The sequence below is a fragment of the Nycticebus coucang genome, chromosome 11 (assembly GCF_027406575.1).
Source record: "Nycticebus coucang isolate mNycCou1 chromosome 11, mNycCou1.pri, whole genome shotgun sequence".
In the NCBI taxonomy this organism is placed as follows: Eukaryota; Metazoa; Chordata; class Mammalia; order Primates; family Lorisidae; genus Nycticebus; species Nycticebus coucang.
Window position 1 is genome coordinate 34,518,064 of NC_069790.1, and position 72,089 is coordinate 34,590,152.

Sequence of the window (72,089 nt, forward strand, 5' to 3'; positions counted from 1 at the left end):
TGCAGTTGAAAATTTATATTTTCAGGTATGTAAATGCTGGCTGCTGGTTGAGATGCTCACTCATAAGTAGCTTGACAGTTGGAGCATGTTTTTTCTTAAAGCAAGAGCATAAATAGCAGTTTGTTTCTCAGCTGGGGTGTCCAACTGTCCAGGTTTGCCTGGGATTGAAGAGTTTCCCAGGATGCAAGACTTTGGGTCCTAAAGCTTGAACAGTCCTGGGAAACCAGAATTGTTGGTCATCCCACCAGACCAAAACCTCAAAACTGATTTTCCTGCTCAGCCACACTGCTAGAGAATCCTGCACTCCCAAGGACCAGTGTCTCCTGTTGCACTGCTGGGCATACTGGATCTCTGACAGTCACCTGAGCCCCCAAGTGTGAAGTGGTTTGGCATCTGTGTGCGGGAGAGAAGAGAAGCATCTTCTCTCTGTTACATTTCATCACTTGGACTTCCAGTGTAGCATATCCTATGTCTAGAATATCGTATCTTTCAAAAACATACTTTTAGCTCTTATCAGTTACTATTCTCAAATCGTCGTTCAAAATGAGCCCTTCATGTTCAGGGTGGAGGGAGAAGCAGCAAGAGAGGATCAGATGCCATCCTTTCCCCTCCACCATCCTTCCTGTCTCATCACACCTCCCCTCCACCCCTGTGCATATCATCGCACACAATAGACTCTCACTCTGAGCGATGGCCAATCTCCACTTCCAGACAGTGACTTCAGAATCCCAGTTGGAGCTTGCTAATGCACCTGCACAGCCATTTTTCTAGAAATATGATGTAGTTGATAATGCCTGGACATCCACAAAAGCAGCCTATTGAACAAGCACCATCCACCAAGGTCCAATTCAAATGGCACTTCCTACTCCTCACAGATGCTAATGGAAATAGTTTCAGCCTCCCTCCTTCTCCTATAGCACTTACGTTATGCTTCTATTTAAACATTGGTCATGATCTACTTGTATTATACTCACTGAGGCATGTGTCTATCTTCATAAAGAGTTAGGTCTTTAAAAGGAGAACTGTCTCACTCATCTTTATATCACCTCTAGAACCCAGCTGAGCACCTGTCACAGAGACATTATTCAATGAATAATAACATTCAATGAATGTTTCAGGAACTAACAACATCCTCGGGATTCTAGAACCCCATTACAGATTAGTTGGTTCCATTTTAACTTGGTCAAGAAGTCAATCTGTTAGAAAAAAGAAATAGACTATATTTAATATGTTCTGCTGACTTTGTTTATTCTTGCATTAAATTCTACAAACCAGTTAATTTAATAGGTTGCTCCAATTTGAAGAAATTTGGCAGCAAAAGAAAAGATGTAGGTATTAGAATAAAAAAATTAAAATTATTCCAGGCAACCTTTAATTGAAAATTTATTTGCTATGACTTCAATTACTACTCTGTAATAAAATCAGTGATCAAAAAGATAAAAAAAAAGAAAATTTATTTGCATGATGCTATTCTTTTGAATAGATAATTTCCAAATAGTAAGGTTTTACTTAGTGAGAAAAACAGGGTAGAATATGATTTTTATGTTCTATGTTCTATTCAAAGGTTCTCATTTCAATTTAAATTGCTTCATAATACCATAGTATGGCAGCCAAATTAATGACTGAAGTCAAATTTCAAATAAACACACTGAACAAATCAAGTTTCAAATTCAATTAACTTCTGGCAAAACAAAGTATTCAAAGCAGAGAAAAATTATCAGTAAGCCAAAATATATTTTAGAGAGTTTTGGTACCACAATATTTTATATTGAAAAAATATTTTTCTTTATAAACTTGATATTAAAGATAATCCAAGGTAAATCAAATTTCTGGGAGGATGGAAAAGAACCATGTATTAAACCAATAGCTTTCAGAGTTCTAGGAACCTAGAGTTACATAAAATCTTATATTTTTGTCAAGACATTGCATAAATGGCACCTCCACCTCCAGAAAGAATCACAAAGATCCTCTGTGAGATTCTTCACCAAACAGTGCCTTCTGGCTCCTGTGAGATCGCTCCCAGTCTTCACAATCAACTACAGACTGAACTCGCTTTCACTAAGCACCTACTGTGTGTCAGGCAACAAGGGAGTCTCATCACACACTTCATCCTGTTCCCGTAATTGCAAAGCATTTCAACACCGCAGCATTAAAATGGATTTAGATTGATAGCTGTGTGACACACAGGATTAATTATATGTTATTCCATTTAGGTTTTAAAAAGAGAAAAAGATTCTGTGTGATTTCACACTGTGCTAATTTTTCTAATAGGCAGAAGAAAAGGCAATAATTTAGTTTTGACGATATAATAATCCTCCTATCCAAAACCATAATAAAAGAATATCCCACTGAAACATATCACTGAAAAGGCCGTTTTCTTTTATGATGATAGAAAAGGTATTTGTTTAATTCTGATGACATTGTAACTGATTCCAATGTTCTGCATGGAGGAGGAAGAAATCATTTTCTATTATACATGTAGTAATATTCACCATATAAACTTAATGTTTTGTATTAGAAAGAAAGAGGAGGATAATTAACTGCCATCACACTATCTGCTGCACACATGTGTAGTTCTGGGTAGGTGCATCCGCCATCTTGACATCCCCTAAAGCATGGCCCCAGGGTGTGGAGACTCCAAGCCAGTACTGAGTTTTCCTTCTCCTTATATCTGCTTCTTTGTCAGGACCCTTGTCTAGACAGGGGAATGAGGCTGGAATAATAAAATAATAAATAATAATATAATAAAAGCAGTTAAAATATTGCAAAATAAATAGTAAGTCCTCTCCTTTCTGAATTAGGGAGTGGAACCAACACTACAATATTTATTCTTTAAGCTTGGCAATTTGTCCATAAGATTGTGGTTAAGAGAACTCAGAATGAGAAGTCTAATTCTAACTTGGCTAAATGAAAAATATTGGTAGTATGCCCCTGGAGCCAAGTCTGTAGGAAGAGCAGGTGGCATTGGGTTTAACAAACAAAAACAAACAAACAAACAAAAATACAAAACAGGAATGCCTGGGAGAAAAGAGTTGGGGATGACTACTGGACCTAATTTTATCCCGAATAGGATTTTCCACTAACAATAGTAATGCAGTTATTCAGGCCAGCATGTGCTCAAAGTATGGGACATCACAAATAATTGAAAAGCAATCAAAATATGTGTTCTCTCCTATCTGTATGTCTTTCTGCCTCCTATGGGGCTCTTTTTATCTGGCCATTGCTGCCCATCCTTTAAACCTCTGCTCAGGCATCTGTCAGCTGCCCAGAAGTCTAGCCTGCCTCTGCACTCTCCCCAGCCTCTTTTCCTCCCATTAAACCATGTGCCTACTTCTTATTAGGGAGGGGGCAGATATTCCTGAAATAGGGAATACCAATTTTGAGCACATTGCATTTGAGAGCCTGTAGAATGTTTAAGTTTTAGCCTTAGAACACAGAGGCTCTGGCCTCTTGCTTTATTCTCTTTCCTATCCCTTCCACATGGGAGCAGAGGGGCTATTCTGACTGATTCATTAGACTACATTTTACTAACGGGTAGGGACAGAGTCAAAAGGTAATGGGCATTCACGAGGGACCCTTCTTCCATCTACTGCCTTTTTGTCTATGTAGCTGTTTAGGTAAGTGGGTGTGGGACTCTGTCCCTTTTATTGTCACTCTCCATCATGATACAGAGATTTGGTTTGGAACAGGAGTATCCTAGAAGCTCAGCTGCAGCAAGACGCCCTGACCCCACTCACTGGGGTGGCCTTGCATTTGGCCTCTTTGGATGCTTGTCTATCTGGCTCTTTGTTCTCTGTTTGGCAATTGGTTCTTAAATGTACATCTCTCTTGTCAGGAAACTGCAAAGGAATGCATGAGAAAGTTCTAGCACCTAACTACATCTTAGACCCCTAATGCTTCCATCTTTGCACTTAGTACAGTGCACTGTAATTATCTGACTCCTTATTAGATGGCAAAATCCCAGAGAAGCTATTATTGTTGGTATTCCCCATGCTTAGTGCAATGCCTAGAACAAATGAGAAGATCAAAAACTATTGAGTGAATGAATGAAGTTGGCCATTCTTGGAGCTACTTCATTATTCCAATCTCTGGCCTCTCTGCCTCTGTTGCTATCAAGTAGACCCCTGAATAATCCCTACACAAACTGTGTCTGATCCACCTGAGGTTAGCCAACTCATTATCTCCAAACTTCCACACCTCAGCTCAGCATTCACACTCCCTCCTAAGGTTTTGTCATCTAGTTCTACCCACACCCATTTCCTTTTCTAAATCCCTCTTGCACAATTATTTTAGTACTTTGTTATTCTCTTATTTGTGTTAAGTGTGCCAGAGTGACGTTCTTAACTAGATCATATACAACCTGATTTACAAGTAGAGGATCTGCTTCTAGTCCTACTAACTTGGGAGAAGTGGGATGGGTCACTTACTTTCTGTGGGCCTTGGTTGCCTCGTCTGTGAAAATTGAGGAAATAATTATCTGCTTGACTGTGTCACGGACATTATAAGGATTAAAACACCTGCAAAACAATTACCCACAATTTATACCTCACAGATCATGGAATCATGGGTCAGAGGCTATCTTAATAAATGATTATCTTAATAAGTGATTATTCTGCATATAGGCCTGTCATTAATAAAGGCTAAATTGTTCTTACTATAACTCTGGTGAGGATTGTTATTACTATTGTTATTTACTTATTTATTTACTTATTACAGTGTGATCCAGTGTCTTAAACCTACTTAGAGGATAGTCAGTAGGCTGAAAATGTTTGAGAAATACTACCATAGGGAATTCCTTGTAATACAGTTCTGCATTTTTTTAAGTTTATCATCCATTGCATTTCTTAAAGTTTATTAGACATTTATAATTTGACATAAGAATCATTAAAAATTTTATCTTTGTTCACTCCCCTTCCTTTTCTTACTTATAAAATTATCTTCACTTGATCTTTGACTCCAGTACACACATACATGGAAAGTCAGGCAACAAGTCTCATCCCTATTTACTTGAGTGAATTTGAAGGTCAGAGAATTTGAAAGTCAGGAGAGTCAGGACCTGGTGCTCACAGGCTGTGATGGTTCTGTCCTCTTTCTGGTAAGATCAAGTGAAGAAACAGAAGGATCAAGGGTGCAGCATAAGGAAAATGTGGGCTATTTAACATTCTAAGCATTTAGGTTTCATGAGATAAGCGGTTAAAATTTTTGTTTAAAATGAAATTACTGGATTGTCTTTCAGTGGTTCATGTACATTTTTCCTATTTGCTCTGGTCTATGAAGTCGAGAGTTCTACAGTCATTCATCAACAGGGACATGTTCTGAGAAATGTTATCATCAGGTGATTTGGTTGCTGTGCAAACTACAGTGTACTTACACCAGCCTTTCTAGGGTACAAACCTATAAAGCATATTATTTACTGAATACTGCAGGCAACTATAACACTATGGTAAGCATTTTTATATCTAAACATAGGAAAGATTTAGTAAGAATATGGTATTACAATCTTACGGAAGCACTATTGTTTGGTCTGTGGTACACGACTGTATATATGGTAATGAATATTTGGCATAACTACACTGCTAGATGGCTTTTTGAATCAACTCTCTTTGCACACTGCTAGCTTTAGTAATGTTTCTAATGTTCTATACTAGATTAATAAAGAAATTTGACGTGTGATAATAAATTGTGATTTACTCAACCTTTTAAGATTTAAAAAACCCTTTACATACCCATATTTAGTTCAAAGATCAAAGAAAAAAATAAGAATTGTAGGGAAAGCACAAAAAAATTTTATCTTAGTTTCAGTAAAGGAAATTATATTGTGTGGCAACACTAAATTCATTAGCTCAAGAAAATTAGAATTCTTTATATACAGAGAATATTGTATATACTGTAAGTTTCCCTAAATCACGATGTTCTTGTTATTCATGGATTTTTTTGTAACCAGTTTTAAAACGTCACATAAAGTTATTTGTGCATTCTTTTTACAGTGTGGTATAAAGTACCAGTACGGGAAGAGACTAATTTTCTTTGATCTAGAAGTTACTTGTAAGAACCTAATAACATGAATTTTAAACTAAGCTCATGCAAATAGATACTTGAAGAAGGGCGAGGGTTAAGGAAGTTGAACAACGTTAGCTTGGTAAATTAACCCGCCCCATGCTGGGAAAGGTAAGCATCCTACTCAGTGCATTTCTGACTCAAATTCTGAGAGTAGGGACCTAGTCAGATGTATACATCTCAATTGCTCAATTGTCTGACATGGTAGCCACAAGAGACATGGGCCTATTTAAAGAAAAATTCATTAAAATTAAATAAAATGTAAAACTCAGCTCCTTATTTGCAGCAGCCACATTCAAAAGCTCTAAAACCACATGTGGTTAGTGACTCCCATATCAGACAGAAGGATAAAAGACATTTCACAGCAATTTCCATTAGACAGCAAGCCTTTCTGCTGACAGCGTAGGTTAACAAGGTTAACAAGGATTCCATGTGAACAGGGTGGAAAGTTCAGAACATTTCCCCAAATTAGCATTCCCTTGATCGCCAAGTCCAAATAGTTCCACAAGCTACACACACACATTCACACACACTCTCACACACAGATGAGTCTTGATTACCATCAATAGTCATATCTTTCTATCTTTTATAGCCATGACTTTAATATCACTGAAACAAACCCTGAATCTGCCCCTTATGGGAGATTGTAATATAATGAATAACTGTAAATAATTCTATTTCAGTGGCAGATTTTTCATTGAGGAGGATACACTTTTGAATGCATGGTGCTTTATTTAAACGCACATACATACAATGGTGACAAAGGAAAGCATTACAGGATTCAGCACAATGGCTGCATGCATTAGTAGGAAGGGCAGACGCTAGCTTTACAGGATGAAATCTGGATTGAAAACAGGAAGAGGCCAGAAAGTAAGTTTCATTTCCCATCACCACATAGAAGGGTCTTCAAGCCTGTAAAACATAAGAGGAAAAGCATGTAAGAGAAGCTGCCCAACTGCCTGGGTTGCTGGCAAGAGACATTTCAGTTCCCAACATTAGTGGTGGCATTCTAAATAGGAGGCCATGTGGAATGTCAGACCTAGAAACAGTGGCATAAAGTGCAAAGACGCAGCTGAGTAGCTTTCACTGCTGTCAACAGGAGTTTCCAGCAGATTTCAGAACAGGACTTTAAAGGCTCTGTGTATACCAAAGGGCCCAAAGAATTCTGCAATATTCTTGAAGATCAAAATTACAGACAGCAGATGAAACTGTAACAAGAAAGTTATTGTTACTAAACTCCAAATATACTTCTTTTGGTTTCCTATAAGTCTTTTAATGCAGTAAGTTGCTATTTGTTAGACTATAATGAATGCTTTTTAATAAAATAGCACTCACAGGCAACTGCAAGTTTTGTCTCCTTCTAACTGCCCATGATGGAGTCTGCCAATTGGGGTGCAGTTAACTTTATAATTCATACACAAACTGTACCACTTTGGCACAAAACAAAGGGAGGCTTTAAGTAAGTCTGGATTGTCATGTTCCTAATCCTAAATAGATATCCCCTGCCAGAAGCTTTTTACTGTGGCAAACATTATATGCATGTCAATGAAATAAAAAAGGCATTTATTGCTTAGTAAACCCATATGAATTTTCTGCCTGCTTCCTTTGCATTCGCTGGTGTTTCCAGGAACAAGAGCACTGGAGTTTTATTCCAGCTCAAATGATGGTTTCCTTTAGAGTAAAGTCTGACAACTCTATTCATGCACCCTTCACTCTGGCTGATCATTTCACAGAAGAACTAAGGGAGCGTGGGAAGAAAGTACATGGCCCGGCGGGTTATCGGGTTATCCTATGATTCACATGACAGTCACACTCCCTGAGCAAGCACTCTAGTGACCTCCTCTGGGAAACCTGGTTATTGATACTGTAGAGCCTGTGTTTAGGCTGCCAAGCCACTATGTGGGTGGCTAGTATGCATTGTGTTCTTTCTGTGGATGGAGGCAGGAAGCAGGTGTTTATGAAACTAGAGGAGGGCCAGCTTCTGTGGTAACAGAGAATCCTAGCCCAACGTTTAACATCCAGGTGTAGGTGGGTACCTCTTTCCAAGACAGACTCACACTCCAAGAAAGTCCTGAGGCTATAGGAAAGTTCCTAGGAATAACATCACTCAACATTCATTCATTGAGTGTAATAAATGGGACATCAGTTAAACTAAAATATGTTAAAAAGTATTCAGACACACCTGATGTATTTACAGTTTCATGTAAAACCAAGAAGGTTGTAGTAAAAACCATGAGGGACATTTTCTAGGACATCTGGACACTCCACATAGTATACATGTATAAAAAGCTTATTCCAGCCCAAAGATGGACAGTTGGTCATGTCAATTTAGAGTTGGGGACACTATGCCCCCCAATTCTATCAATGTTAGAAATTCTATATAGAGTAATTTCTGAGTTAAAAATCACATATATTTAAAAATTTCAAAGGAGTCCCAAGTGATCTGGGCTAGGATATAGAAGTCTAAAGATTTGGCAGTTAGATCATGAAAAGAAAAGGTCCCTCTCTGATTCTTTATCGCTATTTCTGGCCAAATCCTCCCTAGTCTAGAAGCCCACATCCCAAAGCCTCCCACCAGGCAGCTTGCTCTGACTTCTCTCCCCAGACACCCTGAGCTCTGCAACAAAGTCCCCATCACAAGCCTTGACGTACCTAGTTCTGGGAACATTTTCTGTGCTTTCTCTCATCAAGAGATCTGAAATCAGCGTCTCAGGGCTAGATCGTTTTCCATATCTGTGGGGGGAAAAAGTCTTTTAAAGCAAGTTTGATATAGGCATAAAAACCTTTAGAAGAAAAGAAGATGGTCTTTTCTAAATGACTAAAGGTTATTTTCAGTTGTTTATCTGCCAACAAGCAATTTAGGTGTGCAAAACATATATTATTACCAGAAACATCATAAACATGATTTCAAATTGTATACATATTTAAATTCTGCTGAAATGCTTAATAAATAACTTAGCAGATTATTTAAACCCAACCAAAACTCCTAGTCAAATATTTGCTACCACAGATAGTACATATACAGATCCACTTTTATAACTAGCCAACAGGAAATTAAAAAACATTGAAGTAAGACTTAAAATGTTTCCATAATTTGTTAATTGACTATAGTTCTGATGATACACAGCAGTTTAAATCTTAACAAGGAGACCAGATGATATTTCAGAAACAACCACAAGGGGAAAAAAATCAGCAGACCGCCATTCAAGACCCACCTGTGTCTTTGAATCTCAGTTTTCTTGTTGGTAAAAATAAAATCATAACCCCTGCTTAAATCAGAGGCTTTGTGAAAATCCAATGTGAAATATGAGTCACAATGCTTTGAAAGTGACGAATTGATACACAAATGCAAATTATTGCTGTTGAAATGCATCCATTCTAACATCTACCAACAGATCCTGGGTCTTATATTTTCATATTTATCTGAGGTACCAAAAGCTAACAGTCTTCCTGGATACTGTGAGTTCAGCCTCACAGTATAAAGGGATCTTACTGGTCCATAGAAATGTTTATTTTTCTCCTGTGGCTGGAGATGAACAATAGATGAATGTGAGGCTATGTTTACCTGCTAGAGTGATATGTGCTACCTGCTCCCAGATACTGAAAAAAGGTCAGTCTATATCAAATTGTTTTTTAAGAAGACATTTTTTCCTTTCTCAAAAAAGGTATTGGATACTAGCAGCCACTTTGTTTACAAATAAGAAGTTAACCTGGCATAGACTGATTTACTAATAGGTAAAACAACTAAACAAAGCTGACAGGGGTTATGTTCTAACTGCCTAGCAAGCACAATTAATTCTAAATGTTTTGGAAAGATTTTCCTGTTACTGTTCCTTATAAGAATCAAGGGGAACAAAAACAAAACAGCCCCTATGCCCTTCTCATCGTTTGTAGATTTTCTCAACAGTTACCTAGAATTGAGATATTAGGCTCTAGGCTTCTGCCTTTACTTATTTATTCTGCCCATCAGTTGATTTTACTAATCTTAAAACTCCTGGGCAACCTTAATTTATCTAACATCATCATGCTCTAGTAAGTAACAAACTGGCAACTATGTTCTTCAATTTACCAGTAAAGAATCTAAATCTGCAATACCAGGGCTTGCACGGTCACAAACTGCATCCCTATTTCCGTCCAAATCCTCCCTAGTCTAGAAGCCCACATCCCAAAGCCTCCCAGCATTATTCAGTCTTCTTTCTTCTCTAATTAATTTTGAACTACCCTTCTTCTCTGTAATGCTTTCACTTGCAAAGATTTAATCTCCAGGGCAAAGAGTTTCAAACCTGGCTGCATATTAGAATCACCTGGGGAGCCTTAAAAACCACAATAAAGCATAGGCACCACCCCAGAAGGTCTGATTTAATTTGTCAGAGGGAAGTCCAGAATCAGTGTATTTTAAAAGCTCCCCAGGTGATTCTAATGTGCAACCAGGATAGAGAAAAACTAACCCAGGGTTGCGTTTCTCAGACTTGGCACTGCTGACATTGTAGACCCGATGTTCTCTGTTGTGGGGGCTGTCATGGGCATGGCAGAATATTTAGCAGCCTCCCTGGGCTCTACCTATGAGATGCCCACTTCCACTTGTGAAAACAAAAATGTCTACAGATATTGCCAAATGTCCTGGGGAGAATAACATCCTCAGTTGAGAACCACTCATCTGGGGGGCTCTATAGGCAAAATAGACACACCCTGTAGAATAAACAATGCAGCTTTCAGAAGTAATGAACCAGTGGTATACACAGCAACAAGAATATAGCTTAAAAACACCAACTGAGTGGGGAAAAGGAAGATAATGATATCAGATTACCACTTATGTTAAATTAAAACATATTCACAGATGACAGTAATTTTGAAAAGCATATCATGTGCATATGAGTGGGCATAGTGGGAAGGCAATGAGTGAGAAATGGAGAACATGGGTGGATATTGCGAGCCTCTGATGGCTTGTAGGGTGAAGTTATATGAAGGTGAGACAGGAAACTGCCTCAGGGACCAGCTCATTTCCAATAAGTAAATCTCTTGCCATGAAACTCAAGCCCCTCTTCCCTATTTTTTCTCATCAGAGATGTTAGAGATGACATCAACTATCGATGGTGGGTGACAACACCCAAGGAAATCAACAGCAGAGTTCAATTCCATCACCCTTAAAAAGCTTTTATGAAATGTCCTTAGTTTTACGATTTGCAAAATGGAGATGATTATACTCACTTGAAAGCTTTAAGGTAAAGACTGAATGAGATAATACCTATGAAAACATTTTGAAATACTAAAGCGTTATACAAAGGTAAAGCTTTATAGCAATCATCTTTGCAAAAACGAGTTCTACTGTATATTATACTGTAACTAATTACATAACAAGTTTTTCTAGAAAAAAACAGTTAATATCTTTTTGTTTGTACAAGCTCTCTGCTCTGACCTATATGATAGCATAGCAAGAATCTGAAGCAAATAACTTTCTGGGAAGTTTACTAGGATATAACATATGATTACTTTTTAGTCATTAAGTTGATAAGATTGCAAAGGATCATTAATTAATACTATTTAATTCTGGCATTTTCATGTTTTCCTTTTCTGTATAATGGGGTTGAAACTAAAAACACACACGGTGCAGTAGAAAAGAAAACAGTTCTACAGATATTTGTCATTTTCTAAATACTGTCATTCTAAATACTGTCATTTTCTAAATACTGTCATTTTCTAAATACTGTCCCTCCGGGGCAGGATGGCAAGCCTGGCCATGTCTGTGGCACCCTGGCTGTTATCTCCTTATTGGTTTTCTGGGGTGGTTCACCTGCTCGCCCTTGTCCTCACAGCATTTGCCTGGTGCATTCTTATCCCTCGACCTGACACTTTTCCATGAGGTCTCTAGACGGCCCCCCACTGCTCTAACAACAACCATCCAAACAAACAAAAAAACCATAAGCGGGTTGTGGGGGGCCCTAGCCTGTGGGACCTGAATCCGAGGCGCACGTCTTCGTGGTTGTAGCTGCAGAGGGAAAGTGTCGAGTTTCTGCAGCTAGTTCCCTGCACAAATATTAGAGCTGTGTGCCTTACACTTAACTGCCCCGGGAGAGAGAGCAGAAAAAGAACCGATCGCAGTAGCTAAAAGCCCCCGGACCTCGGGGGGTTCAGGCTCGCGGAGCCGGTCCTGCGGCGCCCACCCACCTCTGCCGGGTGATGAGGTTGATGTAGTGTCGCAACGCCGAGTAGTATCTGGCCATGTCTTCCGCAGGCGCGTCCTCGCCTGGGTTGTCCGGCTTGGAGGGGTACGCCTCGGCCAGCGCACCCAGGCACACCAGCAGGGACAGGGCGAGGGTGAGTCCGGACAGCCCCAGTCGCTTACTACCTAGCATCTGAGGGCACAGAAAGCGCGATAAAAAGGGCGTGAAGAATCAGAACCCAGTCGCCCCGCGGCTCTCGCGCCCCTCCCCCTGCTGCCACCCGAGGCTCTCGGTCCCAGTCCGGCAGGCAGAACCCAGCGTCGCTGGCTCCACCTTGCGGGCCCGGGGCACCACCTGCCCCGGCCCGGGCCCCTTGCCCCACCTGAAAACTTCGCTCAACTTCTGTGGTAGGGACCAAGCGTAGCCCGGCGAGCACAGGGTGGGGGCCCTGCCAGTTTAGACACTTTAAAAACATATTTAGAAGTTCCTCCTGCTGGGTTAAAGACATGACCACTTTCCTCCTCTCTCGCTCCAACCCTTTTCGGAGAAGAAAGTTCTTCTCCGTTACTTTTGGTCAGCCTGGCTTCAGGGACTCAACAGTGACAACGAGGTGAACTGAGGGTGGCAACCGCTGTGGAGAGGCGGGAAATAGGACGGCTTCCTGGGCCAGCCACTCTCAGTTTGGATTCCAAGGATCCAGAGCGGAGGCAGAGCGCGGGAGATTCCTCCCTTAGGCGCTTCCTGGGAAGCTTTCCTCCCGCGCACCGCCCTCCGGGGTCTCCTGACAGCTACCCCCCAGGGAAACCTCCAGCTGCTTTGGAATAGGGGCCCCTTGTTCTCCCTCCATTCAGCCAAAAGATAATCCAAAGGTACCTCCCAACCGGGAAGGTCTGAAGAAAGGGCGGATGAGCAGTTGGAGCGAACCCCAATAGGCAAGTGGAATTTAGCCGCCAAGAGCTGCTGGCGCGCGTCGGGGCACCAAGCGCACGGAGTCAGGTGCCACCCTCCTCGGACCCCAGGGCTGCGGAGAGGGTGAGATCGAGCCTCGAGAAAGTTCACAGGCTCCCAACTCGTTTGCTCCCTCCCGGAGTCAAATGGGTTGTGGCACTCACGGTGGCTTGTGGGCGGGCCTGGCCGGGCGGCGAGTGCTCTGCTGTTGGGCGCGCCTCTCCGAGGGGTGAGAGCCGGCGATGGGGTGCAGAGAGCGGGTCGCAACTGGGCTTTTATGGAGCTCCCTCGCCGCCGCAGGAGGGGCCTCGGGCAGTCACGCTTGGGTGACTCCCACCCGCCACTTCCCGCCCCCGACTGATAGGAGGAGAGGGAACGCTACGAGCCGCGGTCGCTGGAGTGGAGAGTCGCCCACAGCCCCACTCTTCCCTCTCTAGTCCCTGCTAGCGAGGTGGGGAGGTGCGGGCGAGGCGGCGCTCCGGGGAAGCTGAACAGGACCGCACAGCCCGGGCGCCTACCCTCCCGCCGCGCCGGACCCGGCTTTCCCTCCCGCCCGTCTAGTCTTGCCAGAGATGGGCGCAGCTCAGATCATCTTTGTCGCCTGTCACCGAGACTATCAACCCTTCGGGCGCCGGAGTAGGGGGTGCCTGAATCCTCTACGTGGTGGAGCATCTCCGGGACCCTCGTGGCACTCGCGCCGGGCATCGAGCTTTCTGAACAAGGCAAATAGGCTTGCAGATTTTTCCTGCACTTAAAGCAAATCAGAGGCGGCTGCCCTAAGTCCGGAGCTGGGGGTTCCAAAGCTGCTCCGGAGTTGCTGAGAACCGCGGTCCCTGGCTTTCGCCCCTTTCCCCAGGTGGTTTATCTGGGAGGTCAGCCTGCTCAAGGACTCGCCCAAACCCGGAGAGCCAGGTTCTGTCACTACCTGAGCGTGTGGCGGTACCGTGGGTTCCCCAGAGGTAAACCATTTCCCTGATTCGGTGGAAAAGAGCCACCTTTCCAGAGACTTCCAGAGACCCCCTTAAAGAGCAATGAAACAACAATTGTGGTCCAAAGTGGCTGTAGTTAAGTGAGCAGTAATTTCCTCCTTACCTGCCAGCTTTGTGGAGTCCCCAAAGTACGTTCAATTAACATTAATTGAGAATGTGTGTTTTGGTTAAAATGAAGCAGGTTTAAAAAAATGGTCAACATTAATTAGTACATCATGTCAAACCTGTTGAATTGAATGTGACAAATATGAAAAAATGTGAAAATACGAAAAATATGAAAATATTTTTACAAGATCAGGATTTTATGCAGTAGACTGAGATCTTAAAATTCCCCGAAAAAATACTCCCTGAAGTCTGAATTTTTCTCAATAAAACGGCACACTGGGAAATTAAAGCATTAAGCTGAACGTTATATTAATGCTAAAACGGCATGTGATTCTGTTCAACTGACGCTTTAGTTTTGTGCTGCTCTGAAAATGTTGAATTAACTATCCAATGTGATTCCTTTGTGTGCATGTGTGTGTGTGCTTGTATGTTCAAATTATAATTTTGAAGACCAACATCCCTTGGCAACTGCTTTTCTGTCTATATTAGACAAACACGCCAGGCACATGAATATCAGGGCTCTCAGAGTAGGTTAGAGGTGCTTATATAAAGGAACCTTTGGTAAAAGTGAAAAAATCTTCTAACTTAGAGCCTTTTCTTGACAAAGGGAGAGGCACAGTTCACATTTTAACAAAATAATCTTACTTTTAGAGGTACCACAGATATCTATCAATTAAAACCTAGATTTAGAAGGAATCATCAAATTTGGGAGAACTTACTCTTTAAGTGGGGAGCATTGTGGAGAACTGATTAATTTGGCGTAAGATTGCGTCATTGGTACCCAAGAATAAGAACCTATTCTCAGGGTTGAGTATTTGTGAACAATGAAAAACAGGGGGTGAGGAGCCACTTCCTCGAGTCCTTTATCTCCAGTCTGAGCTGCATCCCCTGGCCTTAGGCTCTGAATGTTCTGTCTCTCTAAGCATTCTGTTCCATCAATTGCCTCTTCTATTTCCTGGAGCTTACTATACCCTCCCTCAGCTTGTAAATTTACTTGGATTTATTCTATGAAAGAAACAAAGTAAAACTAAAACCTCCTCAAAACAAACAAAACCAACTGTCACTCAACCCAGCATTTCCTCCTAGCTGCTGAGCCACGTCTTCCTTTTGTTTCAAAGTCAAGTTTACTTATGTATGTGCTTATTCATTTTTAACAGCTTTATTGAAACACCATTGAAATATACAAAGCTATAATGTTTAAAATATTCAATCAGATATGTTTTTTCATATAAGTACGCCCATGAAAACATTACTACAACCAAGATCGTAAACATATACATGACCTCCCCAAATTTACATTTGTAATTCCTTCCACCTGACTTCCCTACTCTCGGCTCCGTTAGTCAGCTGTCTTTGTAGATTTGTTTGCATTTACTAGAACTTCACATAAATATAATTCCACAGTATGTACTCTTTGTCTCCTTTCTTTCACTCAGCATCATTATTTTTGGATCCACCCCTGTTGTCACATGTATCAATAGTTTATTCCCTTTTATTGCTGGGCAGTGTTCCAGCAAATGATACCTAACGTGATGTAGAAAAGTTACAACAGACACAGTTCTTTTTTTTTTTTTTTCTTTTGTACAGACAGAGTCTCACTGTACCGCCCTCGGGTACAGTGCCGTGGCGTCACGCGGCTCACAGCAACCTCTAACTCTTGGGCTTACGCGATTCTCTTGCCTCAGCCTCCCAAGCAGCTGGGACTACAGACGCCCCCACAACGCCCGGCTATTTTTTGTTGCAGTTTGGCCGGGGCTGGGTTTGAACCTGCCACCCTCGGCATATGGGGCCGCACCCTACTCACTGAGCCACAGGCACCGACACAGTTCGACCCACAATGTCTCAAGTATTCACTGTCTGGACCTTTATGGAAAAATACATGGATTTTGATTTAGAATTTAAATATTTTATATAATTCATAGGTAAACAAACAAAACAGACAATTTGAGGGTCCTTAATGTGCCAGACTACTTCCTACCCAGAGCTCCTGCCCATGTTATTTTCTGTGCCTGGAGCACTCTCCCTTCCCTTGTGTCTTACCAGCAAACTCCTGCTATCCTTTATGTTTTACTTTGCATGGCATTTCTCTGTGATCCCTCAATCTAGATTAGGTTTCTCTCCAACTCAGTTCATTCTATGATACCATAATACAGTGTTTTTCAACCTTTTTTATGTCACAGCACATTTGAACCAATAGTTAAACTTCTTGAATTATGCTGATCAAAAAAAAAAAAAAGGTAAAAAAATGAATATACTTAACTGTGCTTTGAACTTCTTTTGAAAGTAAGTTAATTAATGATCTAGCCCAGACCAGCTAAACAACAATGAAAACTGCAACAACAACAACAACAAAATAGGCAGGCGTTGTGGCAGGCGCCTGTAGTCTCAGCTACTTCGGAGGCTGAGGCAAAAAGAATCCCTTAAGCCCAAGAGTTTGAGGTTGCTGTGAGCTGTGATGCCACAGCACTCTACCCAGGGCAACAAAGTAAGACTGTCTCAAAAAAAAAATTTTTTTTTTTTGCAGCACACCAGTGTGCTGTGGCACACCAGTTGATAATCACTGCCATACTATCTTAAACTTTTCCTTTAAAGATCCTTTCATAGCAGTAACTGTCTATTTAGGTATATAACCACATGTATTTTTTTTTTTTTTTTTTGGTTTGATGTTTCTAACATGTCATAATTGTAAGCATCCTGAGAGTAAGAATGTATGTTCTGTTCACCTTTTTAATTCTGATACTGAAAATGATACTTGGCTTTTAGTAAGTGCTCAATAAAAATTTATCAAAGAAAACCAAAATTTGGCATGCTATTTTATATATACTTATACTTTGAAGTTGAAGTTTGTTAGGGTTTTAGAAGTCTAACAAATAACCTTTCCCCAGATGAAAACTGATTGGTAGTTACAAGTCAAACACACAAAAAATCAGTATACCAAGTTTATCACTAAAACTGGATTGCAGCCTATACCTTCAGCTCTTTCTTTTTTTAGAAATGAACTTTAACCTTTTAACTTTTATGTTACTTTTACGTGCTTTGTTTTCTTTCTAGAATTTTTTTTAATTGTAATGGCTTCCTTTAACAAGTACATCTATACAAACACTGCTTATTACTTATCTCACATACCAATATTTTCTTTTAGGTGTTTATATAGAAATAATTTAAAAGAATAGCCACTTTGTAAGGTTAATAAGGAGGAGTAATAAAAAATAATTTACTTCTCTTTAATCTCTCCTTTTTATGGATCACAGAAAGCTTTATAAATAATAATAACTAAACATCATGCTTTCAAGACAGAAACTTTTTCAGCAGAAATGGAGTTCGGAAAATGGGATGGAGAAATGGCACAATTAGTTTTAGTTTTATAGAACCAAAGGAAGGGTAAGAACACAAAATTTATATTTTATTGTAACCTAGAAGACAACATGTTATCCATCATATCAAAATTAAATAAAATTTGAGAAAGATCTAAGAGTTCCATTGTTGTTAAATAACCTGAGAATTAATTTCTCTTAGAGAGTTTATACTGTTCACATTTATATTATATAGTTAAAAAGATAATTAAAAAATTAGGTAACACATACACATAATTCTAAGCTAGAAATGTATATTTTTTAAAGATACACTTAAAAAATCTTCCTCCTATTTCTGCCAACATTTACACTATTTCCTGCCTCCCACCTATGTAATCATTTTTATTAACCTGTGTATTTTTCCTGATTTCATTATGCAAGTCAAAGCAAAATAGACGTGTGTTCTTATATTTTTCCTTTTCTTATAAACAAAAGCACCACACTATACACACTGTTCAGCACTTTGATTTTTTTCATTATTACTATATCTTAGTCATCTTTCCATCCTAAAGCTAAAAGACATCTTCACCTTTTATTCTAAAAACATTTTTGATGGAAAAATCTCATTGTATAAATGTATTATAATTTATTTTACCAGTCACTGGTTAATGGGCACTATGGTTGCCTCCAGTCTTCTGCTATTAAATAATACTCAAACTAGTAATTTTATAAATATGTCATTTATTATATGTACAGATATATCTATAGGAAAATTTTTCAGAAGTGAATGGATTGAGTTTAAAAATATTCATAAATCTTATACGTACTTGCCAAATTGCTCTACATAGGGAATTTACAAGTCTTACTCCCACTAACAAAGGCATCTATTTTCCCACAGCCTAAGCAACAGTGTAGTCACATTCTAGATTTTGACCACTTAATAGATTAAAAAAAAAGTACTTTGGGGTACTTCAAATTTCATTTCTTTCCTTATAAGTGATATTGAACTTCTTTTCCTATGTTTACAAGCCATTTTTTACCCCCTTTTGTAAGCTATCTGTTAATATTCTTTGAAATTTTTCTAGATGGTTGGTCACTTTTAAATCAATTTTATTTATACCTTTCATAAGTATTTTGAGGACCTGCTTTGTGTGAGGCACCATTTCAAGCACTTGAGATACATCCCAAAACAAAATACATACTAGGCTTATAGTTTAAACAGAAAGCAAATAATAAAGAAAATGAAGAAGTAAATGACAGGTTTCTTAGAAACCATGATGAGTTCTACAAAGAAATCACTGAGATGGAAGGGAGAGATTGAAAGTGGTAGTGGGGGACTGCAGGAGAGTCGGGTGGTCAGGGCAGTTCTTATTGAGAAGGTGACATTTTGAGCAAAGACTTGAAGAAGGTGAAGGAGTGAACTATAGAAAGAAGTGGGTCTTCTCATATGAAGATCTGGGGTGGGATTGACCAAGGTAGTGGCAGGGAAGGGATGAGAAGTGGTTGGATTCTTGATTATTTTAAAGGTAGGGCATAGAGTATGAGAGAAAGAAGGAACAGAGGTAAGAATGACTTAAAATTTTCTGGCCTGAATAACTGAAAGAATGGAATTGCCCCCAAGAGGAGTGGGAGTAGTTTGGGGTTTAGCATTGGGAACTCAGCTGAGGAAATGTCAAGATTTCGATGTTTATTAGACCCCAAGGGGAGATGTCAGTTGTATGTATGAATCTGGAGTTAAAGAGAGACATTTAGCCTTGAGACATATGTTCAATAATTGCCTTTTGGTGACATAAATGTCACCAAAGCTGTGACAATAGATAAGATCATCAAGAAATTGAGTGAAGAGACAGAAGTTGAGTCCTGTAGTGAGTCAATATTGAGAGGCCAGGAGCTGGGAAAGTGGAAGCAAAGTAGACTGAAAGGAAGGGAACAGAGAGGTAGAGAAAAACCAGAAGAGTCTGATGTTTGGTGTCCTGGATGTCATGAAAAATTTATAGGAAATGGACTCCCACATCAATTGCTGCTGAAATGTAAAGTCAATCAACCACTGGCTGAAATTGACCATTGGCTTGAGAAATGTGGGGGTCTTGACAAGAGCAGTTTGGGTATATTGGAGATATGAAAGCAGATAAGAGAGCAAGAGAGGAAAGATACTGGAGACAACTCTTTGTGAAGTTTCATTGCAAAGGGGACTAGAATGAGGGGAGTAACTGGTGAGCAAAATGGGATCAAGAGAAGTATCTCTTGGGCATGGTGGCTCACACCTGTTATCCTAGCACTCTGAGAGGCTGAGGCCAGTGGATTGCTTGAACTCAGGAGTTCAAGATCAGTCGGAGCAAGAGCTAGACACAGTCTTTACTAAAAATAGAAAAAACTAGCTAGGTGTGGTGGTGCATGCCTATGAGGGAAAGAGCCAGGGAAGTAAGTGGGACAGAACATTTGACACAGAGAAGAGTCTGATATGAAGACTGCAGGGCGAGATTGACCAAGCTAGTCAAGAGAGGCTGAGGCAAGAGGATTGATCAAGCCCAAGAATGTGAGGTTGCTGTGAGCTATGGTATCAACCAGGGTGGCAGAATGAGAGACTCTGTCTCTAAAAAAAACAAGAGAGAGAGAGAGAGAGAGGTGTCTTTTAACAGGGGGAATGAAGGAGCTTGATAGTCTATTAAATCAGGGAGAAGGAAAAAATGACAACGAAGAAGAGAGTTAATAGAAGCTTTTACATATTTTAGAGTTTATCCCCTTGGGAAATTAGTTGCAAAAGATTAATCTGTTTGTCATCTATCTTTTGACTTTGTTTAATGTGTTGTTTTTTGTCTTACAGAAGTTTTAAATTTATAGTTGAATGTATCAGTCTTGTCATGTGGGCTTCTAAGTTTTGAATTTATGAGGTGTTCCACACACTACAGCAGAGTTCATGAAATACAGCCTACAGGCCAAATCTAGGCTTTCCTTTATTTTTGCAAATAAAGTTTTATTGGAACACAGCTACCCTCATTTGTTTACATAATGTCTATGGTTGTTTTTGTACTCCAGTGGCAGAACTGAGTACTTGTGACTGTAACCATATGGCCACAAACCTAAAATACTTGCTGTTTAACCCTGTATGCAAAAAGATTACCAACCCCTGCTCTATGGTAAAAAAGAAATTAATTTATCTGTGCTTCGTTTTTTTCTTGTGCTTTTATGATTAATTTATTTTTTTCTTCCCCCATTCCTTTTTTCTTTCTTTCTTTTTTTTTGGAGGGGAGGACACCATACACTGGTTTTATAGACCATTTGACATATTTTCATCACATTGGTTAACATAGCCTTCCTGGCATTTTCTTAGTTATTGCGTTAAGACATTTATATTCTACATTTACTAAGTATCACATATACCCTTGTAAGATGCACCATAGGTGTAGTCCCACCAATCACCCTCCCTCCCCCCATCCTCCCCCGTCCCTCCCCTCTCTCTCCCTCTTCCCTATATTCTTAGGTTATAACTGGGTTATAGCTTTCATATGAAAGCCATAAATTAGTTTCCTAGTACGGCCGAGTACATTGGATACATTTTCTTCCATTCTTGAGATACTTTACTAAGAAGAATATGTTCCAGCTCCATCCATGTAAACATGTAAGAGGTAAAGTCTCTATCTTTCTTTAAGGCTGCATATTCCATGGTGTACATATACCACAATTTATTAATCCATTCGTGGATCAATGGGCACTTGGGCTTTTTCCACGACTTTGCAATTATGAATTGGGCTGCAATAAAAATTCTGGTACAAATATCTTTGTTATAATGTGATTTTTGGTCTTCTGGGTATATACCTAGTAGAGGAATTGTAGGATTGAATGGCAAGTCTATTTTTAGATCTCTAAGTGTTCTCCACACATCTTTCCAAAAGGAATGTATTAATTTGCATTCCCACCAGCAGTGTAGAAGTGTTCCCTTTTCTCCACATCCACACCAACATCTCTGATCTTGGGATTTGTGATACGGGCTAATCTTACTGGAGTTAGATGATATCTCAAAGTAGTTTTGATTTGCATTTCTCTGATGATTAAGGATGATGAGGATTTTTTCATATGTCTGTAGACTGTGTGTCTGTCTTCTTCAGAGAAGTTTCTCTTCAAGTCCCTTGCCCAGCCTGCGATGGGATCACTTGTTCTTTTCTTGCTTATACATTTGAGTTCTCTGTGGATTCTGGTTATTAAATCTTTGTCAGAGACATCACCTGCAAATATCTTCTCTCATTCTGAGGGCTGTCTGCTTGCTTTACTTACTGTGTTCTTGGATGTGCAGAAGTTTTTAGTTTGATCAGGTCCCAGTAGTGTATTTTTGAAGCCGCTTCAATTGCCTGGGGGGGTCATCCTCATAAAATATTCACTCAGACCGATTTCTTCAAGACTTTTCCCTGCAATCTCTTCTAGTATTTTCATAGTTTCATGTCTTAAGTTTAAATCTTTAATCCAGTGAGAGTCTATCTTAGTTAGTGGTGAAAGGTGTGGGTCCAGTTTCAGTCTTCTACAGGTTGCCAGCCAGTTTACCCAGCACCGTTTGTTAAATAGGGAATCTTTTCCCCACTGAATGTTTTTAATTGGCTTGTCAAAGATCAAATAACCATAAGTAGCTGGGTTCATCTCTTGGTTCTCTATTCTATTCCATACATCTACCTCTCTGTTTTTGTGCCAGTACCATGCTATTTGATCACTATTGATTTATAGTATTGTCTGAGGTCTGGTAGCGTGATTCCTCCTGCTTTGTTTTTATTTCTGAGGAATGTCTTGGCTATTCGAGGTTTCTCTAATTCCATATAAAATGAAGTATTATTTTTTCAAGATCTTTAAAGTATGACAGGGGAGCTTTAATAGAGATTGCATTAAAATTGTATATTGCTTTGGGTAGTATAGACATTTTAACAATGTTGATTCTTCCCAGCCATGAGCATGGTATGTTTTTCCATTTGTTAGCATTTTCAGCTATTTCTTTTTTTAGAGTTTCATAGTTCTCTTTATAGAGATCTTTCACGTCCTTTGTTAGATAAACTCCCAAATATTTCATCTTCTTTGGCACTACTGTGAATGCAATAGAGTCGTTGACTGTTTTTTCAGCTTGACTATTGTTGGTATATATAAAGGCTACCAATTTGTGAATGTTGATTTTGTAACCTGAGATACATCTGTATTCCTTGATCACTTCTAAGAGTTTTGTAGTAGAATCCCTGGTGTTTTCCAGATATACAATCATATCATCTGTGGAGAGCGAAAGTTTGATCTCTTCTGACCCTGTATGGATACCCTTGATCGCCTTTTCTTCCCTGATTGTGAAGGCTAAAACTTCCATTACGATGTTAAAGAGCAGTGGAGACAATGGGCAACTTTGCCTGGTTCCTGATCTGAATGGAAATGATTTCAATTTAACTTCATTCCCTATGATATTGGCTGTGGGTTTGCTGTAAATGGCCTCTGTCAGTTTAAGAAATGTCCCTTCTATATCAATATTCTTAAATGTTCTGATCATGAAGGACGTTGGGTATTATCAAAAGCTTTTCTGCATCAATTGAGAGAATCATATGGTCTTTGTTTTTTAATTTGTTTACGTGCTGAATTATATTTATAGATTTACGTATATTGAACCAGCCTTGACTCCCTGGGATAAAACTGACTCCATGTTTTTGTATGAGTATGCAGATTCCTGTTGTTACTGAGTTCAACTTTTATTCCATGGTGGTCTGAAAAGATGCAAGGAATAATTTCTATTCCTTTAAATTTACTGAGGTTACACTTGTGACCTAAGATGTGATTGATTTTGGAGTATGTTCCGTAGGCTGATGAGAAGTATGTGTATTCAGTTTTGTTGGGATGAAATGTTCCATATATGTCTGCTAAATCCAATGTTGGATGGTTAGGTTTAAATCTAAAATTTCTTTGCTCAGCTTCTTATTGGAGGATCTATCCAACACTGCCAAAGGAGTGTTAAAATCTCTTACTATTATGGAGCTGGAAGAAATCAACTTGCTTATCTGTTAGAGTTTCTCTTATAAATTGAGACGCATTCTGGTTGGGTGCCTAAATATTAATAATTGAAAACTCATCATACTGAGTATTACCCTTAACAAATATGAAGTGACCATTCTTTTCTTTTCTTACTTTTGTTGGTTTTAATGCCTATTGTATCTGCAAATAGAATTGCAACACCTGCTTTTTTCTGATTACCATTTGCCTGAAATATGGACAACCATCCTTTCACCCTGAATCTATATTTATCTTTTAAGGTAAGATGTGATTCTTGTATGCAGCAAATATCTGGCCTGAGTTTTTGTATCCAGTCAGCCAACCTGTGCCTCTTTAGAGGACAGTTTAAGCCATTCACATTCATGGAGAATATTGATAAGTCTTGTAAAATTTTGGGTATCGAGTTTTTCCAAAGTCCAGTGGACATTTTTAATCTTTTTGCCACTGTGGAAGTTGGAGTTTGATGTAAAGTTTCTTAGCGAGTTTGCTTTTATGGTAGAGGATTGAGCTGTTCATTACAGAGATAGGTCAGAGAATATCCTGAAGAGCTGTTTTGGTTATGGCAAATTTCTTCAATTTGTGAATGTCATTAAAGTATTTAATTTCTCCATCATAAATGAAACTCAGTTTAGCTGGATACAGGAACCGTGGTTGAACATTATTTTGTTTTAGGAGATTAAAAGTCAATGACCACCCTCTTCTGGCTTGAAAGGTTTCAGCAGAGAGATCTGCAGTCATTCTTATATTCTTCCCTTTGTAGGTTATGGTTTTCTTATGTCTGAATGCTTTCAGAATTTTCTCCTTCATATTATTTTTATTGAAGTTAATTATGATGTGCCTGGGGGAAGTCTTATTCGGGTTGAGTTGTGCTGGCATTCTGAAATTGTCTGCTATCTGAATTTCAGAATCTCTTAGCATGTCTGGAAAATTTTCTTTCATAATTTCATGGAGATGGGCCTCTGTGCCTTGTGAAGCCACTTCATCGCTTTCAGGGATTACAATGAGGCAGATATTAGACTTCTTCGAATTATCCCAGAGCTCTCTGAGAGAATGATCCATTTTTGCTCTCCATTTCTCTTCCTCTTTGAGAGTTTGGGAGCATTCAAAAGCTTTGTCTTCAATGTCAGAAATACTTTCTTCTGCTTGCTCCACTCTGTCACTGAGGGCTTCTACTGTATTTTTCAGATCTTTGAGGGCTGAAAATTCTTGCTTCAATGTGTCAAAATCTTTGGTCATTTTTGTCTTTAAATTCATTGAATTCTGAGACTTTTGAATTTCTCTTCGAATTTCTAATTCCAACTTTTGAATTGCTCCTCGAATTTCTAATTCCAAATTTTCCTACATTCTATTAATCTTGTTTGCAATCCAAATTCTGAATTCGATTTCTGACATCTCTGCCATCTGTTTATGAATGGGATCTTTAGTTACATATGCCATATCTTTCCTTGAGGGGGTTGATCTACTCTGGTTATTCATGTTACCAGAGTTTTTCTGCTAATTCCCCCCCATGATTATTTTATACTGTTTGATTAGATGAGTGGATAAAGAAAAGTTGGGTTCAGGGCTCCATTTGTAGTGATTAACCAGGCCTTTGCCCAAAAGCTGGGACTGGTGTCTGTACCTTTTCCCCTGGAGCTTTGCTGAGGACCTGTACAGTGCTGCGACCTGAGGAACTGGGGACCTGCTTGGTGTGGTGGGGCTTAGTGGCTCTGTCTTGTTTTCAACTGGTCTCTGTGTGACCCTAGTGAAACAGTTACTCTGGGTTGAAGTCTGAGCTGTGGGGAAACACCCGCAATTAAGTCACCCGCCCCCCACAGGCAACAATTGGAAAAGGAAAATCAAACCCTCCTACAACCACACACCAGGGTACGACTTGGTTAGTCCTCCTGCTATTGGCTCAGTTCACAGGTCCAACTCAATTGTCTCATTCAGCACCTGTCTCAGGTGGAAGAGTTCTCTGGCAACTAGATCACAGGGGTCTGCTGACAACTCAGATATGACTTGCTCTGGTGCTCTGTGAGGTCAGGAGGACCCACCCAGCAAATAGATTAGTCTGGGAAGGTTGATGCCTCTTTCCCAACCTTGCACCTCTGTCACACCAGTCAGTGATAACCCCGTAGGGCTGTGACCCAGTTGCCTGTAATGAGCAGGTACACCAGGGAACAGAACAACTTTTTGTTTCTGTCCCTGGTAAATTCCTCTGTAGAAAAGAAGCTGTTTTGAGTTCACGGAACCTGTGCCTCAGGCCCTGTCTGTGCCGTTGTCCAGTCTCAGCTGTAGTTTGTATTTGCAGCATGGTTACCTGTCAGTTCCAGCCTCTGCCTACCCTCCTTTGTTTATGCTGATGATCCCCTGTGGGGCTCGGTACGTCTTAGGCTCAGTAAAGCGGTCCTCTGGGTCAGCCCTGCCCTGGGAGTCTGCTTGCACTGCACGTGTGTTTTCTAGTCCCTCTGCTCCACCCAGGCGGGCACCGCCTCAGGCAAACCCTTTACTCATGGGGCCTGTGTTTCCATCCCAGATCTTTTCCGCCGGTGGTTGCCACCTGAGTAGATACTCAGCCTCCTCTGGTTGCCCAGAGAGACAGGGGGTGTGACTCCAGAATATCCAGGGGTGAGCCCTATTGTTGCCCAAAATGGATGCTGCTCTGCGCCCTAGGGCACCGCCACTCCTGTGTAGTTCCCTCTCAGCCGACCATCCTCTCCTCACTCCCATGCCACAGAATCAGCACTGATCACCAGCAGTCCAGGCCCTGTCCACCCCTTCAAGAAAACATTCAAGAATCTGTACTCCTGGGGAACAGGCCTCCATACCTCAGAGTGGGAGTGGAGGGCAGTGCTGGGAGCTCAGAATTGCAGGCAGAGAGTATATACAGTTTTACACAGTTTTATGCCTGGAGGAGAGTGCCATGGCACCCTAGTAGAGGAAGTAGGTCCAGTTTTTAGAGGGTTTCTCTCAAGAAGTATAATGGGAGGACTTTTGAACTCTGCTCATTTGTTTACAGGGTACTCAGAGCCCATTCTCATGGGGGACTCCCGTCCGCTTGGTGATGGATTTTGTACCTTTTGTTTGTATCCTTGGGGTTGTAGCTTGTCTCAGCAGGGTTGATTTCCATTCTTCAACCTTCTCTCTTGGCGCAGCTCTAGTCCACCAGGTTACTTGCTAAATTTCTGTCCTTTAACTCTCCTTCTGGACAGGAACCTCTGTGAAAGCTGGCTTCAGTCAGCTATCTTGTCTCCGCCCCTTCTTTCTTTTTCTTGTAATTTTCTTTTTTTACATTAAAACTTGAAATTTATCTTTGTATAGTGAATAAACTAAGGTTTCAATGTTTTCTCTCTAAACTGGCTATTCTTTTTCTCAATATCATTTATTGAAAAGTCCATAATTTGTCCAGCTTTGGAATGCCAGCTTCAGTATATATATAATACATTCTTATGAGTATTTGTGTTGATTTTTGGATTTTCTGTTTTATTCATTTGGTCTCTCTGTCTGTATAACTATAAGAACCCCACTGCTTTAGTTATACAGACCTAGGGCTTATTGTACATGCCCATTATTATTCTCTGTTTTATAGAGGGTATTATTTCTAGTAATTTTTTTGTAGGCTGCATACATTTTTAATATTCTAGATCTTATTTTATGTAATGTGGGGTTTTGTTTATTTTTATAGAATCTCTTGCGTTTCTTTTGTTTTCTATCCATTGGTTTATGATCTATGATAGTTTTTCATTTCCTGTTTTGGCAATTTGGAAAGCATATGATCTGTTTTATTTTCTCTAGTGTTTCTCTTAACGAATTTGAATAATTTGAACTGAACAATAGTTGCGATTTTGGCTGCCCATCTAGTTGTCACTCCTTCCTTATTCTTTGCTAACAGACCTGGATTTAGTTCTGCTACTTTTTTCTTATTATTTATTTATTTATTTATTATTGTTGAGTATTCATTGCTGGATTTAGTTCTGACTTCAGTGTTTTCAGCTAAAGGGCTAGATTATGATGACTCTCTAACCTTTAGAAATGATTGGTTCAGGGTTGAATATGGGATACATTTCTAGCCAAGAAATATCAAGATAAATCATCTGGTGGTTTTTAAGAAAGTGATTTCTCTCTGACAAAAAGAAACATGTCCTTGGCCATAACTCTCTTCTATTACTGCTTTGGATATGAGTGAGATGTGATGCTTAGTGCTATGGCAGCCATCTTGTGGTCATGAAGAGTAATACTGCAGACACACTGAGGCTGGCAGAAGGCAAGGACCAAAAGGGCTTAGATCCTTGATGAAATCAGTGAGCTCCTAAGCTACTTTTGGGACTGACTACTTCTGAATGTCTCATTAAGTAAATGTTAGCTAGATTTTCAGCTACTTGCAGTCAAAAGCATTCTTAATTATTAAGCTGCTTTAACTTCGAATTCTTGACTTCTGCCATATTATTCTTGTTATTTTGTTATTTTTTATTTTCAAGGTTTTTTAAATCAGGGAAATCTCTATTGGGGCCTTATATTTATCTTTCTATTTGTAATAGATTTTCCACGATTGCCTTCTTGTGCTATCTAGACTCCTTTTGTATCCTTTTCTCAAAGACCTGATTTAAGCCTGCTGTATTCACAAACTGTGTTACATCTGCTTTTCTATTGTCTGAGAGGGTGGCAAGAATGGGAGTGAGTGTGTTTAGGGAGGAAGGGTGGAACCAGGGCCATGGACATCACATCTGGGGGATTTTGACATTGCTTTCTCTATACTTTAGCTAAAGGTTCTATACTGAGGTTTACTCTGTATAGTTGGAGATGTTTCTTTCTAATCCTGTGAAAAAAGCCTTTTGCTTTCACATTGTTCACCAGATTCCAGGTGCAACCAGAGCCTTCTCTTTTCTCAAAGACAAACTTCCTTAGGTGAATATTTCCTCCCCCTCCTCTCCCTGCTTGCCTGTCCTGGACCCCTCTAGGATATAGGTGGAAAGGCATGAAAAAAATGGGCAAATCAAAAGTTCATTCCACTGAATATTTATTTTTCTTTCATGGTGAAGATAGGTGACCATTTAAAGGAATTCTGAATCTCTTCTTTTGAGCTTCCACTCCAACTCCCATACCTCACACAGTTCTTCTTCTTTGCAAAAAAGGACTGTGAGTTTTTTTCCAGAACATTGTCTCTATCTCTTCATTTTCTTGTCCCTTGTACTACTTTGGAGGAGTCAAGTATAAGCTACAATCAGTTTATGGTATCTTCTCTCTGTGCATTATATTTTATAACTGGTATGGTATGAGGTGATTCCCCTTACCTACTTTGGAAGTTTCTGAAATTATTTTATTTTTTCTTATTCTTACTTATTTTTTGTGTATTTTGATAAATTTTGAAGAAGAGAAATTTCTTGATTCTATATTTTCTTTCCCAGATTTCTCAGTGAAATTGAAACAGAATTCACAGATAATACTGCTTATATTGCTATGTACTTTTAGCAGTGTCTAGAAGTACATGTGCAAGAGACTTGTGGCAATTATTAAAATTATTTGGGCCAAAATTACCTCAAATTTTTTCTGAAACATCCAGATAATTGCAGAAATTCTTTTAAATTTGAAAGTATTCTGATAATAGCTGCAATTCTCTTCTCTACTTTGCATGTGCAGGCACAAACTGAAGGTTCTGAAATAGTACCCATCATGCTGAGTTGAAACTGGCTTTGTGCTATTCTGACCAGTTAGTTTTTTATTCTTACTGTTACTGGTGCAAGTTCCATTCTTCTAGTTGCACCAGCCCATACAGTAGCAGAATGCTTATTTTGCTGAGAATAGAACCTTGAATGTGATTATGGGAATAACAAGCACGTTTTGTCACCTTGAATGCAGATTTCCTAAGAAGGTATTGCTCTCCTATGGTTGAAATACTGTGTAGAGCAACACGCACCTCAGGTGACAGACGGCATGGACTACTTGCAGGCTTGTTGAGCATCTTGTCTTCCCAGAATCTGTTTCTGATAGGTTGGGTTTAAAGAAAGTTCAGTCTCTGGCACAAGAATGAATTATTTCCATTTTATAGATTGTTGTGTATATCATGGATTTGATGTCCCTCAAGACCTACTGCAGAACCCTTTGAGATTCCTAGGACACGGGGCTGGGGGCAGTGACTCATGCCTGTAATCCTCACACTCTGGAAGGCCGAGGTGGGTGAATTGCTTGAGCTTACGAGTTCGAGACCAGCCTGAGCAAAAGTGAAACCCCGTCTCTACTAAAAGAATAGAAAAACCGAGGCAAGAGGATCTCTATGACATTATTGCACTCTACCCAGGGCAACAAGGAGACTGTCTTAAAAAGAAAAACAAAACAAACAAACTAACAACAACAACAAAACAGATTCCTACGATGCCAGAGACAGGAAAAGGGCTATCAGTTTCTCAGCCTCACTTACCAGTGAGATTCAGATGTGATTTAGATCAGATCCTATTGCTTGTGACTTTGATTCAAAATTGAGTTGTAACACTATTGAGATGTCACAGTTTCTCCATGTATAAGATTAAACAAAAAATGTTTTCTACAACCCTGAGTTATGACAGGATTAAGTTACACACAGAGAGAAAAGGCTGTGGGTATCTTCTTCCTAGCCCAACCTGAAGCAGAGGCAATGTGGTTTGTAGCAGATAGCCCTGGTGGAAGATTCCAGATTCTGCAACTTCCTGACTGAGGCAAAGGCCATGGCATCACACTCTTAGCCTGGTTCTATGGGGAGGTTTTAGGAGTTGTTTCTGGAGACTCAACCTGAAGTCTGCTTCTTTGCACTCACTCCCAAAGACTCAACCCTTTAATAAATCCCTTTCTGCTTGAAGTCACTTGAACAAATTCTGAGGCCTGAAACTAAGAAATCTAAGCAATAGCAGGACCGTGTGAGAGACTGTTAAGTTCGAATTTTGTCACCACAAATTGGTTCTCTCACGTCTCAGAGGTGGGAAACTCCTGCCTCTAGGAAGTGTTTCCCCTACTCCACTTTAACTGAGGGAGTGAGGAGAATAGGGGATCATTCCTCCTGTTGGAAGGACTGCTGGTGCCTCAAAGTATATCATGAAGGGCCATGTGGCACCACAGACCTCCCTGTCATTACTAATAGAAATGTTCCGTCACAAATTTATCCTCTTCTTCTCTCTCACAGGGTACCCTCTCTACAATAAGAGCATCATATCTAGTAGAATGGCTTGGCTGAAAGTAATAGAAAATTCAGGTTCCAGTATCTAAAGCCATGAAGAAAATTTATAATCTCATAATAGAAGAAGCCCAAAGATAGAGCATCTCTACTAACAGTTAACTCAGCTGCTCAATTATGTCATCAGGGTACAGGCTCTTCCCATCCTTCTGCTCTGCTGTCAAGACAAGATAGCTTTGACTCAGAGCCCAACTCCCCACAGGGAAGTTGAATGTTCACCTCAACTCTGGTTTCATTCAGACACCTTGACATCCTTTCCAAGAAAGGTGTTCATTTTTATATGTGGTTCCTTTTTGTTTGTTTGCTTTAATAAATGAAGAATCTTTGTGGTAGATGCTCTTAGCAGCCACCTTTTCCTTTTTTCCTGATTTTATGCCTATGCCTAAATCATTCCCTGGGAAGAATGGGAGCTCAGCAGCTAAATTTGGCCACCCAGAATTGACCATAGATTGGGACATGGAGTCACTTTTCTCTGAGTGTGAATGCCGGAATAAAAAATTTTATTGTGACAGCTGAGTCATAACTGACAATGTCACTGTTCCACTGTTTGATGGATTTTGTTTTATGTTTTTAATCTTGAGATTTTTTTCCTTTTTTCTTTTTGGTGAAAAAGTAGTATGTTCATAAGTAGGAATATTAACCAGCAAGAAAAAGCTCACAGTTAAAAGAACTCTACCTATCCTTATGTTCTAACTTACACAAAAATTATAAAATACAGTTAAGAAAAAAATGTAAAAGTTCTAAGTAAAGGGAGAAAATCAGCATATTCACAGATTGAAAGCACTGATGTTGAAACAATTCTTCTCAGACTGACCTATCGTTTTAATACGATCCCAGTTAAGACCCAGCAAAGTGTTTCTAAGAAATGAACAATTTGTTTGTAATGTTTGTGTGAAAACGCAAAGGACATAATACTCAGGATAACCATAAGGAAGAAAAAGCTGAAGCCTATGTACACAGGGTATTCTGATTTATTATAAAGCACAGTCATTAGGACAGCATAGTTAGTGTTGGTACTAGAAAATGTAATTAAAGAAAAGGAATAGAATAGTCACAAAACATATCCACACATATCCAATGACTCCATTATGACATAGTTTTAGTATGTCTGAAAAAAATGGTCTTTAAAATAAATAGTACTGATCCAATTGGCTATCAATTTTAGAAGGTGTACTATACTTACCTCTATTTGCTTATGACAGTTTTATTTCTTCTTACCTATATCTCATAATTTTTATATATAAATTTTCCAAATTAATAAAGTTCATTTACTAGTTTCCTAAGAGATTTTATTACAAATAGATTCTGAATCTTACGAAATCCTGCTTTTATATCTGTTGGCATGATCTGATGATCTGATTTTTTTATTTTATCTTTTTTTCTTTTAATTGTTGGGGATTTGTTGAGGGTACAATAAGCCAGGTTACACTGACTGCATTTGTTTGGCAAAGTCCCTCTTGCAATGGTGCCTTGCCCCCAAAAGGTGTGGCACACACCAAGGCCCCCCCCTCCTTCCCCCTCTTTGCTCTTCCTTTCCCCACCCCTCCCTCCTTCTTTCTCTTTCTGCTCTCCCCTTCCCGCACCCCCACCGTGACCTTAATTGTCATTAATTGTCCTCATATCAAAATTGAGTACATAGGATTCATGCTTCTCCATTCTTGTGATGCTTTACTAAGAATAATGTCTTCCACTTCTGTCCAGGTTAATACGAAGGATGTAAAGTCTCCATTTTTTTTTTATTAGTATTAGATCATAGCTGTGTACATTAATGCAATCATGGGCACCATGCACTGGTTTTATAAACAGTTCGACACATTTTCATCACACTGGTTAACATAGCATTCCTGGCATTTTCTTAGTTATTGTGCTAAGACAATCATATTCTGCATTCACTAAGTTTCACATGTACCCTTGTAAGATGCACCACAGGTGTAATCCCACCAATCCCCCTCCCTCTGCCCAACTCCCCCCTCCCTCCCCTTTCTCTCTCCCTTCCCCATATTCTTAGGTTATAACTGGGTTACAGCTTTCCTATGAAAGCCATAAATTAGTTTCCTAGTAGAGCTGAGTACATTGGATACCTTTTCTTCCATTCTTGAGATACTTTACTAAGAAAAATATGCTCCAGCTCCATCCATGTAAACATGAAAGAGGTAAAGTCTCCATCTTTCTTTAAAGCTGCGTAATATTCCATGGTGTACATATACCACAATTTATTGATCCATTCGTGGATTGATGGGCACCTTGGCTTTTTCCATGACTTAGCAATTGTGAATTGGGCTGCAATAAACATTCTGGTACAAATATCTTTGTTATAATGTGATTTTTGGTCTTCTGGGTCCATTTTTTTAAATGGCTGAATAGTATTCCATGGTATACATACACCAAAGCTTGTTAATCCATTCCTGGGTTGGTGGGCATGGGTTGTTCCCACATTTTCGCTATTGTAAATTAAACTGCAATAAACAGTCTAGTACAAGTGTCCTTATGATAAAAGGATTTTTTTCCTTCTGGGTAGATGCCCAATAATGGGATTGCAGGATCAAATGGGAGGTCTAGCTTGAGTGCTTTGAGGTTTCTCCATACTTCCTTCCAGAAAGGTTGTACTAGTTTGCAGTCCCACCAAAAGTGTAAAAGTGTTCCCTTCTCTCCACATCCATGCCAGCATCTGCAGTTTTGAGATTTTGTAATGTGGGCCATTCTTGCTGGGGTTAGATGGTATCTCAGGGTTGTTTTGATTTGCATTTCTCTAAGGATAGGAATGATGAACATTTTGTCATGTTTGCTAGCCATTCATCTATCTTCTTTAGAGAAGGTTCTATTCATGTCTCTTGCCCATTGATAAAAGGGATTTTTGGCTTTTTTCATGTGGATTAATTTGAGTTCTCTATAGATCCTAGTTATCAAGCTTTTGTCTGATTGAAAATATGCAAATATCCTTTCCCATTGTGTAGGTTGTCTATTTGCTTTGGTTGTTGTCTCCTTAGCTGTGAGAAGCTTTTCAGTTTAATGAAGTCCCATTTCTGTATTTTTGTTGTTGTTGAAATTGCCATGGCAGTCTTCTTCATGAAGTCTTTCCCCAAGCCAATATCTTCCAGTGTTTTTTCTATGCTTTCTTTGAGGATTTTTATTGTTTCATGCCTTAAATTTAAGTCCTTTATCCATCTTGAATCAATTTTTGTGAGTGGAGAAAGGTGTGGGTCCAGTTTCAGTCTTTTACATGTGGATATCCAGCTCTCCCAACACCATTTATTGAATATGGAGACTTTCCCCCAAGGTATGTTCTTGTTTGGTTTATCAAAGACACAGTGGTAGTAAGTTGTTGGTTTCATTTCCTGGTTTTCTATTCAATTCCAAGTATCCATGTCTCTGTTTTTGTGCCAGTACCATGCTGTCTTGACCACTATGGCTTTGTAGTACAGCCTAAAATCTGGTATGGTGATGCCCCCAGCTTTATTTTTATTACTAAGAACTGCTTTAGCTATACGGGTTTTTTTCTGGCTCCATACAAAAAGCAGAATCATTTTTTCCAAATCTTGAAAGTATGATGTTGGTATTTTAATAGGAATGGCATTAAATAGGTAGATTGCTTTGGGTATTTTATCTTATTAATGTGTCAAATTACATTGATTAGTTCTCAAGTCCTAAAACTTCTGCATTCCTCAAGTAAACGGCACTTAGTGATAATGTAGCAACCATTTTATATGGCACAGGATTAAATTTACTGTACTTACAAAAATTCTTATATGTATTTCATGACAGAGCTTGGCATGTTTTCCTTCAATCATTCATGTCCTTTTCAGATTTTGATGTAGAAATTTTGCTGGCATCACAAAATACATTGAGAAGTACTCCTTCTTTTTCTTTTACTTAGAAAGAATATCAGGAACCATCTATTGATAAAGTCATTTGGACCAGGGAAATTTTTTTAGAAAATTTTTTAAGTTCAATTTATTTACTAGATACAGAATGATTTAAGTTTTCAAATTTCTATTTGTCAATTTTGGTAGGGTCTGTTTTTATAGGAAATTTCTCGTTTTCTCTATATTTCTAAATGTATCAGCATAAATAGTTCCTGTTATCCTCTTATTATTTTTAATAAGTCTAGCATCTGTAGTGATATACCCCTTCTCATTTCTGATATTAATAATTTGTGACTTGTCCCTTTTTTGATCTGTTTTCTAGATGTCCAGTAAATTTACTAATCTCTTCAATTAACAAAATTTTAGTTTTTTTAACTTTATATAATGCTTCATTTTTAATTTCATTAATTTCTTCTCTTTTTTTTTTTTTTCTTTGTTTGAGACAGAGTCTCAAGCTATTGCCCTGGGTAGAACGCCGTGGTTCAGCTCACAGCAACCTCAAACTCTTGGGCTTAAGTGATTCTCTTGCCTCAGCCTCCCAAGTAGCTTGAACCTGCCACAACACCTGGCTATTTTTTTGTTGTTGCAGTTATCATTGGTGTTTTAGCTGGCCTGGGCTGTGTTTGAACCTGCCAGCCTCAGTATATGGGGCTGGCACCCTACCTACTGAGCTATGGTCGCTGCTGCTGCCCTCTTCTCTTATTTTTAAACTGTTTGGGTTCAATTTGCTGTTCGTTTTCTAACTTCTTGTGTCTAATGCTTTCTTAAATAATTGCCATTTCAACCTTCCTTCTTTGTGAGATATGTATTTATCACTATCAATTCCCTTTATAAATGCAACCTTAGCTACTTCCCATGAGTTTTAATATTTTCATATTGAATTTTCATTATCATTCAGGAGAAAATATCTTCTAACTTTCATTAGACTTTTTCCTTTAACCCATACTATTATCATAATTTTTTTTGGCTTGGCTTTATTTTTTAATTGTTTTTATTAAATCATAACTGTGTACATTTTGCTTTGATGTGTCTCCAGGTGACAATGTGCCAGAATTCAGAAAGAAATTTGTTTTGCTGATATGTTTTAGCCTCAGTATACCCTTTTCCACACCCTCTGCTGGCCATTTATTTTATTCTTAGGAGAGGAACTAGGTTAGATGACTTAAAATACAGTAGTAAAACTTCCTTGAATCATTCTGCTTGGTTAATGTCATTGAGTTATCCAACTAAGGCACATTATAGGTCACATTCTGGGCCTTCAAAAGCACTCCATACAAAGTCAGTATTTCATCTATTTATCTTCTTCAAGTGGACCTCTTTGCTGACTCATGTCAGCTTTGAGCTCAGATTAGCATGTGAACTTTACCCTGCAGAACTTTGGTTTAGCGTACCTGTTCCATTCTTGATTTCACCTTTGATTCACAGACTGAGCTATAAAGTTGGGGTTATGGTTTACACAAGTACCATAAAACCTAATGAACATGGACTTACTACACAAGGAAAAGATTTATTTATTTGCCTCATGTGAGAAATCTGGGCATAAGCAGATCAGGCCTAGTACAGCAGCTCCAGGGTACCATCCAGGGCCTGAGCGCTTTCCTGCTCTACCGCCTCGAGATGACCAATATGCCTCCAGCATCAAGCTCAAGTTCTAGTCAGGAAGAACCAGGAAGCAGAAGAGGCAGAACCAGCCAACTTGAGCTTGTATTTCATTCATCAGATCTCCCACTATCTCATCTAACTTCAAGAGAGTCTGGGAATGTGAGTTTTCACTTTCTAGCATCAATGTCAGAAGGTGTGAAAGGGGAAGTGAATGGCTTTTGAATGATCCTAGTCATAGTGCCTGCCTACTAAGTTTGGGACTTTTGGCACCTTGTCCCACTCATTGCAGGTTTCATCTTTAAGATTCATCATGAAGAGACCACAGCTACCTCTTCCCCCTCCTCTACCAAGATAAAGCAATGAAGATAAGATATAAATAGTCTGTGGTTTGCTTAGAATTTTTTTTTTTTAACGGTGGTAAAGCACAATAGCCAGATGTCAGAAAACCTGCACTCAAGTCTTGGGTAATTTAGTCTAAACTGTCTCATCTTGGGCCAGGCACTCCATCTCTCTGAGCCATAGGTTCCCACCTATAAAATGGAAGAGTTGGTCTAAAATCCTGTCCTTACCTCTTGCCTCGGTCTCAAACATCTATTATTAGAACAGTTCTCTCCCTTACTAACACAGAAGCTGGGCCCTGAGAAGAGGCTCCACCAGCCTGCCCATCATTCTCATCACCTCTTCTTTTCCAGTCACCTCCTAGGACCTCCCAGAACTTGGACAGGGGAGACCAAGAGGCATAATAGGAATTTGGGACCTTTGCAGTAAACTACATTTCTCTTCATCCTGATGTGACTTTTGGGATCACAGGAGTGACCTCCAAACTGGAAACTAGGTGATAGGCTGACCATGTGAGTGATAGTGATAGTGGTGGGGTTTCTTCATAGCCATGGTTTTGGGGAAAGCTTGGTGCTGAGTCAGCTCTCTGGGTCTCTTGTAATGTACTTTAATGTTCATCTCATCTCCTCAAAATGAGGAAGGTCTATCCCTTTCTCTATGGCCCATTATTCTTTAGCTAGAGTATTCATGGAATGAGTCAGGGGATGGGGTGAATCAGACTCCTCTGAAACTACACATCTGAAAATTTTCATCTCACGCTATAAGGGATGATGAGATCATAGCAGAGATTCTTAAAGAGTTTATGGATGAATTCAGAATGTCCACAACATTGAATTTTAAAACAACATCTTTATTTTCACCATTCTTTAACTAAAATTTAGTATTTTCTGTAATTGTGAAAGTGGGCAACAACCACAGCAGCAGAAGCAGTACCTATAACTTTGACGCCAATAGAAATCATAATGAATTTCATATCATGTTAAAGTTATTGCAAAACCCACAAAATAGCATTCCACGCATGCCAATTTTAAAAGTGATTATTAGACCTCCCCACCACAAGATTTTGTTATTTAATGCTTGAGTATTAAATGTTATTTAATACTCATTAATAAAAGAGTATATATCTTACTACATCACATTACAATATTTTGATACCTATTTTTAAAAATAGTATTTTGATAATATTTAAAGATATTTTGAAAAATTTTAAAGTACTTTAATATTACTATTTTTCTTGGTGGTCCTATGCTTTTTGATAGGCATTTAAAGTATTTTCTAAGGGGGTATTTCATCAGACTAATAAATGGGATCATGACACAAAAAAAGTTTTCCAGGAACCTTGCCCTAGGGATGCAATTTACAGAATACAAAAAGGGCCGATACGGAGGAAAAACACACTTAAAATTCATGCTGGTTATCCTGCTAATCATACTATAGAGAAATTAAACATGAACCCACGTGCAAAAATTATTTCAGTCTAACCTGTATTGTTCCCAGCTTAGCTGTGCAGGTGACTGGGAAGTTGGCTGGTATCTCCAATCGCGTACCACAGCTGCCAGGAATAGAGGTGCCACCAATATCTGTGGGCCAATCACCATCACCTCTGCCTCCTGTCTGCTACCTGACCATAGGTGCCCAGCCATGCCATTAACCTCAGCGTACCCTATGAGGTGAGACCAGAGTGAGTTTCCCAAAATATAAGATACGTTATACATATAACTGACTATTTCCCCTTTTTTTCCCTATAGAAACCATGAACCCAAGGAGATTCTCTCTGTCAGGCATTGTGCTGTTTTAGGGGAGCAGTTGAGGCCTGGCAACTCAAGGTTGCAGTAAGACTGTTCTCCTTAACCTTCTAATTTGGTTTCTATTCAGTTCTGTGGACCAAGAGGATATCACAGGCTTATTTCCAAGTGTTGGGGTTTTCAAAAAGATGTTCTGATCTGTGGATAGTTGCTAGTTGAACTTTCTGTTGGGGAGAAGTGGAACCTGAGACGCCTATTCCACTGTCTTGCTGTTGTCACCCCTACAAGTATCTTAAACTCACAAATACTCTTCCTCTTTTAGAGACTTGTAATATTTATGCTCCAGGGTGCATTCTTCCTGAACCAGAGGTTATTCCTACAGTTCTTAACTTATAAACCCCTGTTTGGCCAGGGAAGTGCCACATGTATAGGAGAAAAAATACAAAAGGTCGAACAGTCTCCTTATCAATGTGTTCAGAAAGCTGAATTATTTGCTATACTAATGCTACTAAGTGATTATCCAGATCGAGAGATAAATATTATTAGTGACTCAATCTTTTGTACAATTGTAGTACAAAACATTGAGACTGTTACTTTAACTGAAAATAATTCAGAATTAAATTTGTTGTTTCACAAACTACAAAAGTTAGTAAGAACCAGAGTAAAAGGTATTTATATTACACATATTAGAGCCCATACAGGATTACCCGGACCTTTATCAGAAGGCAATCATAAGGTAGATAAATTAATAGGGTCAGTACTTACTGCCCAACAAGAACATAATATTCATCATTCTAATGCAAGATCATTAAAACAGAGACATGGCATCACTTGGCACTCTGCCAGAGCCATAGTCCGATCTTGCCCCACTTGCCAACCTTTAGTAGCACCTCCTTTACCCAAGGGAGTTAATCCTAGAGGATTGAAATCTAATCAACTATGGCAAATGGATGTGACTCAATTTCCAGAATTTGGTAAGACAAAATATATACATCATACTGTAGATACTTATTCTCATTTTTCATGGGCAACAGCATTATCATCAGAAAAAGCAGATGCTGTTATTACACATCTATTAGAATGCTTTGCTATTATGGGCAAACCTGAAACTATAAAAACAGATAATGGATCAGCATATATTTCAAATAAATGCAGAGAATTTTTTAATCTCCATCAAATAAATCACTTAACAGGTATTCCTCAAAATAGCCAGGGTCAGGCTATACTCGAAAGACAGAATAGAACATTAAAAGATATGCTCAAAAGACAGAAGGGAGAAGGGCAGTATACCACCCCCCAAAACAGATTATCTTCAGCACTATTTACTTTAAATTTTTTAAATTTGAATGATGAAAATGAAACTCCAGCATTTAAGCACTGGAGTGTGGTTACACCCTCATCTACTGACCAACCAGTATATTATAAGGACAACATCAATAATCTGTGGATCCCTGCCACTGTGGTAAAATGGGGAAGAGGATTTGCTTATATTTCCACAGGAGACCGTAACTTTTGGGTTCCAGATAAAAATATTAAACTCAGAAGAGTTACCCATGAAGAAACAACGACAGAGAAATCGGATGAAAATTCGAGTGAACAAATTAGCCACGAGATTCCAGCATCTAACCTTGACCCACAAGAATGGAAAGAAGAAAAAGATGACATCAGAACACCCAGAAATGGTGACCATGCAACAAATGCGGAAACTGGGGAAAGCCACTGTGACAATTTACGCAAACAAAAGCGTAAGTTAACACCTGTAAATATTTTTTTAGCAATGTTTGCTTTCCTTATGTCAACTGTAGAAGGAAAGGAATTTCATTATTGGACATATGTCCCTAATCCACCGCTGCTGTGAGGGGTTAGTTGGACCGAACCCACAGTCCCCGTATTTACAAATGAATCTGTCTGGCTCCCAGGACCTTTTAATACCCGAGGACCATTTAAACCTGAAGAAGAGGGAATGAAGCTTGTTAACTATACTTCTGGGGTCACCGGTCCTCCTATTTGCTTTGGTCAACAATACCAGTGTTTAAATATATCTGTACAGTACTGGCTAAGTCATTATGACTGGCCAGCTTCTGGGAATGATGTCAAACGTGAGATGTTTATGCTAAGAGCTAATTCCATCTCTCGTTTTATCCCGGGTTTTACTCCTATAGATATGGAAGCTCCTCCTTGTAAGGAGCACAGTTTTACATTACAAAGGGAATGGGTGCATTGGACTCGATGTAAAGGAAATCAAACTTTTTTCTTAACTAATACTTCTAAAGGTCCTATAATGGACTGGAATCCAAAGGCAACTTTACTTGACAGCAATAAGAGACCTATTAACATTGAGTTGCCAAGAGATGAGTTTACCTATCTTATAAATAAAAATAAAATCAGTATTAATATGACAACACCTATGACTTGGACAGATGTTGGGTTTGCACTCCCCGCACCTGGAATTTATGGCTTTCCTAAACAAAATCATTTGTGGAAAGTAGCAGCAGCTCTAAAACCTATGAAGGGCTGGACTGGTGGATTGTTTTTATCATCAAACCACCACATCTCATACTTATGGTATGGAATTTACTGTTCATGATGAAAGATACATTCAAGCTTGTGTTCAATTACCCTTTGTGTGGCTTAAAGGCAACATAAAGTGGAATGAAAAAACAGGAGAATTATTTTGTCCTGTGTGTCAACTGTTTACTTGTATTAATAGTTCTCTAAGTTTTAATCCTCAAAAGGAACAGCTGTATTTGTTGAGAGCCAGGACAGGTGTGTGGATGCCAGTGAATTTGACCAGACCGTGGCAAGAATCTCCTGCCCTGACAGTTCTTCAACTTCTGGCTGATCGAGTGTTGAGAAGAACGAAGAGATTTATTGGATTTTTATTTGCTATTATTCTAGGAATTATCGCTGTGACAGCTTCTGCTGCTGTCTCTGGCATGGCTTTAACTCAAGGGATTAAAACACATAATTTTGTGGCTAATTGGCATAAAGACTCTGAACAATTATGGACTGCTCAAAAACAAATTGACAGGGAGTTATATAATGAAATTGCTGATTTAGAACAAGCTGTTGTTATGTTAGGGGATGAATTAGTGAGCTTAAAGAAACAAATGAAGTTGAAATGTGATTGGAATGTAACTACTTTTTGTATAACCCCTGTTAAATATAATGAGAGTAAATTTCCTTGGGAGAATGTTAAAAAACATTTGTTAAACCATGATATTTGACTAAGGAAATTGTAAATTTACAACATGAGATATATTCCACTTTTGAAAATAAGTTACAAAGGATAGATGGAGATCAGATTTTACAAGGCATAGCTGATGGAATTGAACAAATGAATCCTATCCCAAAAATACAAGGACTTATAGGAAGTTCTGTAGGATCATTAGCATTATTTTTAATTATTGGATTCATTTTATATTTGATTTGTAAACGAGTGAAGCATGCACAAAGAGAAAATGAACGTTATGCGCAAGTGTTTGCTTTAATGATGACAGATATGAATAATATTCATCAAAAACAAAAGGGGGAAATGTAGGATAATATTTAGAAATAAACTTATCCTACATCAAGCACACAAAGTAAATTCAGTGTGAGTTTAAAATGACATGCTTTTCTTCCAGAGGCTTAAGACACTTGGACCCCCCTGGGTTACTCACAGAGTTAGGCTCTTTGGAAAATTCCTTAGGCATTTTCTCTGAAGCAGTACACCCCGTGAAGCCTGAGATCCAAGGGCATGCCGCCCTTCCTCAGAGATATGGGCCAGAGGGTTGACATATGTTAACAATATATTGTCAGAGGTCTATAGGTGGTCTGCCCTGAAGGAAGGTCACAGTCATTACTTCATACTGAGTAAACTGAGTGAATGCTTGAAGATATTCTTCTATTAATTCTGTTCCCCTATAGCTGTTTTTGTCTTTGAGCCCTGCTCAGAAAACTAGTCACTGTTTAGAGGAAGAGATTTACTACACAAGTGGTTACATTGATATGATAAATTTCCTTTCAAGTTCAAATTCAGCTAATAGATAATGGATTAGGTGTGTACGTGACTGGAAGAGTATAAAACTTAAACATGGAATAAAGAACTTTGCTATATGCCATCAAACTGTGTATAGTCTGTTTCTTGACTTAATAATTACAGAAGCGAGTTTACACCTACAGCAAAGCTGCTGCTCCTTCGCATCTCGGTTCACGCAACGACATGCTCTGAGACCCCAGCATATCCCAGTGAAGTAAGGGATATTCCACTTATTCTGCTTCTTGTTCTACATCTTCTACAGAAACTTGGACTTCCTTCGCTCAAAGAGTCAATTTGGGGATTAACAAATGGGAAAGGTAGGATCAAATGAGGGGAAAGAAGATGAGGTGGAGGTATTTCCCTTTTGAAAATTCACTTGCACTTCTTCCCATAGCCCCTTCATTTGTAAGGTTCCAACCAAAGACCTTGGTTGAGCTCTGAAGAATCACAGGCATATACTAAGCTGTTACTTCTCTCATCCCCTCCCCCCAAACTCACTTTCTCTCTTTTTAAGCCCCAAATGTTACATTATCTCATTTAAATTGATTCTTGGTAAGGCTGCTCTCCTGATTTATCAGACCCATTTTGACCTAAAATTGGAACCCTAATGCACTGAACATATTTCTCCTTTGTCCCCCAGATCTAGTCGCACACTTCCAAACCCTACTCTGTGCCTGGGCGGCTGCACTTTATGGGAGCCATCAGCAGGCACCCTTGTCCTCTTGTTTCTGGTTGGGTTCAGTCAATAGGACGTACTATGGGAGGTACACGTGGGAGGAGAGAGAAGTCAGGGTCCTCCAGCTTACTTCCTTCTAGGCCAGCAAGCATGAAGTCAGAAACCTCTCTACTGTCACATCTGTTAGGTAGCTGTCTAGTAGACCTAGGAGCATCCTCTTTGGCTTCTGGCAATCTCCCCATTTCCAACCCAGCTGGCCTTGTGGACAGCAATGCTCACTGTTTCTGGCCTTTGTGCTGCTCAATCCTTCTCTCACTTACCCCTGCCCACACTGGTATAAACAGTTCTTTTTATTAAGTGCTCCCCAGTTCCCCATTTTAGTGTGCCGTTTGCTGCCGATTTTCTTGATTCACCTGACTGTGTCATTCAGTTTCAAATTATAAACTCTCTATTTTGTCTCTGTTGTGCAGGCAGGAAACCAAACCAAACCATATTGTCCCACCAGTCCTGTGGGATTGCTCTGTCCCCCTGCCTGGCTCTGCCCAGCATGCACCACGGCACCCCATGCAGACACTGACCGCTGACTGTGGTACTCAGTGACAACCCTGCAGGGCTTTCTTTCTTGTCATTTCCTTCTGTGTGTCAATTCACCACCGAGAAAAGAACAGAGCAAGACCTCTAGCAGCAGCTCAACCACTGTGACCACAAAGAGTATATTAGAAAGAAGAAAAAATATAGACTTTGTAATATTACCCAAAAGAAGGCATTAGGTCAGGAAGGAGCCTTCTCAGTATTGTGGGGACAACTTACCAGAACCCAAGACTGTGAAGAAGAGATCTTTCCTGGTTGAACATTAGAATGTGTGTGTCTGATCAATCCCAGGAAATGGTCATGCTGCTCAGATAATCTTATTTCTTGTAACTACATTGATTGAATAATTTACTTTCCAAAAATCTAATTGCAAAAGTGACCCTCTTTATCCTTACGCATTACTGACATTTCCGCTGAAGGAAGGACATTGTGATTAGTGCTTCCACAAGAACAGGAACATTTAGGGAAAACTTAGTGTCACCCAGATGGATTCTGGTCATTGACCAAGTGAAAACAATACTGTGTAAAGGGCAATAGGAAGAAGGAGGCACTAAACATAAACGTTTTCTTAAAGTGGTAATCTTTGTGAAATACACATGATATGGCTCACTGAGGGTATGATGCTGTTGCAGATATTCTCTGCCCCTTTGAAGATGCTCCATCTGTACATTGAGTGGCCTTGTGAGCGATACACAAAGGAATAATAGTAATTAATTGAAGCCCACTGTGGACTAAGCATTGTCGTCGAACTCATCCAATACTAACAATAGCACCATGAAGGAGATATTATCATTATTATCCACATTTTACTGAAACGGAAACAGAAACTCAGAGAAATTACAGAAGTTGTACACGTTCACATGATAATAGGCAGGGCAAGAACTCAACCTGAGAGCCTTAAGCTGAAGTGACTGATTGGAGCTACTGGTTATAATTTGTGAAAATAGGACTGAGTATATATTCCCATGTATACATACAAGTATACAAAGGGGTATAGTCAGTAAAAAATATCTTTAAGTCAAGACAAGTTCTAAGTGGGTGGTAAAGAAAATATATATGTTCTAAGAACATATATAAGTTCTAAGAAAATATATAAGTTCTAAGTGGGTGGTAAAGAAAATATATATGAGAACGAGAGAGAGAGATATCTTGTTTCTGAGGCAGTCACAAAGAATGAAAGATTTAAGCTCAATTTTGGATAATGAGGAAGGTTTGGGACAGAGGAGGTGAATGGTGCGGCTCAAGTTACAGGATGGAAAAGTACCAATTTTGAGCAAGTAGCAATTTGGCTGGGGGCAAGGGTTCTTACAGGGAAGTAATGGAAATTAGGCTGGAAAAGTAGACCAGCTGCGAGAGAAATGGCTGTCGGGCCAAGTGAATAATAGGTTTTATACTGTTAGAAAGGAGATATGAAGTGATTAAGCTGTGTTTCAGAAAGATTGACTTGACAGTCACATGGCAGAGCATGGGGAAAGGAAAGAGACTGGATTTATGAGGCCCAGAAAGAGGATGACAGTGCTTATTTAGGGGTGGAGTGAGAGGGGCTTGGATTCAGGTGGTGGCAGCAGTGGGTACAGAAAGAAGGTGTGGATGACAAAGTGTTTGGAAGGAAAAATCAAGAAGGTATAATACTGGTTCATAATTATGTTAAAAACAATAATAATAGCTAACATCCATTTATTAATTTCCATAAATATTACTTTACCGGGCACAGTTATAGGCTCTGAGTACATAACAATGAACATAGCATTCCAATTAAAGAGGTACACGATAAACACACATATAAAATATAACTTCAGGTGAGTGATTTGTGCAACAAAGATACATAAAGCTGGATTAAGGGGCCAGATGGCAAGGCATGGGAGCTTGGGTCAGAGCAGATGTTTCTAAGGGTGAGCTGTTTAAGCAGAGATCTGAATGAAGGGTGGGAGTAGACCATGTGAATATCTCCAAGAAAAGCATTGAAGGCAGGAAGGGCAAAGGCCCGGAGGCACCCAGTGCTGCCTGTAATCAGAGCAGCACTGCCAGCGTCCCCAGTGTGGTGATTAAGGTGGAAAGTGAAAGTGAGGCTGAGGAGTCAGCAGGGGTCCAGTGGTAAAATCATCTTTGACCTATCTTGGTGAGATAGAGAAAAAAGGGCGATGAAAAGGAATGTGGCATGATCTGATTTACAATTCTAAAGGCTAATTCTGGCCACTTCTGGAGTTCTGGAAACTGGTGGATGTTTATTGCAACATTAATTGTGTTGACAGAAGAGTGGAAACTGAGTATCCACCAGAGGGAAATTTATTATATTAAATTAATATTTAATATAATAGTTATGGTATATCCAGGGTGTGGAATATTATGTAACTCCTTTATAAAAATGGGTTAGAGCTATAGCTAGAAAATAGCCACATAATACTGATAAACAAAACAAACGTGTAACAGTATGATGCATATAGCATGGTCTAATTTGGAGCATAAACTCATCCTATTCTTAAATATCAATTTGATCTGAGGGAAGAATTTTGACACCCTGTTAACTCAAGGGAGTGGGAACACATCCAAATCATCTTTGATTTGTTTTAATGTGCGACATAGAGATATAGCTATTGATTTTTTTTATTTAAAATATTAAAACATGGGGAAAAATGAGTAAACAATAACTCAACTAAAAATGGAATTTGATTTAACCAGATTTTTGTTTATAGGTAATCAGTAAACAATAACTCAACTAAAAATGGAATTTGATTTAACCAGATTTTTGTTTATAGGTAATCAGTATGACAAAAGATAAACATTTTTAGGTAGAGAATTAGCTACTGCTTATATATAACAGTTTCTTTCCTAACAAGGGCCTGGTTTCTGGGGAAATGTCTTCAAAGCCTCCATTGTGGAATATCCTGTCTGCCATATTGAGTCCTAGTTCTTATCTTAAGAATAGTTATGGTGGTTTGGAGGAATTCCGTGTACTTCTTTGGTCATGATTAAATAGGGGGAAATGAGTCTTTAATCTGTGGGGAAAATAAATTCACCTTGAAGAACTGCCCTGTAACTAAAGTTTGCATTTGGCCATTCATCACAAAATGTACATACACATGGAGATTTTATGGGACTGGGGACAAAACAACTCTGGGAAAAGTACCTGAAGTCATTATATTTTGGGAATTTAAAAATAAATTAACAGAACTTTTCAAAGATATGGGCACTAAAGCCAAACGGAAAATAAAGCTGAAATGAGAAAAAGGTTCATCCCTACCATCGCAGAAGGACTTCTGTTGAAGTAATTTCCGTTTTCCGGGCGAGTGGGTTTGCATCCTAGCTACACTAATGCAACAGTTTTATGTATGAGTAATTTTAGAGTTCCACTCAGCAATTCTAACCGCACTGATAAAGCCTTCTTGTGGATAAAATAGCATGTTTTCCCTTATCAAAAATGCATTTCCATATGAGAGTAAATTGTGATATACATAAAAAAAAATACAGCTAACAATGCTATAAACAAACCACAGTTCTGCTCCTGACCATTGGAGCTTTCAGTAATCACATATAATATGGTTGAAGGATAATTTTCTGATGGCAGAATAGCCCCAAGTGATTTGTTTGTTTGTTGTTTTTAAGGCATGAGGCATCATCCAGAAAGTACCCTTTGTCTGCTAGCTTAATGTTACAGGAATAAGAAAGCTAATAATTCTCCTCTTTCTCTGAATAGATTTCTCATTATCTTACTGGGGTTTGAACAGACTCGAGAGGAGGTGACTTTCCCTTATAATCACACGGCTTGCTTTTAAAGTCTGGTGCTTTGGGCACTTGTTTGTCACTATCGGTAGTTCCTGCTTAAATATCCTGAGTAATTTAGATACCTGATGATGTGCGGAGGATGGTGAGTGTTGGATCTTCTCTCCAAGCAAAACTACAGTAGAAGCTCCATAGTTGACCACCTCCCTACATTGACCCCCTCCTTAAGCTGACTAATTTTCATAGACCGGACATGCACCACATGCACACATCAGTACAGTAGCAGGCCTGGTTCCTTATGGTGACCACTTCCGTATGTTGACCAGTTTGTTACATGTCCTCGGGTGGTCAACTTACAGAGGTTCTACTGTACTTACAGTCCCTAATTTCCAGTTTATCTGAGGGCAGAAGTACTTTCGGTCCTTCCACTGGTGACTGTGGCATTGGTTGTTGATTGTCTTCCCTTACTTTAACCTAAATTTTGACTCTTCAAGAATATCTTCAGACAAATGACTTTTAGCTGTTAGCAAAAAAAAAAGTTATTTTTCTATCATTAATATTTGTAGGTCATACTGCTCTCCCTTCATTTGCAAGCCTATCTCCTCTTTGAAGAGCTGATGATACCAGTTCTCTTCTCTGCCGAATGTAAACACCCCTCCTGCCTTCTAGTCATGGGATGGAAACCTCTGTGTGTGGCTTGGCAAATACCTGGTCAACACTTCAGACTACACTTTCTATCTGTTCATAGAACAGCACTATGCCAAGCACTTAGTAGACAACAAACATTTGTTAAAAGAAATATTCTCAATCATCAGTCTGTCTCCTAAATGCAAAATGTAGGGTCATATTACCAGCTGAGATAGATGAGAAAGATATGATAAGATGATACAGATTTATAAAGAATTGAGGGAACATGTAGGGATTGTGGGGGAATTGCCATGAATGGACAATTTATCAGCACCTGAGTCCCTTTCCTAATGGGTAGAGAGCTATTCTATACAGAAATTGGTCCTTACCGTTTCCAACTAAGGCAATTGAAAGAAATGTACATTGAAGATAATATTTCCCAACAGATTTTAGGATCAATTTTATGACACAAACTTATCTGAACATGTTAGAAAATAGTCAGGCAAAACTGCTCACCTCTGACTTTAGGTAAAAATATAATTCTGGACATATAGAAAAGAAGAGCAATTTTATTCATTTTATTATGAGTCTACTTTTGTAGACCATGACTGACTGGTAAAACATTTTTACTGATTAAATCTTATAATTATCTGGAAATGTGCTTGAAAATAATAACAAAAATAGCAAATGACATTTTTATAAAGGTCCAAGCACCTTAGATAATTCATAGTGTCAAAATCCTATTATTTTAACTGGCAAAATCCGAACAGGATACGTTAGAATAAAATACAAATGTTTTGTTTTAATTAAAAATGATAATGGCTGCCATATTCAAGTTCAAATTTCCAAAATGCTCAGGGATTTCCACAAATTCTCAGAGTCTTGATGACTAAATCAAAACAAGGAGTCACACTCATGCTTTTTCACTGCACACAGGACAAGCCTTCCTTTTAATACTCTTCCCAATTTAGCAAGACCTTCCCACACTTTCCAGATGTATCAGATGATAAGACTGTATGGAGTTCCCATCCCATCTATTTGTCCTTGAAACATAGAGATTTCTACTCTATTTTTTTAACTTTTTATTTGAGATAATTTCAGTCATTGAAAATTGCAAAAATATTACAAAGAATAGCATAATACCCAGATTCTCCAAATGTTGACAATTCGTCAGAATTGCTTTTCTCCCCCTCTCTCTATAAAATTGTATGTATATATATCATTTTATGTACATGTAAATTTTTAATAAATATTTGAAACCAAGTTATAGATGTGCTTTCTCTTTATCCCTAAATATTTCAAAAATATATTTTCATAAAGATAAGCACATTCTTTTATATAATCACAATACAATTGATCAAAACCAGTAAATTATCATTGATACTATTATTATCCTTTAACATAATGCTTATTTAAATTCAGCCATTTTTTCCCACTAATGTTTTTTATATCAAAAGGGAAAAGAAATCCAGTTCAAGTTTAGACATTGCATTTATGTCATATCTCTTTAGGCTACCTCAATCCTTCATGAACTTAACATTTTCAATGAATCCAGATCAGTTATTTTGTAGAATATCTCTTAATTTGAGTTTCTCTGATGTTTCCTTATGATTAGATTTTGATTGTGTTTTTTTGGCAGGAAGCATCAAAGGAAGTATCAAAGCAGGGGACACATGATATATATTTGTCCCATTACTGGTGATGTTAACTTTGATTACGTCCTTTTGGTTTTGTCTGCCAGTTTTTTCCACAAAGTTGCTTCTTTTCCCTTTGAAATTAATAAATAATTTGTGGGAAGTAACTTTGAGACTATGTAAATACCCACTATGTCATCAAATTTTCACCCTTAGCATTCATCAATGATTCTTTTTTGCATTTTTAAAGTTTCTTCTCATATCCCACAGTGTTTTTTTTTAAGATAAACTGATAATATCTTTTCCTTTTTTAAAAATTTCAGACTAGGGCAGTGCCTGTGGCTCAGTGGGCAGGGCACCAGCCCCATATACCGAGGGTGGTGGGTTCAAACTCGGCCCCGACCAAACTGCAATAAAAAATAGCTAGGCATTGTGGCGGGTGCCTGTAGTCCCAGCCACTCGGGAAGCTGAGGCAAGAGAATCACCTAAGCCCAGTAGTTGGAGGTTGCTGTGAGCTGTGTGATGCCATGGCACTCTACCAAAGGTGATAAAGTGAGATTCTGTCTCTACAAAAATAAATGAATAAATAAACAAAAAATAAAATTTCAGACTAATGTGAGGGTACAAATGATTAGGTTACATTGTTTGCATTTATTAGGTAGAGTCCAATTTATAGTTGTGCCCCTTACCCAGGAGGTGTGCCATATACCCTTACCCTTACTGTGCCAATTAGGTGAGAGCACACCAACCCCCCTCCCTGACTCTCCTATCCTCTCTACCCCACTTGAGTTTAGTTGTGTTTTTCTCTTGTGTATTTTTTCGTCTGCTGGTTTCATATTAGTACTGAGTACATTTGATACTTGCTTTTCCATTCTTGAGATACTTTACTAAGGGGAATATTCTCAACTGCATCCCAATTAATATAAAAGATGTAAAGTCTCCACTTTGTTATGGCCGAATATTAATCCATTCATTTGTTGATGGGCACTTGGGTTGATTCCACATCTTGGTTGTTGTGAATTGAGCTGCTACAAATATTCTAGTGCAAATATCCTTATGGTAGAATGATTTAGTTTTTCTTCTGGGTAGATGCCTAGTAATGAGATTGCAGGTTCAAATGGAAGGTCCACTTTTAGTTATTTAAGGATTCTCCATACTTCTATCCTAAGAAGCTTTATTAGTTTGTAATCCCACCAACAGTGTAAAAGTGTTCCCTCTCTCCACGCCCACGCTAGCATCTACAGTTTTGAGACTTTGTGAAGTGGGATATTCTCATTGGAGTTAGGTGATATCTCAAGGTAGTTTAGATGTGCATTTCTCTGATAATTAGAGATGATGAGCATTTTTTCATGTGTTTGTTGGCCATTTGTCTGTCTTCTTTAGAGAGGATCTGTTCATATCTCATGCCCAATAATAGATGGGATTGTTTGCTCTTATTTTGTTGATTAATTTGAATTCTCTGTAGATCCTGATTATCAAGGGTGGGATTTGTAACTTGCAAATACTTTTCCCATTCTGAAGGTTGTCAGTTTGCTTTAATTGTTGTGTCCTTAGCTATGCAGATGCTTTCAGCTTAATTAAATTCCAATTATTTATTTTTGTTGTTGTTACAATTGCCAATGGAGTCTTCTTCATAAAATCTTTCCCCAGGCTGATATGATTAGGAGTTTTCCCCCACATTTTCTTCTAGGGTTTTATTGTTTCATGTCTTAGATTTAAATCTTTTGTCCATCGTGAATCAGTTTTTATGAGTGAGAGGTGTGGGTCCACTTTCAGTCTTTCACATGGGGTTATCCAGTTCTCCCAGAACCATTTATAGAATAGGGATTCTTTTCCCTGGTGAATGCTTCTATTTGGTTTGTCGATGATCACACAGTGATATAGGGCTGGTTTCATCTCTAGGTTTTCTATTCTTTTCATAGATATGTATCTCTGGTTTTGTGCCAATACCATGCTGTTTTAATCATGATCAACTTGTAGTATAACCTGAAGTCTGATAAAGTGATACCTCTGGATTTGTTTTTATTGCTAAGAATTGCATTGGCTCTACTGTCTTTTGTCTGTTCCATACAAAATGAAGAACTATTTTTTCAAATTCTTCAAAGTATGATGTTGGTATTTGACCTTCTTCTCCTTATAAAATATTTTTTAATGGTTTGGGCAATTCTATGAATTAGAATTTTTACTGTAATAAGTTTATTTACTGAGTGTTGGGAGAATATATTAGAAAAATTAAATTCTTTATTCCTTCCTTAACATGTAGAATTATAGCAAATAATTCTAATGCATTTAAACTAGTCCCATAATTCAGGACAACTATTTAGTAGTTTTTTTGTTTTTTTGGTTTTTTTTTGGCCGGGGCTGGGTTTGAACCCACCACCTCCGGCATATGGGACCGGCGCCCTACTCCTTGAACCACAGGCGCCGCCCCAGGACAACTATTTAAAGACATTGATTAAAATGCACTACATACTCAAGAAGATTTATCATTTTGATAAATCTCAAAATGGGCTTCCAGAGAAGAGGTGAAAGTGAGAAAATTGGAGTTGATGTGCTAATGCTATTGTTATTTAAATTCACAATAGGAAAGGCAGACCTGAATTATCTTGGCATATTTAAATTAAAATTCACTTTTAAGTTAAGATACACATTTCCTCCAGCAAAACAGCTAGTGAGCCTCTCCATCTGAAATTAAATGTTAAAAAAAAAAAATAGCATGAAATTAAATGTTGATGACTAATTACTTTCCACACTATTTCCTTGAAGTTGCCTGAGTGAACGTTTCTTTGTTTTACCAATGTTTATCTGAGTCCTAGAACTTTCTGTTTTATTCTCCCCAGTTTCTCTATCTCTCAGGATGTTCCCTCCCTGTCTTTGACTCTGGGAATGTAAAATTCCTTCATGGGTGGCAAATAGAGAAGAGTTGTAGAAGAAGTGATGGAACTCCTACTGGGCAGAAAATATGAACCTATTCACCCAAACCAGAAACATGTTAATTCAGCTCTCTCAGGATCAACTAAAAACTGTCTGTGGATATATTTTCTCTAAAGCTCCCAGTAGGGTGTAGTTTTAAGAATCTTTAGCAGCTGAGAAAATATATCATCTCAGTGACTTCAATGGAAGCTCTTAATAACATAGTCCATTTTTTTAAAGCCCCACTCAATCCACAAAACACAGACCACACCTGTGGAGCACTAGCCCCCACTTGGTAATACATCCTAAGCCCCCGGCTCCCATTCTGAGAGTTTAATGGCGTTGGTCTGGGAAGTGACCGGGTATTCAGGGCTTTTAAAATCTCCCCAGATGATTTTAATTGGTAACAGGCTGGAAACCACTGCTGTGGAAGGTTGTCCTTTCCCCCTTAGGCCTAAGAAATAAAATTCTAGTCTTGTTTATGCAAATTTCTGTGACTCACTGTTGATCCCCTACTGGCATATTCCTATACATAGGAGTTGATAAAAATGATTTATGTAAGCTGTTTTGTACACTAGAGTTTGCTAAATTTTTCCTGTTTACATTTGTTTCCATCATTACAATGCTTTCTGATCTTGGCAGCTAGCTGGTCCTAGGGTAATTATAATAGTATCATTTACTGAGTGCCTCCTGGCTACCAAATGCTTCATGCTTAACTTCTGCAAATTTATTTTAAACAGAAAATAATCAGCTTTAAAATAAGTAGAAGAAATTCAGGATTAGAACTCAGATCTGGGAGGCTCTAAAATCACAGCTGTGCCTACTGATGAAGACACCAGGAAAGACAGTTACCCTCTGTTGATTAGTTCAACGTCCAGCCCATTATTTCTCTTAGCAATTGTTACTGGTTTAGAGATGACCATGTATTCTGAGTCCCTGACAAAACTCCATTACACTCTATGGTTGAAAGATTGGTTAATGTTCTCTCTCTCTCTCTCTCTGTCTGTCTTTCTCTCTCACTGAACATGAATAAGGAAGCCCAGGAAGCTTGGTTTCCACCAGCTGCCATTTTGTGCTATGAGATAAAAGAGCCTGAGTTAAAGGCAACGCTGAGAACAACAGAAGATTCCAGACAGCCATCAGTGGGGCTAACATTATCCATGGGCAACTACCTAAGTAAGTGATTTCGGAGGCACTGGAAGGATGACCCAAAACAACTCCTTCCTGCTCCTGGGTGCCTGGAGTTAAAGGAGAGGGAGACTCCGATTTAATATTTAGAAAGAAGACTTAAAATGCAAACAGCCCGAAACAAGGTAACTCACTAACTCACATCCAGTGGTTGTTGTAAGAATATTTTATTGGGGCAGGTTTGAAGGTGAACACACAGAGAGACAGAGGGCAAGAAGGAAATCTAAAGCAAGTGGGGAAAGGGATGCTGGAAAGGAATGTGGCAGTTGGGAGGGTAAGGGGTTGTGTGTGTATCAGTAGTTTGCTCCTTTTTATTGCTGAGTATGGTTATATCTCATTGTATGGATCTACCCTGGGTTGTTTGTTCACTGATTAGTTGAAGGAAGTTGGGATGGTGGAAGTGTTGTCTTTGCCTTCTTTCTAATCTTAAAGAGAAAGCATTCAGTCTCTCAGCATGGAGTGGGATGTTAGCTGCAGGGTTTTTGAAAATGCCCTTTACCAAGTTAAGGAAGTTTCCTTTTATAGCTTACTAAATGCTTTTTTCTGCATTAATTAATATGATCATGTGTTTCTTTTTTCTTTAGATTGTTAATTTGATGAATCACATTGACTGATTTTTGATGAGCAGGTCTTTCATTTTGGGGGACAAATTGCCCTTACCATGGTGTATTATTCCTTTTAATATAACACTGGCTTTGATTTTCTTGATGAATATTGCTGGAATGTTTGTATCTATGTACTTACTGCCCTTGCCCAGTTTTAGTAACAAGGTAATGTTGGCTTCAAAAAATGAGTTGTAAAATATTCCCTCTTCTTTTATTTTCTGAAAGAGAGTGTATAGAATTAATGTTATTTTTTTCTTTAAATACTAAATAGAATTCACTCACAAAACCAGTAAGTCAATCTGCATCTGGAGATTTCTTTTTCAGGAGGTTTTTATCTAAAAACTTATTTTTAGGTAAACTATTGTTTTTTTTATCTTTTGATAAAGTATAGCTATAGCACTATTTAGGTTATATATTTCATCATAGATGAGTTTTGATAGTTTTGTGGCATTATTACATTAAATCAAAGCTGTTAAATTTATATATGTAAAGTTGTTTGTAATATTTCCATTTACCCTTTTAATGTCTGTGGAACTTATAAGGATTTCCCCTCTTTCATTTACGGTCTTTCCTTCTTTCCTTCCTTCCTTCCTTTTTCACTCTTTCTTCCATCAGTGTTACTTAAAGCTTACCAATTTTATTGCTCTTAAAAAAAAAATCTTTTAAGTAAAGTTTCTCAAGAATGGAAGAAAATGTATCCAATGTACTCAATACTTTTATGAAACCAATTTATAATTACTCACACTTTCTTATGAAAGATAGATCACAACTATAACCTAGGATAAAGAAGAGAAGTAGAGGGGGAACGGAAGGGAGGGGGGAGGTTCGATAGAGGGAGGGTAAACAGTGGTACCACACCTATGGAGCATATTGTAAAGGTACAAGTCAAATCTACCAAGTATAGAACATAAATGTCTTAACATAATCATTAAGTAAATAAGGTGAAAGCTATATTAATTAGTTTGATGTAACCATTCCAAATTGTATTAAAAACTCAACACATTGTACCCCACAAATGCATAAATGTATTCATGATCTATGTGTATATGACTTAATAAAAGGAAAAAAAACCTTTTGTTTCACTGTTTTTGCTTTTCTGTTATCTGTTATTCATTGATTTCTGCTTCGGTTCGCTTAGTCTTATTTTGCTCTTATTTTTCCACTTTATTGAGATGGTTGTGATTACCGATTGGAGACTTTTCTTTTTTCTAATAAAAGCATTTACTGGTTCACATTTTCCCTTTACTGTTGGCTTTCCAGAGCCCTCAAACTACTCCTCTTTGCCACTTTCCGATGCTGCTTTCCAAGCATGAGGGCTGCATTCCGTGGGAAACCCAGAGTGCAATATGCCTCTTCTACCTGGCTCAGAATTGACCAGTCTTTTTAAATATATATTTTTTTCAAGAATCTCCTGCCAAAGAAAATGCCTCTATTTCGTAGAGGCATTCTAAACAGAGAATAGCAAGATTAAAGCATGGCACTTCTCTCGTGATTTTCCAGAACTGCATGCTTCGAGCTAAGGGCTACCATGATGAACTTTTTTCTTGATGAGTGCTCAGCTTCTGAATGATTTATTAATTATTCCTTCAAAATTTTCTGTTAGGAGGACATATTGTTAACCTCTCTTTAGAGAAGAAAACCAAGCTCCTCACAAGAAAAGTCTTTTGACTGGAGTATCTAAAGGCTTACTCTAGCCCCGAATTCAGATGGCACAAGTGAAAAAATTGATCCCCCTTGGATATCCCACGGTTGCCTCCTGTACTCCCTAAGACATTGGGCTACAACTAGAAGGAACAAGTGGATTCACATGAACTGGGGTAGCTGATTTTATCGCACCTGTTTGTTTTCCAGTGTTTGTTTATAAAGAAAAAAAAAAAGAACATCCCGGGAGTAGAGCAGGTTGACTTTAGAGCTCTGCACTGCCACCGGGCTCTTACTGGAAATCTCTGCTGCCAGGGCAAAGGCCTGACCTCCTTGTCTGGAAACACCTGGCTGCAATGAAAAGGACTGGGGGTCAGAAGTGGCCAAAACGCCAGGGACACAGCCCAGTTGGAGCAGGGTGCTGATTTCTGAATAAGGAAATGAACACTGAAAGGTCACCATTTGGAATCCTCCAGCATGGAGACAAGGGAACCCAGAGAACCCCACCCAAGCCTGACTGCCACGAGCACTTAACCACGATGGCCTCAGTCCCCACCTGACCAGCCCACTGCTTAGGGCCTCATCAGCCATTGTCTTGCGGGCGGTGAAGACCAGCTCGTTGAGCAGGCTGCAAGGGCAGGGAAGGTGCAATAGGAGACAGTCACCAGCCCAGGTCTGGGAGATGTCTTGTCGTCCCTTTCCCCTGGGGTCCCCCACCCGACCTCACCCACACCCCTCTGGCTCCCGATGACCTTGGGCAGTTGCTGCAGAGTTCCCACATCAGCAGCCAAACCCACATCCACCTCCTGAGGGGAGCAATCATGCACTGTTTGGTTTGTGTCCAGTACTGCTCCCACACAAACAAGATGCCCGTGAGATTTTGCATTTACTGCAGAGGTCCTACCGCCCCACTTTGGTGACCCCCCTCCAAAGACCCCATTCTGTTCCCACCAATGTACTTTTACCTGGGCAAATTCCTTCACCCTAGGACAGAGCCCACTTCCAACTCTTCTGCCCTCCCACTTCTCCAGAGTAGCCCCATCCATCTCCAGACAAAAAACATTCTTTTTTTTTTTGAGACAGAGCCTCAAGCTGTCACCCTGGATAAAGTGCTGTAGCATCACAGTTCATAGCAATCTCCAACTCCTGGGTTCAAGAGATTCTCTTGCCTCCGCCTCCTAAGTAGCTGGGACTACAGGCACCTGCCACAACACCTGGCTATGTTTTGGTTGCAGTTGTCATTGTTTGGCAGGACTGGGCTGGATTTGAACCCGCTAGCTCAAGAGTATGTGGCTGGTGCCTCAGCCACTTGAGCCGCAGGCGCCAAGCTGACAAAAACATTCTTACCATCATCCTCCCACCCAGCCTCCTCCCCACCCCACACCTTTACCTGCTCATGACCTTGACTTGCACTGCCTGCCCATGACTTCCTCCACAGCCAAGTCTTACTTTGTCAGGTTCTGCTCTGAATAACCCTTCTGTGAAGCCCTCAGAGCTCACTCCAAGCCCCCACCCTACTGCAATAGGCAGGGCCAGGGATGCAGGAGCTTGGAGGATGACTCACCTTCACCTGGAAGAAAGCATCCTGGGCACACTAGCGGATGTCACAGGCAGTGACAAGGTCCACACCTGGGAGGTAGAGGCCAGGGATACTGCACAACCACAAGAACCAACCCCTCTTCCTGGGATGTGGGGTTACATCTAGGGACCTGATCTGACTAGCAACAGAGCTAAGATTGGGAGCCTGGGCTCGGGGAGCCGGAAGAGGGGGCTGCAGACTCACCTTCTCCAATGCAGCCCCCTTGGATGGCGGCAATCACGGGCTTGGGGCACTGAAAGGCAATAGGAAGGGTGGGACCAGGCTGGCCGAAGAAAGGTGGACAGAAAAGATGCCCTCCAGTGCCCCAGAATCACCTTTTCAATGACACTGAAGGTCTCCTGGTATTGGGTTATGAGGGCAGCATCATCTCCTTGGGGCTGCAGGAGGTCTGAAGCCAAGTCCATGAGGTCAATACCTGGTGAGGAGGCATGAAGAGGCTCACCTTGCTTCTCAGGCCCCACCTACTGCCCACTAGTGGTCAGAACCCAGGCAGAGGGTTCAAGCCCCCAAACCACGAAGGCAGAGAAAGCAACTCATACAGGACATACCAAGGGATTGTAAGTGGACGTGCCATAAATAAAAGCTAACATTTATGGAGTCATTATTCAGTAATCCTCATAATAACCCTATGAGGTAGGTCTTACTACTATTTCCATAGTACTGGTGGGTAAACCGAGGCACAGAGAGGTTAAAGATTTGCCCAAGATCATATTGGCTAGTGAGTAGCAGAACTTCTACTTCAAACCCCAAGACATGTAGCTGGCTCTAGGGGCCATCCTTGTCCGCATCATGCCAGGTGGCCTGGGACTCAAGGTTTGTGCATGAACAATGGAGGTGATGTTGCCTTGAGGTGTTTCCCTAGCTCAAAGGTCACCTCCTCCCAGAGATCCTCCCTAGCTAAACAGCAGCTCGCCTCCTCCCCATCCTCCTAACTGTGCCGGGCCTCCTCCCTGCACATCCTGCTATCATATAATTACACCCTCATCTGGTTGAGGGCCAGCCTCCTTTTCTGGGATCTGACCTCCATGGACACAGAAGGTTTTGTCTTTTTTGTCCACTGCTGTATCCCCCGTGCTTAGAATAAAGCATATGAAACCCGCACATTGTACCCCTTGATTGCACTAATGTACACAGCTATGACTTAACAATAAAAATAAATAAATTAAAAAAAAAAAGAATATAGCTGCTCAATATGTGAATGGCACGGACAACAATCCCTGTCCCTATGGGGAGGCAAACAAATAAATGAGAAGACATTTTTTGCTTAAAAAAAAAAAGGTACAGAAATGAGCCCAGATGACACCCCAGACCCCGAGGCCGCAGACCATTGCTCTTTACTCATCTTTGCCAATGATACAATGACAGTTGACCCTTTATCACTTTCTCTCCACTTCCCTATGTTTTAATATTTAGTATCTGCTTTTGCTAGGAAGGCATCGTGCCTGCCACTGATGTATTTCTGTGGCCATGCTGATGCTTCTCTCTATTATTTCAGGTAGAAATCAATATGAACAATGCAGGCACTCAGCCACAGCTGAGGCCCCAGGCCACACTCCAGTCCTGGGAATGCCACATTTTGTCACAGAGGTCCAAGCTGAGTTCTTCTAGCCCCTCAATTGTACATTGTTCTTTTATCCTTTTCTCTAGTGAACATGTACAAGACAAGACAAGAATCAAGATATTTTTCTTCACTGTTACAGCTGTATAATTGCATCTTCGTGATTACAATTACAAGAGTGGAGCTTTGGGGCATGTTTCTGAACATCTGGATAAGCAAATTAAAATAAACCTGTGAACTGGATAGCTCCTTTCTGCCACTGAGTAGCTTATAAAGTATCACCCTCTATAAGTTTACCTAGGATAACAATTATCAAAGAATTTGAACTCAGAAAAAAGAGAATTAAGCCCTAAAGTGATTCTCAACCTTATTTAACTGCTCTTGAGTGCTCTCTCAGGCTTTCCTGAAATCCTATAGCATCTTTATAATAATCGTCAATGGTATTTGGGCAACAGATGTGCAGAAGTGATAGTGGAGAATTCTGGTTAACAAGTGTCAGCTAATCATGAGTTCACTCAGGCACCAGGAAGAATTTATTTAAACATTGACATGGACGGCAATCACTTCATCTCAAATACACACCCTCTCTGACGGTCTGACTCTCCTCTTTTGCGCCTGTGGTCAATGCGTGGCAGCATCTTGGCCACGGATTGTCACCATCTGGATCATAATTTGGGAAAGTCATGATGCCTAATAAAACTGAGATGAGGGCAATACCAGGAGTTGTCAGATCATAATGTCTGTGTGCTGGGAAGAGGCATGAACTTTCCTTTCCCCCAAAGCCCTGATTTCCTTGGTGCCGAGTCCACGCTTCCCATACCAATTGCTCAGACGGCATCATCTTGCATCTTTTTCTTGTCATTCGAGCATGATTTGCTGAGAGCCAGAGATGTCTTAAATTTTATTTATATCCTAAATGATAGAAGAAAGTAGAAAAGTCTGTAATCACTATTATTCACACTCACCAGGATCCACATGAGAGGACCCCACATTGCCTGTTCACCTGCCACAATGTTCCCTGCTTGGATGGTCTTCAGCCTTTTTTCTTCCTGTGGCCATAGTTTTCATTTTATAATATGATAGTTATAATACTGGCTCCTTCTAGCCCCACATCCAAGCCAAGAGCTCTTCCCTTTCTGTTGTGGCTTTTAATGCTACTCTCCTCTCTATAGCTCTCAGCCTTGGGAAAAACCTCACATGAACCAATACAGCTTCCCCACCATGAGGTCATCGGTGATTGATAATCACAAATTTACTGATCTCAGATGAGCTAATTAGTTTATAGACACACATGTTGAGTCAGGACAGAGTGCATATAATTTTCAATTTAGATGCATGTGCAGGATGTCTCAAAAGTCAGCATACATAGAGAAGAAGGGAAATTATAGCTAAATGTACATTTTTTTGCAAAATATTTATAAAATTCTATGTAGACTTTAGGTACACCCTGCAGTCATTGCTGGTATGGTTCCCTACACACCCTCTTCCTACTTATGGGATGGAAGATGCTGTTGCTATCTCAGGCCTTTCAGCCAAATATCCTTGGCACCAGTTTTGCTTATCCAATTTTACAGATTCAGAAAATTTTTAAAGGAAGTTCACCTCAGGGTGTATTCCTCTCTGGAAGAAGGACTCACTTATGCTAAACTAACAGAGGGTCAATTTACGAACTAGATCACCTATGTGTTCACTTATAGGGGATTCAGATGCTGCTAAAGAGCCATGTATGATAGCCAGTAAGCGGCAATCCCTCGATGATGGTTTAGTCTTACTGGAGAAAAAGTGAGATGGAACAGAAGAAGGTTGTTTGGTGATTTGGCATCAGAATAATCAATACCGTATGTCCATAAAACAGTGGTTTTCAAACAGGGATAGTTTTGCCCTTTACAAGGCATTTGGCAGTGGCTGGAGATTGTTTAGCCATCAAATTGAAGGGGATGATGCTGGATCTGTTGAGGAGAGACCAGGGATGCCGCTCCACATCCTCGATGCGCAGGACAGTACCCCCGCAAAATAATTATTCATTTCCAATATGACTAGCACTGAGGTTGAGAAATGCTGCCTTAAGAGGCAGTTCTACCTGAGTCTTAAACTTCTTTTGTCATTTCTTCCTTCTTGGCATGTAGGTGAAACACTGCAAAGCATAACAAACAAAATTACTCAATAAATCAAATCAAATCATTAACTTCCCTATAGAGCCAACAAAATGCTAGCTATTAAATGTCCCAGTTGTTCCACAGAATTAGCTATGACTGCTTTCTGGCACATTTATTCTTCCTCTGAGTGAGAGGTGACAGCATCATTTAAGAATATGTATTTATTTTTAGGCACTGTGTGCATGAGAGGAGAGTGAGCTGGAGGGGAAATCTTAAGGTTCTTATCAAGTCATGAAAGGGTAAAAAGCACATATCTCAGGCCGGATGGTGCACAGAGAGCTGCCCACAAGACATGATTAAATACTTGCTGCTAAATGGCTCATCAAAGCTTTGGGGGAGGTCTGTTGTAAGAAAGACATGCAAGCTTCTTCTGAAAGCTTTGGACAGGGGTGAGGAGGGAGAGGCTAGGGTAGAGATCAGGGCCTGGGGGTCTGAGATGTAGGTGGGGGAGGAGGCTGGGGAACCACAGGAAGAACAGCAAGAAAGCTGTTTTGGAGATGTGGATGGTGGTAGTGCTGGAGCTGACATATGCCCCTGTCCCTTGGAGACCATGCCCAACACAGTGTACACCCTAAGAGTCAGGCTCTTTGTAAGAGTCAGGCCATTTGAGGCAGTGCCTGTGGCTCAAAGGAGTAGGGTGCTGGCCCCATATGCCAGAGGTGGCAGGTTCAAACCCAGCCCTGGCCAAACACTGCAAAAAAAAAAGAGTCAGGCCATTTAATCCCAGCTGTTACAACCCAGCAAAGCAGGATTGGCTCCTGGCTTCATGCCCAGAACAGGAGACCCACAGAGAAATGAGAAATGGGGATGGACCTGGGGCAGGCAATGCTGACATCAGGCTGCCCGAGGTCTGGAGCTGCAGGTGGACGCAGAGCTGGGAGATTCCAGAGGAGACTCAGGTCTGCCAAAGGGAGGCTGTAGTACTCTGACCTCCAGCTCCATTTCTGTAAAATGAAGAAGTTAGATTAGATCATGGACAAGCTCTTTCCAACTTCGAAAATGTCTGCTTTTATCATTCATTTCTACTATATACTATAAATCAACTTGTGCCTACAGTTTTGTTTATTTCAATTTCAACTTCCTCTCATTAGATTTGCTTTGTCCCTAAATTAATGGATAAATCCAGAGAACAGTTTTGCATCCAAAGATACTTGTTTTGAAAAAAATAATCATGTAGTCTTGAGGAAGCCAATTCATCATAGCCTTCGCCTTGGTTTGGGCACCCCCAAAGCTGACCTGGAGATCAGGATTGAAATATAAGCTCCTTTCTAGCCAGATAATCCCAGAAACACCAGCAGGTACAGGGAAGAGAGGGACAAGAAAGGGGGGAATCAGTTACACTGTGGGCAACTGGAACCCTCCCGCCCCGCCACGGGGAACTTTGGGCAGTAGGAGAGTTCTCCCCACCGCCTCATTCTCTGTCAGTAATTGTTGCTTTGAGGCCACTAACTCCTCTTGTACCCGCTGAAATGTCCATAGGCAGAGTTGCAAGTGTTCATGGCAAGCAGCCTTCAGTATAGACAGGTGAATACCAGCAAGACACTACATCTGCCTCAAGCCTGCTTGTAGGAGTGAGCTGGGATCCAAATGACCATCTTATTGCTACTGAGGCTTAATTATTACCTTTTGCTTTTGCGTGATTATTTTTCTACTCATAATTAATTGACCATGTTGTTGGAGACATGTCTTGGAGTAGCTGCTGAAGTCTCAGAAGCTCCCCTCTCTATGGCTGTATACCCAGATACACAGAGGTGGCCCCAACATCCTACCCATCATGTGACTCTGTATCCTTGGCTGTGATGATGGGCAATTAGGGCAACATCTGGTCAAAAATGGGCTAGTAAAGTTCTTCCCAGCATGTTAAGCTGGAAACTAAAGGCATATAGCCTGGGCTGAGGGAAGGGAGTCACATCACCAGAGGAGCCCTGGAGAGGAGGCCTCTGACTTCTGTCACTAGAAGCCTGGGACTTGCCCTTCCGGAGTCTTGGTGGCTTATGTTTTCTGTTAATTCTCTGAAATTCCAGAATTATTCACTAAATACTCTCTTTCACTGGAGCTCACCAGAGTCTCTCTATTCATTGCTACCACAGGACTCAAACAGGCACTCTCACAAGAGTCAAAGCCTCATCAGAGACAGGCTATCACAGGCTGGAGCTCTCCTCACAGCCAGGGGCCACAGGGAGAGTTTGTGCACCATGGAGAGCAAAAGACAAAGAGGAATCCTAGAGGCACATTGTGTGTGGGAAAAGTGCATTCAAATTGGGCATTGAAGGATGTCTAGATGGCAAGGATCCCCAGGCAGAGCAGATGCTATAAACAAAGGTGCAAGGTGCAGGCCTGAGGAGGGAGAAGTCTGGTTTGTCTGAGTGTGGGGTGGGGCTGGATAAAGCCTGGGCAGTGGCTTGGGACTAGATGCTTTCCCAGCATGTACCTTTGTAGCAACTCTAATAGGACAGCTATAAACAAAAACAGCTTGATATACTGACTGATATGCTTTATGTTTATAGTATTTTATTTTACTTCTTGATTTTCCTCCAATCATCTCTTCCCTCAGGGAAGAGGTAAGATGGCAGAAAGCACAGAAGAACAATAGTCAGCTCTTGGTTTCTGAGTTTCTTTTTTCTTTCTTTCTTTTTTTTTTTTGCAGTTTTTGGCCGGGGCTGGGTTTGAACCCACCACCTCCAATATATGGGGCTGGCACCCTACTCCTTTGAGCCACAGTCGCCACCAGGTTTCTGAGTTTCTAGGGGAAGACAGTGGTTAGGGCACGAAGCAGAAATGTTACAGAGAGACTCCTGGACAACACCCACCTAGTACATACAGTTTTAATACTGATAAAAAATAAAGAGGCACCATGGCAAAGATTGGAGACTTATTAAAAAAAAAAATGAAGCAGCAGCTGGCTGTGGTTGGTGCTAATCCAGGCGACTTTGTTCCAGGCCACTTGAAAAAATGGTTGACTTGGGGGTGGTATCTGTGGCTCAAAGGGGTGGGGTGCCGGCCCCATGTGCCGGAGGTGGCGGGTTCAAACCCAGCCCCAGCCAAAAAATGCAAAAAAAAATAAATAAATAAGAAAAAATGGTTGACTTGAATCCCAAGTGGAGACAATGTATCAGCCGCCAATGCCGAGCGGCTCAGCCTGCAGCGTTCCTGAGCATAAAAGTCAAATGCTGACTGCCCTGTAGCCTTCAGAGAAGCTCCGTTCCTCTGGTTTCTTCTTACTGCCAGGCTCTCTCGCTTTCCAATTCTTACTCCCTTCAACCCCTAATTGCTCTCTTCAACCCTGCTTCTCTCTCACCAAAGCAAAAGTCTTCCTGTGACAACCTGCTCCCCCTTCTCCTGTGCTGTCTCTTTCTGCTGGTGGTCCTCCACAGTCACACGGGCCATCTGTTCTCCAACCTTGGCTGCCCTGTTCTATGTCTTGGAGATGCATCTGCAGACAGCATCACCAGGGTTCCCTGGCTTGATGGCCATTACTGGAGTTTGCAAATGGGCGGAGCCAGGAGACACACAGAGGGTGGGAAGAGAGAGACATCAGGTGTTTGTTCCTTATCTTGTCTCAGACCGGGCAGTTAACGTGTCCCCCACAGCAGTAACCCCATGTGCCGGGCCTTCCTCTAGGGCACCAGGCTTGCTCCCCTCTCCAGCAGCACCACCCCTTTCCTTCACTCCCACTGGGCATTTGTGCTGTCCCTTCTGGACTCTATTAACTAGCACACCTCAGTGAAGAGTCTCTTTGTTAGACACTCAGTTAAACCCTATGTAGGTAGCTCTGTCTTGCTGGAGTGGCAGCTACAGATTTCCTACAGCTCAAGTTTTTCTCCCTACTGAAGTGGACTCTTGAGTAGTGGTAACTTCTAAAACTACAGAGTTTTATCAGGTACTTCCTGATAAAAAATAAACAGGCACCATGTCAAGAATTGGAGACTTGACAATCAGGCAACCTAATTGTTAGATAATACCCAAGCTGTGTTTCCACTATGATGGAAAAGAGTATGGTCCGGTAGAGGTGGAGTCCCCTGCAGGGCTTGGCAATACCCAGCAACATGTGGTTTCTAAGCCTTTGATTAGAAATCCAGGTGCCTATGTTTTAGACCTGAAATTCACTACATGAACTTGCAGGCACTCTTAAAGGTTAATGCTTAGGATTAGTTCTGACAGTTAATCCTCTCTGTGTCTGCTTTCCTACTTTGAACTTACCATCTTTTAGGCACCCACTGCCTGGTAGTACTTGTTTTTCATCTACCTCTCCCACTAAAGAGAGAAACAAAAAGCCAAATTGATTAATCTTTTTAATCCAGTACCTAATAGAGTCTCTTGATCAAAGTAGGTGTTCAATAATTTTTTTTTAATTATTGGAAATTTTTTTTTAATGAATGGAAAGGTGATACTTCTGCTTAAATTGCCTCTACTGCATAAGTTATGTAATTGTTTAGAGTGGGGCTCTGGAGTCAGACTGCCTTGGTTTACATCCTGACTCTGCTATTTACAAGCTCTGTAGCCTGGGTCAAGCTGCTTAACCTCTCTGTGCCTCAGTATCACAGCGTAAAATGAGGATATTATCAGTACCTACTCAGTGGGCTGCTCTATGGATCTCCACTTACACAGCAAGTGTAACGCACTTAGCACACACTCAGGCACATAATTGTCAACTGAACACTGTCAGTTACTGTACATGGAGAAACTCCCAGCCATCCTATATAGTTGCTAAGAAAATTATTGTAAAACTGACCCTGTAAACTAAGATATACTGGGCCTGTGTTGGAATAATAATGTTAAACCTTTAAACAAATCATTCAAGGATTGTAAAGGAATCTCTTAAACAAAGGAATTGGGAAATGGAATTAATGCAGTTATGCTCGACTGAAGGCAGTTCTTTCTCCAAGGGACATTTGGCAACATCTGGAGACATTTTTGGTTGTCATAACTGGGGAATGCTACAAGCATTCAGTGGGCAGAGCTCAGGGGTGCTGCTAAATGTCCTACAATGCATAGGACAATCCCTCGACACCCACAATGAAGAATTATCTGACCAAAATGCACAGATAGGTCTGACATGTAGTTTGGATGGTGCCAAATTGGCGTGACTATGTAAGTGGGACTCCCAAACACCCAGGCCAGGGCACCTGAGCCTGTATGTTACCCTGACTCCCTTGTTTGGAAAAAAAAAAAGCAAGGCCCTGTGTCCTGGCTGTGCTCAGGGGGCATGTTGCGCACTCTGGTCCTGTGCTGGTTCCCAGCCCTGAAGGCAGTTTCTACATCAGAATGGGCTGCTTCTATCAACATCCTCATGGGTAATATTTTTTTTTAATGTTTACAGAGTAACTGGGAAGGGTAAAAAATCAGAGAACAATTGAGAAAATGCCCATCATGTCCATTTGTTCTTGGAAATCATGACCAGCATTAGGGACACAAAGACCAGGTTGGTGTTCCAAGTACCATTACATAACCAGGGACACTGAGCACCTGCTTCACTGGCCACAATATGTTGTTTTTACATGTTGCACAGCCAAGGTCAGGGTCTGTCATCGTTGTCTTGTTAGATACTGTGGCATGAGCATCACACCCTAAGAGTTTAGTCTCATCATTTCATCTCCTTATAAATCATCTTATTAACATGCATATAATGCCCACTTCGCTTAAGACTTCATTTCAGAGATTTTTTTTCCTCTAATTGATCCTCAGTTTTCACAGTTCTGGCAGGAAATCTCTTATTAGTAAGAGCTAAGTCAAATCTATTACTTGGAAAGTATCTCCTCTGTTCACTCATTGATTCACTTCCTATTCATCGAGCCACTTTACTAAAGTGAATGGGATTGCTGGGTCTTACGGTATGTGTACTACAAGCCCTGTGGGAAGCTTAAGATTACAAAATGAATACAACAGTTCAGAAGCTAACTAGCTGAGATAGAATTATTTTTTAAACTGCCAGATATCTTATAACTTGGAAATTCTGACATTTGGGAGGTAGCTAGCGGAATGTCCATACATGTATGGAGAGATTCAGATACCTATGTTTATTGTAGCACCATGAGGCTAGAAAAAATTGGAAACAACCCAATTATTCATTGGTATAATAATTGCTAGTAAAATGTGGTATAGCACACTACGGAATTTTATATAGTAGTTAACAGAAAGGATCTACTTCCATAGGCAGCTCATAGGTAAAGCTTCAAGACAGAGAGTCTTAGAGGGAAAGTCCCTAGGGAAATGCATAAAATTCAGAGTGGTAGTTACCTCTAGGCATGTGGAAGAGGAGGGCACAGAGATAAGGAATGGTGGTCAAAAGAGACCTTAACCTTTTTTTTTTTTTCAACACCATTTATTGAAGAGACTTTCCTTTCCCCCGCAGTGCTCTTTGCACCCTTGTTGAAGATCAGTTGACTGCAAATGTGTGTATTTATTTCTGGGCTCTCTATTCTGTTTCACTGGTCCATATGTCTGCTTTTATGCCAGCACTGTACTGTTTCTATTACTGTAGTTTTGTAATATATTTTGAAATCAGGAAGTGTGATGCCTCCAGCTTTGTTCTTCTTGCTCAATGTTGCTTTGGTCATTGGTGGACTTTCATGGTTCTGTATAAATTTTAGGATTGCATTTTTTATTTGTGAAAAATGCTGTTAAAATTTTAACAGGAATTACATTGAAACTATGTTGTTTTGGGTAATACAGATATTTTAACAATATTAATTCTTCTAATTCATGAACATGTGATATCTTTCCATTTCTTTGTACCTTTTTTGATTTCTTTTATCAATGTTTCATAGTTTTCAGTATATAGATCTTTTATCTCTTTGGTTAAATTTAGTCTAAGTATGTTTTTCCCTTTTTTTTTTTTGAGATAGAGTCTTAAGCTATCACGCTGGGTAGAGTGCCCTGGCATCACAGCTCACAGCAACCTCCAACTCTTGGGCTCAAGTGATTCTCCTGCCTCCACCTCCCAAGTAGCTGGGACTACAGGCACTTGTCACAACACCCAGCTATTTTTTGGTTGCAGCTGTCATTGTTGTTTGGCGACCTGGGCTGGATTTGAACCTGCCAGCTCAGGTGTATGTGGCTGGCACCTTAGCCGCTTGAGCCACAGGCACCGAGCCTGTTTTTTCCCTTTTGATGCTACTGTAGATGGCCTGTTTTCTTTGTTCTTTCTTTTTTTTTAATTTCAAATTAATATGAGGGTACACATTTTTAGGTTACATTGTTTTCAATTCTAAGGTATAGATCAAGTTGTAGTTGAGCCCTTCCCACAGGGGGCGTGCTGAATACCCTTACATTGTGCACACTAAGTGATATCCTGCCAATCGCCTTTCCCCCCACTGTTTCCTTAATTTCTTATTGTTATTGTATAGAAATGCAACTAATTTTTGTATGTTGATTTTGTATCCTGCAACTTTACAAATAGTTTTATATTTTCATTATGTATATTACTTTTAAAACTAATAAAACTCATAAATCATTCCAACTATAAGGCAAAGTGGTAGCATACAAGAGAGAAGGCTCTGCTCTGCTTGCATGCATCAAGGAAGATTTCAGAAAAAAAGAGAAACGTGAATTGGTTCTTTAAAGGGCTAGTAGGAGTCTCATAGGCCGAGGTAGAGGGGAGGGGCATTATTACACACCAGGGGACAGGAAAGATGCAACCACCCTTGGAGCATTTCCACATGACTGGCCCATTCAGTGGAGAGGAGTGGACTGGGATAGGGGAGTGTAACATTGAGGGGGCAGACATCTTGGAGGTAAGACTCACTTAAAAATGAACGCTTTTGTATACTTTACTGGGGAGTTCTGAATTTTCTCCTATATGAAATGGAAAGCCTACAAATGAGAGATGACATGACCAGATGCTGGGTTTAGAAATTTCAATCAAGTAAGAGTGATTTTTCTCTCCTGAGGCTATAGAGAACAGCTGTGCTCATTACCCAGCCAATTTATGGCATCACATCGGACCATCACATACCCACACTGGTTTTGTTTATACTGCTTAACATGTATGGTTCATAAAATTTCCCATATATAAAGGAAAGTGCTATGTATAAAAATAAAATACATGCCCGAAATACAGATTTTAGTCATTTTTTAATGAAGTACACCATACAAATGGAAGAATACACAGATCTGAAAAGTAAGCTTGATGCATATTTATGAAGTAAACACATCTAATCAACCACAATGGAAATTAGATATTAAACATAACCAGCATTCCAGACAGGGTTTCTATTTACCCTTCCCAGAAATTGCACTCCCCCAAAGTAACCACTATTCCAATTTCATCTGGAATTGATTTTTTTTTTTTTTAAGACAGCATCTCTGTTGCCCTGGGTAGAGTGCCATGGCATTATAGTCCACAGCAACCTCAAACTCTTGGGCTTGAGTAATCCTCTTGTCTCAGTCTATCAAATAACTAGGATTATAAGGGCCTGCCCCTATGTCTGGCTAAGTTTTTCTATTTTTAGTAGAGACTGAGTCTCGCTCTTGCTCAGGCTAGTCTTAAACTCCTGAGCTCAAGCAACCTCTGCCTCCCAAAGTGCTAGCCACTGCACGAGGCCAGGAATTGATTTTCAAGTATAATATGAGGTAAAGATCAAAGTTGTGAGGTTTTCCCCCCATATTGTTATCAAATTGGCCTGGCTCCATTTACTGGAAAAGCTATCACCACTCCCAATCCCTGCATGTCAGTGTCACCTATGTTTCTGGACTCTACTTGGTTCCATGGTCTATTATATGTCCTTATACCAACACTATATTGTTGTAATATAAGTAACTTTATAATAATTCTTGATAGTATTGTAGGTCATCCAACTCTGTCCTCAAGATTATCAGTGCTATTCTTAATCTATTACAGATCAGGTTGTGAGCTGTCCCAAAATGCTATTGGAAGTTTTACTTGGATTGTTTTTAATTTATGAATCAACTGGGAAGACAATATCTTTAAAATATTGAGTCTCCCAATGCATAAACTTGGTATATGCCTACAACTATTTTAGGAATTCTGAAACTCCTCTCAGTAACAATTGCTAGTTTTCTGTTTAGAGATCTTGTGTTGGATTTATTTCCATGTTTTTGTACTAAAATAAATAATATTACATTTCAAATTTTATTTTATAGCCATTTGCTACTAACATATCAAAAAGTGCAGTTAATTTTTAAATATTTACCTTTAGTCATTTTGGCTAAATACATGTATTAATCCTAATAGATTACCTAAACAGAGGCAGAAGGAGGGAGGGCATGAGGCAGGTCTCACCTAATGTGCACATTGTGAGGGTACATAACACAGCCCCTGGGTGAGGGGCACTTCTACAAAGGGAACTTTACCCTGGAAATGAGAACAAAGTAACCTAAAACTTGTACCCTCATATTAATTTGAAAAAATAAAAAAAAACTCAAAAATATGTAAATCAGCCAAAAAAGATCACCTAAACATAATCATAATATTACTACGTAATACCTCTAGTATAATGCTAAACAGAAGTAGTTATAACAGACATCCTTGTTTTGTTTTGATCTCAGGGTGAAAACCTTCAGTATTTCAACACTTAGTATATTGGCTGCAGGCTTTTTGTATTATAAGTAAGTTTCCATTTGATATCCGTTGAATGTTTTTATTTTCAATGAGGGCTGAGTATCATCAAACACTTTTTTTGAAATTGAAATGATCATATGATTTTTCTCCTTCATTCTTTTAATGTAGTGAAATACATAGATTTCTACATGTGAAAACCTTCTATTTCAGAAATAAATACTTGAAGAATATTATCGTTTTTCTATATTGCTGAATTTAATATACTAATATGTTATTTTATTATTTCAATCTCTATCATATATATTGGGCTATAACTTTCCTTCTTATAATGTTTATATTAATTCTAAGAGTTGGCCCATAGATTGTTTTAGATTTTCTGAGTACGCCATTAAAATATCTGTGAATAATAACAATTCTGTTATTCCCTTTCAAAGTCCTACTTCTTTTTCTTGACTTGTTACATTAGCTAGAACCACCAGTACAATACTGAATAATAGATGACAGTGTGTATACATGTAGTGTTCATATTTTAGCCAGTAATAATTCTAATGCTTTTGTCATTGAATGATGGCTACTGTAGTTTTTAGTGCATAACATTTATCAGATTAGTTTCTTTCTCAGTTTTGTAAGAGTTACTTTTTTCATAGCTTAATGGTTGAAAGGACAATTGGAATACTTTCTGCATAGAAGACTATAGATATTTTTCTCAATTGATCTGTTAATACAAGGTATATTAATGATATATTTTCAAAACATTTTAGTAGCTAAGAATGATTTTTAAAATGCCTTTTTGAAATGATTTATGACTATTTTACTTACAAATTTTTCATCTATTCCCATAAATCAGATTAAGTATTTAATTTCATTTTTTTGTTATGCCCTTGTTACAGTTTTAGTAACCTCAAGAAATAGGCCAGTAGCTACCTCTTCTTTTTAAATTGTAGGATACAGTCTATATAAAATGAGGATATTTTGCTTTGTGGTTTAGTCAAATGCTTCTAAATTTATCTGGACCTTGAGTATTTTGGGATGGGAGAGGGAATATTTTAACTAACTTGTGTTCTTAATATTTTATTGATTCAGATATCCATTTAAAAAATAATTTTAGTTATTTAGAATATTTTTTAAAATTGTCCATTTCATCTAATTTTTCAAATTTATTGGCATACAGTTGATCATAATATTTTCCTAAGATTAAAAAAGAATTTCTCCTATATTTATCTCACTGTATTTTTTAAAAGTAAATATGCTTTTTAGATTGAGGCAAAATGTATATACAGCAAAATGCAGCAAATGTAGAATTAATTCATTTTTGGTAAATGTATACACATCTATAACCACCACCTCAAAA

The 72,089-nt window shown here is 39.5% G+C and overlaps 1 protein-coding gene and 1 pseudogene across 2 annotated transcripts; both read right to left on the minus strand.

The window, feature by feature from the left end:
* Positions 1 to 6,769: 6,769 nt before the first annotated feature.
* Positions 6,770 to 13,483, minus strand: NPY (neuropeptide Y). 2 transcript variants are annotated; one of them, XM_053609445.1, is made up of 4 exons: positions 13,331 to 13,483; positions 12,223 to 12,410; positions 8,710 to 8,790; positions 6,770 to 6,969 (listed from the first exon to the last, which is right to left on the minus strand). In XM_053609445.1, the coding sequence occupies exons 2-4, from the start codon at positions 12,408 to 12,410 to the stop codon at positions 6,945 to 6,947; spliced, it is 294 nt and encodes a 97-aa protein (XP_053465420.1). In that variant the 5' UTR covers positions 13,331 to 13,483; the 3' UTR covers positions 6,770 to 6,944. The 2 variants fall into 2 exon arrangements, with proteins under 2 accessions (XP_053465420.1, XP_053465421.1); XM_053609446.1 differs by lacking the exon at positions 13,331 to 13,483 and adding an exon at positions 13,092 to 13,275.
* A 459-nt stretch (positions 13,484 to 13,942) lies between these two features.
* LOC128598293 (delta(3,5)-Delta(2,4)-dienoyl-CoA isomerase, mitochondrial-like) lies at positions 13,943 to 60,054 on the minus strand (annotated as a pseudogene).
* Positions 60,055 to 72,089: the final 12,035 nt, after the last annotated feature.

Excerpts from the sequence above, each read along its gene's own strand:
- NPY (XM_053609445.1), bottom strand. The coding sequence starts at position 12,410 with ATGCTAGGTAGTAAGCGACTGGGGCTGTCCGGACTCACCCTCGCCCTG. Across the intron at positions 8,791-12,222 it reads AACCTCATCACCCGGCAGAG|ATATGGAAAACGATCTAGCC; the intron begins GTGGGTGGGCGC and ends TTCCCCCCACAG. Across the intron at positions 6,970-8,709 it reads GAAAATGTTCCCAGAACTAG|GCTTGAAGACCCTTCTATGT; the intron begins GTACGTCAAGGC and ends TATGTTTTACAG.